The following is a 56,330-nucleotide window of genomic DNA, read 5'->3' as shown; positions in this document are numbered from 1 at the left end:
GATATTTAATACTTTCTTTTAACAAAACGTATGAGTTTCATTCTAGTAGATCTCATTAGGGGAAAATGATATAAACCTGAAAACACTAAGACAAATGAACATTCACCACCAACCCAAAAGATTCAAAATTCATCAACGGAATCTTTTTTTTTTTTTTCAGGGCACAAAAATGTAACTATGGACCTAGGTTTAATTTGCCCCCACCGCCAAATTAACAAAAAAAAAAAAGAAAAAAAAAAAAAAGCCCTTTCGGATACGGTACGTACAATATTTCCATCTTTCATACTATAATATGATACAAGACGGGTATTATTTACATTAGAAGGAATATGGTAACTTTACCTGGTATTTGCATGAGAAATTTTAATGTAGTCGGCGTGGACGGGACAAGGTGGTTGACCAAATAACAATGGTTCCGATGGTATGATTGTAAGCTCGGAGGTGTACCAACGGTTGTGATTTCACAATCAAGTTAGTATGTTAACCAGAAGCAGCCATTCGGATGGTTAGCGTTTGCAATTTCATTGTTCAGGCAAAATGCAGCTAGTGAATGTACCATCCTCGTTGCTTGGTATGCATATGCTTATACTTTCTCAGTTAGATGCTTCAATATCCTGAGCTTGTGAACCAGAAATTCGAGAGATGAACAGGATATAATCAATTCAGGGCGTAATGAACCCGCTCAAGGAGTTGCACAACCTGACTAACAGGGATAGGTGAAGAGGGAGACAGTTTTGAACTAGATTTAGTATCTAGAGAGCCGAGAGGTAGTGACAACACAGCCTCTTGTTGTTTACTTGTAAGCTCCAAAAATTGCGCTAGCATGTCGCCATCTAGTATCTTTGGTGTTCCAACCTGCAGCCACAAACAAATCAATAATAACACAAAAAGCAGACATGTATCAGTACATCAAAAGGCTGCTTGTAGAACCATATGCAAAGAGGGAAGACTGAATTGTATAAAATGGCACGCTGCTTTAGCAGAATAAGGCATTTCTAAATTTTCCATGCTCATATGTTCATATGTTCATATGTTCATATCTCGTATCATATTTAACATCGATGTTTGTTAATAATGGTAAATCTGGATTGGACATATTTATTTATGAAAACGGCTACTGTTATGCACCCAAACAAAGGGGGTGGTCCATGTCGACAAAGTTTAGGTCGATATTGGAGGATCCCCAGGTAGCACAGGACCTCTCAGTACTGACAACATGACATTATCATGAATCACAGATCCTTTTCCAAAGAGCTCTCAATATCCAAAACGTACCAACTAACTTAAAAGTGCAGCTATACAAGTATAAGAGCCTAAAGCCAAGGGTAACATACCAGAATTTGCCATACCAAGCCTAAAGTTGGGACATCCATTTGATGAGTACAAGTAGATGATTAGAGATAATATTATAATTATATTTATTAAAAAGTATGCATTACTATTTTGTATTTTTGACATCATGGGAGTTATTTGCATTCATCTTGATTGACATATAACCAGTATTCCAGATAATGAATGAAAATTTTTTTTTGAGCTTAATGGTCAAATTCAAATTAAATAAAGCATGCAGGTGTTCAAATCTGCACCTTCAGTTATATTCTCTTACCGGATTTTCACGACTACGAAACTCGTTATGGTCGTTTCCAAGCATAGGTGCAGTTAATGGATGGACCACAAGTTTAGCTTGTACCGCTTCTAAGAGTTCATATTCTTCCCTGAAAAAACATCAAGTTTATCAGGTATATCACTCAGAGACAACCCAATACCACATGAATAATTATTATCCATATTCTTTAATATACACAAGCACAGGACAGAAGATGTCCCCAGAGCACTTTAAATGGATGAGATTACATCTCATATTTGTTAATGCTGAGATGCATTAACCATGCATTACATGTGATCTCAACTGTTCAAGGTATTTTAATCAAACTGTTTAGAACTTGTTTCATTATCAGTATATACTATGTGTGTATGCGTGCGCTTTAAGAACTATATTTACTAAAAAGCAAGAAAACATACCTTGATAAAGGAATGAATATTATTATGCTTCCTAAAAGCGTACTGGCTATAATAGTGTTGTGTGAAGAGTCAACATTTGTATTGGGACTAGGACATTCCCCCAAGGCATCATCAGCTGGCAGTTTGTGTATAAATGTCCCCTATCAAAAAATGAAAAATTCAACATTGTTACTGAACTAGCAAAAGAAATAATAAAAAATGCCTCAAAATATCTTTCTCAGTTCATGCTACAAATAAGGCCTGAAGACCGGAAATGACAGAATACACAAATTTTCAGTGCAAACCAGAATCTCAACAAGCAGAAAATATCATCCTAGTTATTAGCATAGCCTTTCGATTATAATATTAATTTGCATGGAATGAAGTAGTAGTATATTATTCACAAAAAGGGATAAAATGGTCTACTATTGTTCCTGAATGCTTACGTAGGACTTACCTTCCTGATGCTCATGGCTATCTCACCCATATGATATCCACAACTCAGAGTTAAGTTGGATTCTGGACTTGCATTGTCTGGAACAAAAAGAAATAGCATAATTTAAGAAAATCAAATAATTCCATCTAAAGCATATAAGCAACAACAGGATGAAGAGACCAGTTAGATTAGTCTAATCCTTAGCTTTAACCACGCATAATGCTCGACAACAACTCAATTTGAGAGACTTCCATCAGTTACCAATATTTCCTACTTGGTCATATTAACATTCAACAACCACATGAAATTAACACCATTGATGAAGTTGCAAGCACCAAGTAGACATTTTCTTTTTTTTGGGGACAAGAAACTGATACACTTTAATAGATAGAGATAGTGAGTTACATCAGTGGAACAGATGTCCACAAAGAGATCAAGAAGTACTACGGTAACAAATCTATATAAAACAGCAAAAAGATACTGTATATGATAATCTTCCTTCCTCTGAATCAAAGGAAAACAAGCTATACAATATTACTCAAATCCTATTTCAGCTAAGATGTATAAAAAAAGAATTACGTTTAGTACGCTGCATTGTACTATATTGTATTTTGATCAAATTTGACTGTGATGAATAGTACAATAAAATATTATGAAATACAATAGTGTATTTAGTGTATGTTTATGTTATATTAACTTAAACATTTTTTTTTTCAAATAAATATATTAAACAAATATGTATTTAAAATAAATAAATAATTAATTAAAACAATATTTAAATATTTTTTTAAAACAATTATTTCATTTAAAACAATTAATTTTAAATTTAAAGTAAAAAATCAGATAAAATAATGCCTGCTACTGATGGTGAAAGTCCAACAACGGTAATTGTATCCAATGATAGCACCAAAGACAATGTGATCCAAGTCAACCAATCTTTGTCACTAATTTCATGTCACCAATGTTTGAATTGTTATATAGCTACACACACATAGCATTTGAATATTGGGTTGCCCCTAGTGCCGCTTGCAAACGGCAATGTGGTGACATGCACTGCCACCTCCACAGGTTTCCTTGTATGTCACTCTGTCAAATAATATAACCATTGACAATAAATGATGCTGCTACACTAATTCCAACAGCATTGCCGATGGCCAACTAGTAACTATTTATTTTATGCAATAATTATATAATTAATAACAATATCAGAATTAAATAATTCATTTAGATGAAAATAATATATAAGGTTTATAAAATAGTATAATACGATCTTTAACCCATCTTTTTACTTAATATATGCATTGAATACTTAATAAATTGTATTAGCTAATACAGTGCAAAATGTCAACCACACATATGTATTGGATAATTTAGGCCTCTAAGATACTCTCATACTGTAAAGTTTGGTGTACCAAATATAGCGGAAGAGTCCAAGCTTGCTCCATATAGACATGATTAATCGGTTGGTCTATTTGGCTGTCATGGTATGGCAAATGCAAATTTTGTAGGATTTACAAATTTTCCAGACTCCAAAAAGATCAGTAACCATGTTGTCACTAAAGAAAAACGCATGCCACAGACCATTAAAGTTATCATGATGCATCTGCTAATTAATTCTTTAATATCAGGAAACCTTTCTCAAATGTAAAACAATATTCACATGGATGCTCGGATTCTTCATTCCTAAGATCAAAATTAAATATTCTCAACCTAAAAGGGTGGTACTTTGTCAAACATGCAAATGGCTAATTAGATGACTTGACATAGCAATCAAATCAATTTTGAAAGGAAACTAGCACACAAACTAACAATATAAGGACAAAAATACAATTAGTGGCACAGTAATTCCAGATAAGGCTTAATTTAGAATTTACCTTCCCGACGATCTGAACATGACAGAACAGCAATGCTCCCCTTACGATCTGAAACAACAGCTGTATCAACGTCCATAAGAATACAATCAGCAACTAACCTCTGTGATGGATCACAGTATATTTGCTCCAGTTTCTTGGATTGCTAGCATACAACAACGTGCCAACATAAGACAGAATCAACCTCACAGATGCTAGCCAAAAACCTCTTGAGAATTTTTTTTTTTTTTTTTCAAAGTAGCTTTTACTATTATAAGAGGCAAATTCACAGTAAGTTTACGTAAAAATAAATAAATAAAGACTTGCCACATAATCTACTATTTTATCATACCTCATGATACGAATAAAAAAGGACGCCATCACGGCAATCTCCCACAGCAATTCTAGTAAAATGAGCAGTCAATGACATTATCATAAAACGTGTCCTTCCTATAGCGAACTTTTTTATCCTCAGGGAATTATCAATTGGAAAACCACACACATAGAACTGAAAGGAGAAGAATACTTATGTAAGGAATGGCCATGTAAGAACACCAAATTAACCATGAAAACTTTAAAGTGTATAGATAGGATTGGGCAACTTACAGCATTACCAGCAGATGCCAAGAAGTAACGACCAAGATATGGACAAATTGCAAGTACCATTCCTGGCCATGCGGTTGAGTAAGCTTGTCGCAGGTACCATGCTTCAGATTCTTCAAGTTTAACTCCATCACAGCTAGCATCATCTGGGCTACTGCAGAGACTACTGCTGGACATTTGCTCTGTGGCATATCCAACAATTTCCTGAAATGGTGAAGTTCGTTGAGAAGATAGCCCAACCTTTGAACAAATTGTCACTGAACCACTATCTGAATTTTGCATGCGGTCAATACAGAAAACAATGAGACGGCCCTTGGTACTGTTGGGGAAAAATAAAGTCTGGTTAGATAACACATTTGTGCAATTCAATGTAAAAAATAACAAGCTGAAAATACCATTAATCCCAAATGCATAAGCCCATGGGTAAGAGATAAATCTTTTTTTTTTTAATTTTTTAAGAATATGTGAAATCTGTATTAAAAGAAAAGTGAACAAATGGTCCACCAAAGAGGGAAAGGCCTGTGAAATCAAGAAATCCATATTAGAACACCCAGAAACTTCAACTAATAATAATATTTAAGTCTAACATACTTCCTCACATAAAAAGTGGAATTTAGTCAATGGACTTTTCATGTCGATCTAAACATAGGCTCCTATACCTCTGTGTTGTAATTTTGGGTATTGAGAATTCAAACACAACAGCTCTGAGACAAATACAATCTGTTACCTTGTCGAAACATCACTAATCAGAAAAGATTAATGTACATGGCAAAGCTAACAATAGTATTTTACATTCAAAGAAACAGAAACATCTTCATTCCCTATCCTACCTCCGCTCTCCCTCCAAAAATAAATAAATACATGAGAGAGAGAGAGAGAGAGAGAGAGAGAGAGAGAGAGATTAATAAGAAAAAACACAAATAGTATACCTTTCAGCTTCACCGCTGGGCATTATAGCTGGACCAGAAGACAGACTGGTTCCAACCACCACAACCTGTTCTTTTCCAACCCTCAGTAACTCCATGGATTTTCCTGTTTCTCCGGGCTGAAGTTTCTGTGATGATATTACAGTCCCACTGAGGGGATCTACACAACATATATCAGATGAACAAGTATCACTACTCAATTCAGTCCTCATCACAACCAATAACCTGCTTTCACTATGATAAAGGACCTTCCTCGGAGTGCCTCCAAGATGAAATTTCTGCACATTAAGCCTCTTACTGTGCACCATCTCCACCTAAAGCATTAAGTATTGAAGATCATGTATGTCAACCAAATAGGCAGAGTAATAATAATACTAATATATAATTTAGAAAGAATTGACAACAAAAACTTTATCATAAATTAGAAATAAAGCAGTAACATGAAAACAATTGATCAACGAATTAAAACTTTTTCATTCTCAGAGTAAATTGAATTCAAGAACATCAGAGCATGGAAAGCAAGTAAGCAACAGAAAACAGCAACCAATTTGGTTCAGGATAAAAAATGCCCTCGCATATATGGACATAAGAACTATTATCACCAAGTTGATTTCAGAACTATTACTATCATTATTATTTTAATAACATACAGAACCATAGATAGTCATGTATACAGATAATTTAACTAGATATACTTTAGCATTTTAAGATAATATGTTCAAATAAATGGAAGCATAAAAGTTGTCAGTACCAGATCCTCTGTAGCATCAAACAACCAAGGCAGCTCCTCTTCAGTATCAGATAAACTATAATTAACATGGAAACAGAACACTGACACATTGAATGAAAAAAAATGTCATATCCAAGAAAGGCAACATGAATGTGAGGTGGGGTACATAATAAGATAACTGTAATCTTCAATTGGTTTCCACCAAATGCCTCAACCCATTTAATGAACTGTGAAATTTCTCATGAAATTCTAGCATGATTTATAACCTAATACGACTACATTCACGACAATCAATATACACCTAACTGACTTAAGAGAGAAAATTCAACAAACCATCTTTCAAATGATTTAATATATCACATACATGCTTGTATACCTTTTATTTTAATAGAGTATCTTTGTTTCCTAGCAAAAAAATAAAATAAAATAAAATAAAATTCAGATTACCAATGTTTTGAAGAATAATTCTTTGATCATGATCATCTTATGACACAAAACAAAAGGAAAATGAAAGGAGGATGATGATAGGACCAACCAGATTTAGGTTCCAACTGAGTCCCATATCATTTTAAAATCTGAAAACACTTGTACAGTGAATTGTGGACTATAACAGTTGATTTTGAAGAGCATCCATCAATGTGGTCTCATTTTGAACTCAAAATTATGGAGGTCTTACCCGTCTTTATAAGCATATGAAGCAACCAACATTGCAAATTTGTGCAACATTTTTTTTTTAAAAAAAAAAGAAAGAAGAATTTTCCTTTCATTCACTGCAAAAACACCAGACATAATTCTAATCTACTTATTGTAATCTTGAATCCATAATTTATATTCAGATCCACTAGATCACTGAGACAATTGCACAGTTAAGTTACCGAACTGCATTAGCTTAGTTCTAAAGTCCAACTATACAATTGAAGGCAATGTTCAATGTTCAACTTTTGCTTAGTATAATAAAAGACCATCTAAACTATTGCTAGATTTGACCCAAATATATAACCATGGGAATCTAAATATATATCCATAAGAATCTAACAATACAGTAACTCATATATGAAATGATATGAAAGCTATATATTGGATGAATAGAAAAGTACCTCTATGAATGAACTTCACTGATAAATATATAACCATGGAATCTAACAATCCAGTAACTCATATGAAATGACATGAAAGCCATATATTGGATGAATATATCATTACAACCACCATAGTGAGCGTAATTCATATTTAATAGTTGCTTCCAGAACTAGATTTTCCTTGGATCACTTTTTGTTTTTTTCAGTTCCTGGGAATCTAACAATCCAGTAACTCATATGAAATGACATGAAAGCCATATATCGGATGAATATATCATTACAACCACCATAGTGAGCGTAATTCATATTTACTAGTTGCTTCCAGAACTAGATTTTCCTTGGATCACTTTTTTTTTTTTTCAGTTCCTGGGAATCCCCAGCAGTGCAAATGTGATTTTTAACACGTTGGTAAGAAAAAATATCATAAAGATAATGAAAGCAAAACAACCACTTCTGTCAATAATACCAAAGAGATTCTTACCAAATTTAAACTGTTCTCTGAAACAAATAAAATTCCTTTAGGGCATTCAGCTGAACATACAGGAGTCGCATGAGTTGAAGGTTGAAATGAGATAGAAGTATAAGCAAGGCTGTGCCTCGCAGTTTGTAACAACCATGGTCTGTCACTGAGAGCAATCATGTCTGCATCAAATGAATCACTCAGGGGAACAAGGAAAACAGGAGTAATGCCAATGCGACGGGTTGCAATCAATTGAAGATTAACTGGAAGTACATCCATAGTCTTCTCAGATAAATTAACAGAACATATTTGTGAGCCAAAAGAATTCACAGTCACTGTATTTGCATTTATCAAAGAAGCACTAATAGGACTATGACTAGGTAATTTAGGTGAAGACATATTTGAGGCAGGAGGCCACTCAAACCGAAGGAGCATACCATTCCTCAAACCTGCAAGAACATAAAACTGGTCAACTAATACAAGCCTCACATCTTGAGGAATGCAGCCACTGATAGCAGTTCCCATAGTATTTGTCAAAGAAATTTTCCCAGAAGCAAGTACTCTTAGGCCTTCTTCAGGTACAAATGACAGAATTTCCACTGAGGGCCTATGTGTGCCAATAACAAAGGTATAACCAATGTCAACTCCAACAGGAAGGGCAGCAACTGTGCTATTGTCAACCAGACTGATGTGAGAACTTGATTTCCTTTCAGCGAGACGTTTTTGAGGTATGGAAATACATGATAACTCACTTTGCAATCTCAAATGCTGCATTTCATATATTTCGTAATGATATTCTGAGACTGATCTGACCCCAAGAATATATAGGAAGCATGGATTAGAAGTAGAAACAATGATTAGATTATCTGCAACTGCCCCCAAGCTGATACTTATGTAATCTGGGAACCAAGATGTGCACACTGGACTTGACTGAGGGATACCTTCAGAATGGGCAACCTGGGTTGGTAAACAAAGCCTGACTGCATTTTGGTAAATTTGGATCAGCAAACCATCATGAACAAGGCCACATGCCAAAGTACAGACATCAGGCAGGAACCCGACGGAGTCAGTCACATCAGTAAAGCTTAAACCAACTGATAGTACCCTGGTTTCTTCCACAAATGACAGTACAAGAAAAGAATGATAAGGATCAGTCACTTTCATCCTCAATGTCCAAGTACCAGTGATGCCTTGATAAATAGGAGCAGTTCTCAATAGCTTTTCCACACTAATACCACTACGAATAATCCTTAATGATCCCTCTGGTGCCACTCCACAACAGGCAAACATTTGATCACGTTTCTCATCATGGTAATCCACAACTGACATATCCAATATTGGTGCAATGTTTTGAATGGGACTCATGTGCATTAGCCTTCCATTTTCCACTTTTAAGACCATTCCATCCCCCATTTCTACAAGTGCAGCCAGGAAACCACCTTCAACCCACAAAAGCTCTTTGCATGGTTGACCTTTGTAGAGACACTCTGATAGATTAACTTTAAGGCCATCAGAATCAAAAGCAATTTCAATCATAAAAAACTCTCCGGTATCTACACAAAATATCATCTTTGGACTGTTATCATTTTCTGGTTCCCAACTCCACGAGCACACATGTTTGGAGGGTGATTTTACGTCAGCAACATCACCATCTATACACATTGGATCATCACCCAGCTCCAGTAAGGACTCAGCAACATTAAACAAACCTTCATCATCAACATCATGTACTTTACAAGACTCTTCAACAAAATGTTGTTCCTCCACCGCAGGCGGCAAAAAATTTAAGCTTGTTCTATAAACACAACATGGGTTCTGAGGATCTCTAAGATCCATTAACAGAGCATCACCAATCCTGAACAGAAAGGCAAATCCATAAGAGTGAGGAACTTCAACAATGTTATGTGCTAGTGGCCCAGCTTCAAAGAAATCTGAAATAACATGTATAGCATGATCCCTAATATTCCATCCCAATAACAGCAGCTCATTCAGGAGTGCTCCTCTCCTGCAGTGCCAGAAATAACACCATCTACTTTAATATTTCAGTAGAAAGAAACCAATAAAAACAGAGATAAATTTCATTTGGCAGCCATCTAAACAGTGGAAAGGTAACTATAAACTCCCTAAATAGCAAATTCACAAATAAAATTCTCATACCTATTCAGAATAATGGCTAGTACGGTATTATGGTCCTTATTTGGTTGGCTAGGATCTTTTGAAATAAAACACATACTCCATATGGTACCATTTATACCAGTGCTCTGGATGCTTCTAGAAGTACTTGGATCATCTTCAATTTCAGGAGGATAGCATATTTTCTGAAATTTTCGCCACAAAAAAAGGAAAAAAAAAAATCAATAATTCCACACAGAATGTTATTTCAGCATAATGTACCTGAATACATTGATTCCAGAAAATGCCTTCTTATAATATAAAACTACTCTAAAACAAATGAGGATTTGTATATTGACCTTATCAATGATATCACTTCCCAAAGATTTTGAAAGGGAGAAAAGACCCAATCTATCTTCATATGCACTAACAGCAATGAAACAGCCGCTGTAGAAAGAAAGCATGCAAGTTAGGAAAACTACTAGCAATATCAGAGGCAAAATTAAAACAGAAGAAAAAAAAGAAAAAGAAAAAAAACCTATCATGTTACCACATCATACAAAAACATATAGAAATTATTAATGCCCTTTCCAACCAAATAGATCTATACAAACAGTGACATGTTTCTAAGAAAATTGCTCTGTTAGCAGTTATAAAGCATTATAGACACACAAATCCAGAGACTGCGGTCAGTCTAAAGGTTATGACAGCTAAATAATCAACCAACTTCAAGCCAAAATAAAAGGACTGGAGAACAAAATAAAACTAAGGTAAAACCCAAAAGGAAAAAAAAATTCACACACAACAACTTGCCTGGGATCAACAGCTAGCATTCTTCCAAGCTGGTGCCTTGAGTTTCCTGGATGAGAAAGTTCAACATGCGCCACCGGAAAAAACCTATCAAACAATAAGTAACTTATCATGAAATAAGTAAACACCCTCAAGATGTCATACAACCATGCCTTCTTAGGGAAAAGCTATATTGAGCTAAGCATGAAAAAGTCGTAAACCTGTGCATTTCATTACAAAATGTCAGAAAGGAGAGCTTCCCAGAATCAGAGATGATAACCAAAAGATCTTTCTGCAGCATCTAAGAAAGGAAAATGCAATAAAAGTGTTTAAAAACCAAGTAAATAATTTTAGCCAAGAGGATTGTCTGTCATCAGAGAGACTTCCTCATTCAGGAAAAAGAGTCATTAAGAACCATAAAGATAGCCACAAAATTTTCTACTATGGCAAATGAAACTAAAAGTAAATATAACATAAGGTGTTCATTACAAGTAAATTCTCTAAAAGACCTGTGGATTTCGTGGATAGAACTTCTTATTCCAAGGAATGACAGCAAGATCCTTAATCGTGCCAAATACAGCCTGCTCACAAACTGATTGAGCAATCCCATCTTCACCAATTATTAACAATTCTATGGATGTCTCCTAAATAACATACCATCATCAAATCATCGTTAGATTTACCACAAGATAAAAAGGATTACAAAAAAAAGAAAAAAAAAGAAACCACCAAATACTCTAGAGGCATTTACTTGGAAAATATAAAAGAGGACAGGTTTTCAATCGTCAACCCTGTGTGATTCCATGTATGTGTCTTCATCCTATTCAAAGGGTCTACAAAAACACCTATTATAGTATAAACTTCCATATTGATTCCTTAAATTAGCACAGCCGCAACACCACTATGAGCAATTAATGTACCTCTGATAAATGAAACAAGCAACGCCCAATTATCACACATCAAACAAAACTTCTTTCGAAGAAAAAAAAATACTCTAGTATGAACCCTAACTTTATATAAGTCCAAGAATACCATTTATGCATCAAGGAGACTTAAATCAATTAAGTGGCATTTGGCAAGTGTAAAGATAAAACTGATCTTGTTAACTTGTGATGAACAAGAAAACATAAACTTCAATTGTACATTTGCAACAAGGGAATCACAATGTTTACACAAGTAAATGCTGGTAACATAACTGAAATAAAAAGAAGAATTTTTTTTTAATGCAAAGTTATTAAGCAGCATCCCAATACCAGAATTACTCCAGTAACTTAATATGATTCTTGCACCAATGAAACTGTAAGTAACTAAACTTGCCATTATATTATTTCCGTGAACACTTCAAAGTAATAATTTACATTAAAAACAAAGCAGAAAGCTGGCTTTTAATTTTGAAAATGGGTAAAACTGTAAGAATTTGTAGGAAGAAAATGAAAAAAATATATTAAAGAGCAACACAGGAATTGCTATGTTTCCATGAGCAAATCCTGGTAAAATTACCAAAATAACATAACAAAAATTGCAAATGTAAAGTTACTAAAAAGAGTCCTGGAACCATTACCCATTCCAGTAAGGTAGTATGATCCTTGCATTTGAAGCTGTAAGTAACTGAATATGCAAATAGATTCTACTTCCATTAACATTTCAACGTAAATTATTAATTGATATTAAAACACAGCAGAGAGCTAGCTATTTTTTTTTTTAAAGTAGGCAATAATGTAACAATTTGCAGGATAAAATGAACAAAACAAAAATTACTAAAGTAAGTTAATAAAACGTGTCCTCGTACCATTACCAGTCCAGCAACGTAGTATGATCCTAACACTAACAAAACTGTAAGTAACGAAATTTGCCAATACACTCTACTTCCATTAACATTTTAAAGTAAATTATTAACTCATATTAACACACAGCAGAATGCCAGCTATAAATTACTAAAAACCGTTCCGGTACAGTTACCGCTCCAGTAAGGTAACACGATCAGTAACTAAATTAGCCAACAGATTCCGCTTTCGTTAACATTTCAAAGTAAATCAGTAACTGGCATCAAAAACACAGCACAGAGCTCGCAACGAATTTAAAAAGTAGGCGAATAATGAAGAAATTTAAAAAAAAAAAAAAAATGAAGTACCTTGCCAAAAACGACGTCGTTTGAGGAAGGAGAGCGGAGGTGGCCGTAGGCGACGTGGAGGATGACGCTGCCTTTGAGAACACACTTGGCGAGGTAGTGAACGTTTTTAGAAGGCGCGACTACCGAAGAGGAGGACGGCGACGATCGCGACTTGGTTGTCGAACACTCCTCCTCGGAAACCGCCATGATTCGACCGTTACGGAGGAGCTAGGATCGGTTAGTTAGTCAGATTCGATTTTGAATTTGAATTTGAAGACAGAAAGAAGGAGGAGGAGGTACTAGGGCAGCTGGAGAAGAAGGTTCATGGCGAGATTGGAGCTTCGAGCTTGCTATTATTATAATTATTTATTTATTGTTATTATTGAGGACTTGATTGATATAAATGATGAGTCATCAGGATCATTTGTTTTTTTAATTTTGTTTCTGTTTTTATTTTATTTTTTGGATAACGGCGTTATTACACGTTATCTTTTTACCAAATATAATATACGATTTAATATTTAAGATTATAAGGTAAATAAAGAGAAAATTTTATCAATATACATAATTTTAATTTAATTTAATTTAAAAATATAGAAAATAAAAAGATTTATATTTAATATGTCTTTAGAATTAAACAAAATAAAATTTTCAAGTTATGTTTCACTCCTTCGTTCAAATCTAAACTCTCGTACAGATGATTAAGAAGACCTAATTTCCAAAAAAAATAATTTTTATAATTTTTATTTGTAAAAAGGCTGTGTTTGGGGCATTATTTATGCTCTATCCTATTTCAATTTTACCCAAAATATACATTTGTTTTCGTATTCTGAAAATTTAATTTAATTTTATTAAACTATTCTTAAATCCTTTAGGTTTGTTAATTTAACTAAAAAAATAAAAATTTAAAAATTGACAAAAACACCCTCACCCACCCACATTTGCCATATTCCGACTACTACTACCAAAAGATGGTCGAAATCTGACGTAATAACATACTATCGGTTGGATCTAGCCAGTGATGTACCGATCTAACTTTTTCTGACCAAATCCACCATGGATCTAGCCGAAAAAAGCCAGATCTTTGATTGTAGCTGGTTGTCAGCGACATTCATAATTTTTGCCGTCGTTGATGACCAAACGTGACTAGATTTGGTATTTTTCGACCAAATCCAAGGTGGATCTGACATAAAAGGCTATATCGACACATGATTTGCTAGATTCAACTGATCATACGCCATTACGGTGATTGTCGACCACCCTTGGCTTTAGTGGCCGACTGCCGACATTTAATGGGTGGGTGAAAATACTTTTGTTAATTTCAATATTTTATTATAGGGGTGTTTCAAAATTAACAAACTTAGAAGGTGTTTTTGTAATTTTTAAATCTTAGATCGTAATAAACACCTAACTCAACTTTTTCAAAGATTCTTCCTAAAATAATAGAACAAAAACAATCACATCCTAATTATGTTGTCTGGGATATCAAATTCCTTACCCTAATGGTTCTCAGCAGCCTAACACATGTGGACATAGCCAGTTAGGCCTTCCATTTTTCTCACACTAAAAGGGAAACAATGTGGGCTACAGCGGTTAGAAATCGAAGTACTACAGCAATTAATGGATGTTCCAAACATTTGCAGCTAGCTTACATCGACCGAACAAAGCCTAATGAAATATCAATAGTTTGACAAACGCTAACATTCTTCAAAGAAGAACTCCCCATACATAAAGTATATGGAGCCCCAGAATTGCAGATTGTAACAGCAACACATCTCGGAATCCACAGGCCGGGGGGCAATAGAAGTTTCTTGCAAATTGGCATGTGTATAGCTACAGCGTTTTCAACAGAAATATATGATTCAGTTACACTACTGTCCATCTAAGGTTCCCAGGGATTCCTTGAGAAGTCTCTGCGCTTCTTCTCTCCGCCTGGACAAGCAAAATGAAACAATGACAACAGTCAGAAAAGTCTACTACAGCTAAAGGAATATATTGTCAGGGATACGAAACTACTACTTTCTTTTTTGTCTCTTTTCTAACTATGCATCAGTATAATATGCTCCACGATTGGGAAAAGGAAAATTTTTCTAGAACCTTCACAAGAAACACTCTGAAAGGTTATAAGAAGCTATGGGAACAGAATATTTCTTCAGCCAAGCACCACATCTAAGCTCGGGGCTGATAAGGACGGCAAGAGGTAGAACTTTTAAGATTAGCTTCAAAATCTCAATGGGCTAGAACAAAACTTAAATACGTTCATATTCATTTAATAAGCAGAAACCTACTCTATGCACACTCGACAATAATATTTAATTGTTTTGGAAATAGGTTCTAAAACAAACTGATTGAGATCACACTATGACAATCTCAAAATATTCCACCGAGAGAAACAACCAAAGCTGAGAAAAAGCAAGGCCAATTTATCTATGTGTAATACAAAGTTGGTAATGGTTAAATGCAGGTACCTCACAAAGATGATAAGCAACATGAGAAGATAAATATAGTAAAATTCAATTCTATGTCTATTGGCATTAACCAATCATTCAGCAAGAGCAGTGGGGCTATTCAAACACTTGAATTTTCTTATTGTAGATCAACTATATAACCAAATATCAATGACAATAATCAGGACTGAATCGCACTTCACTCAGACAATTCCATTTTCAAGCTAACTATTTCAGTAAGTATTAAAATATCATACCTCTTAATATCCTCGACCGCTTGTTTACGGCGTTGTATCTGAAGTTCTAATATGTGTATCAATGTTGCTCTAGCCTGTAAGGTAAAAGACACCGCACAATCAATGTCTTAGAATTCTCAAAAAATGAACCAAGAAAAAAAGCATGCTCAGATAACAGTATTCTACCTGATGCGGTCGTAATGAATTGAGAAGATGATGCAAGTTCTTGAATATAAGGGATATATCTTCCACTCTCCTAGCATATTGAGATGGTCTCTCAACAAGGACATCAGCAAGCTCCAGTATGTGCAACTGCAATTCTCTGTTCAGCGACCTCAGTTCTTTCTTAAAATCTACACAAGGCAGTGTTAGAAATGTCATCAACATATTATTTATCATAGGCTAAGCAAGGAAGCGAGTACACAACCCTCCCAACTATCATGTTCCTCAACAATATTAACTTAATGCCACAATCTTCTAAACCCAACTCAATTTCAAGAGTTTTCTAAGTTCACAAATACCAAAGCAAATATAAACATACCGACATTTGGTCCTTTCGGATAAAGCTGACGCACTCCCTGCTCTTCCAAGCTTGGAAGCACATCATCAGTCTATAAAAAAACCACATGAAAACCTACCAATTAATACATAAAAATACAATGTGAATGCAAATCACACACTCAATAACACCAAATTCCAACCAGAGCATATGCAATCATCCCCACTTTGTGCAATTTAAAAAAAAAAAAAAAAAAAAAGAAAACTTACAGTGTAGTTGCCACCATAACAAACATAAGTCCCTTCAATGGGAGGTGGAGGTGCCGGAGCTGAATTAGGGTTTTCTAAGTAATCTTTGTAGAGACGATAAAAGGGTGGCGGTGGTGGATATGTAGCTGTCGCCATTGCCAAAAATCACTTGTATTTAAACCTAAAAACACCACAAGATTTCAAATAAATAAGAAAAATGCAAACAAATTTCGCTTCTAATTCTACACTTATAACTACAAGTCAAGCCTAGAACCATCATAATAAGTATCAATAACATGATAAACCCCAAAAACTTCAACTTTTATCTGAAATGAAACAATTTATTCCTCTTTCCCAAGAAACCCAGACTTTAAAATTGACCAAAAAACACCCCGTTTCAAAACATGCCCACCACTCAATAAACAAACGATTTCGAACAACCTAAAACTCTAGAACAGTTCAAATAAGTAAGAAAAAAACAACAAATTTTGCTTATAATTCTATAATTATAACTGAAAAAGAATAAAAAATTTACATGGTAATTGATCTTTTTTACTTCTTAAGGCAAAGTTTAAGCTCAAATCTCAGCTAATTATGTTCATTGGTGACTCATAAAACGTATTTCCGGCAACCGTTAACCTGGAATTTGGCCGCAAAAAGTTTCCCACCACTGTTTAGAAACCCAACTTTTAAATTTAACAAAAACACCCCTTTTGCACATTTCCTCAACAAATTAAATTCAACTGAAATTAATTTTTTTTTTTTAAAATCCAGAATTTTTCTTCTTTCTCTATCACCTCCGCGTGCACGACTTCTAAAAAATTGCATGGCCGAAAAAAACAAGCTTCCCAAATAAAAATCACAGTGAAAAGCAAAAACGAAGCACCCACCAGTTGGATCAGAATCTTAGGCCGATTTTATCCCAATGCCCAAGGTTTTCTTCATTTTACTCGAAGCAGCGGATGAGCAGTGGCTCCGGCTTCGTCGTCCGCGACGGCAGTTCGTGAAGGATCGGAGAAGGATGTAGAAAAGGAGTCAAAGGAAGGAGCGGAGCTTAATTATGGTTTGGACTAATTACATTTTGATCCGTTGATATAGCAAATTTTTTGATCCACTAAAATGGAAAGTGATACTTTTTTAGGGACCTTCCAGTAATTTTACACGGACCGAAGGGTATATTCTAGTCAACACCCAAGACCGTTGAAACAGTTAAGCAAAAACAAAAACAAAAGCCCCCACCACTAAAATTCAGAGGGAGCTGAGAGAGAGAGAGAGAGAGAGAGAGAGATTACGCCTAATTAAAGGTAATTTTTTTTTTCTAAATTCCTAATTTTATTTTCAAAATTACTTCTTGAAATGTGATTCTGTTGGGTTTTAATTTGTTGATTTTTGCAGGCTTCTTGATTGATTGGATCTCCAAAACGTTTCAATTTGGGAATTTAAATACCGGGTAATTCTCATTGCTCTGTTCAAATTCTTTAAATTTCGAGTTATTTTATGTTTTTCTTTTGATAATTTTGTTTTATGAAGAGGAATTTTGAGAAATGCTCAGATGTTACTTTATTTGGTGAAATTAGCTTCTCAAATTGATGCAATGCTGTTGATTTGAATTCGTTTTTGAAATTTAATGTATGTTTTTTTCTTCATCTTTCAAATACTTTAATTTTTGAGTTTTAACTTTTTTATTTTGGTAGATTTGTGTTTTTGAAATGGGAATTTTGGGAAATGTTATGTTTAGTTTCTCATATTGATGCAATGCTGTTGATTTGGAGGGAGATTTGAATTGGTTTTGAAATTTAATGTGTTTTTAATTTAATGGTTAGAGCAGTTTTGATTTTTGTCTCTTTTGATTGTATTGGATGTGAATTTCTGTTCTGTAGGTAAGTTTAAACATGGATGCAAATGTTGCTTCAGCTGAGGAGCTTTTACCGGAGAAGATTGAAAACAAAAACAAGGGAAGTCCTTCATTTCATTGTCATCTATCTGATAAAGAAATAGTTCACAAGATAGCACAAGCGTTCCTTCCCGGATTAGGTACCGCATGTGTTGATAACACGACAGGTGATATCTTCAAGACCCCTGGAACTGTGGCGGTTGATATTAGGACTGAAATGGTGCAATACCTTACCCAGAGAAGTGAAAGTTTTGTTGCGGAGTCTGTTATACTAGAAGGCGAGGAGGGGGAAGCGTCTGATCATCCATTTGATATCATTTCTGATTTCGTTGATGACTTTGCTAGTTTGAAGAGGAATTTGTTTAGTCGGGTTTCGGGATGGTTGTTGAGTGACAAGAGAGAAGATAAGATAGATGATTTTGTACAAGAGATGGAAATAAGTGGGTTTTGGCCAACAGAAAGGAGAGAAGCCATTGCACAAACTTTGCTGAAGAATGTTGATTTCAAGAACACGTTTCATTGTGACATGAAATTTAGTACAATGGAAGAACTCACCGAGCATGTTCCCAACTGTGGCTTTAAGTCTATGCTCTGTGAAAATGAGGGTTGTAATGCCATATTTTCTGCTAGCCAATTGGAACATCATGATTCAGTTTGCCCTTTCAAGATAATTCCATGCGAACAAAAGTGCTCAGATAGCCTCATGAGACGAGCGATGGACAGGCACTGCATAACTGTGTGTCCAATGAAGCTTGTCAACTGCCCTTTCTATGCAGTGGGCTGTAAAACCCCTATACCTCAATGTATGATAGAGCACCATCGTCAGGAGAACCTAAATTTTCACTTGTTATATATTCTTCAAATTATTCACAAGGAAGTATCTGTGGGGGATCTTGAAAAACGGATAGAACAACTAAAACAGGTCAGTCAAATGTGAATGCATATGTTTTTGTTTTGGGAACTTCTGAATTTTGATTCGCTTAATTGCTGATATAATGTCATAAGGATAGGTGGCCTGTCTTTGTGGCATGGTTAAGAGCAATGCATATCGTTTGTCTTGATCAGAAATCATTCTTTTCTCTTATATGGTTTCCTGTGCTTACTAAAAAAAAAAAAAAAAAAACAGAAGAACGGCACAGAATCTCAATGTCATTAGCAAACATTGTAACTCGTACTTTCCCATGTCAAGCTGTGGTTTCTTGGTAAAACAGATGTGTGATTAAACAAGCTTTCTCATATTTGTGAACTTATACCTAATCTTGTCGTAATATAATCTGAGGAATGGAGAATGACACAGAGACATGTATAACTGTAAAAAGCTTCCACATGCGATAGGGATCTAATGGGGAACCAAATATAGTGCTTCATGACTACGTCCTGAAGTTTATTAACTCGTGGAAGGTCCAACTGGGAAGCCATAAATTATGTTAACATCTGCATATTGATTGTATAATCGTCTTGGTGTGTCCCAATTTATGGTTGTTGAATTCTGCAAAGCCCAAAATAGTAGTAAGTAGTGACCTTGATGTTTTTAGATGAGATTTTTACAATTTCTTCATCTTTTATTCTGGCTGCCGCCAAGTTTTGGCATATGATTATTCAACTTCACATTCTCATTCTGTTTAAAAAGTAGGTACCATGCAATAGAGTTTACCTATGGGTTTCTAATATTTAGTATCATCGCAGAATTGTTCTAGCTTCAGAATTTTGTATTCTATGCTTTTAATGCTTTGTTTGTTAGAAGGATCACCAACTGACAAAATCTTTCAGACATTTTTATTTAATGTAAAGCTTTTGGGATTTGGTGACGACGTTGCAGCCAAAACATTTATATGCTGAATTATGGAAGCTCTAAAGTTGCCATGTATTGTTACGGTCTTTTATCCTACTTGTAACAGTTATATAATAATGATTAGATAACTTATGGTTAATTGCAACGTTTATCATTTTTTATGACAGGCATCCTTAGATAGGTTCATGAAAGCTCCAGATATCAGATCTCTGACCTTTGCGATCAAGAATGTTGAGGCAACACTTGGGCCATTGGAAATTACTGTCGTGGATAAGGTTGGTGAAGAAGGCAAAGATGATGAAAAAGGAGAAGTTAATGAAGAAGAAAAAGTTAATGGAGAAGGCAAAGCTAAGGAAGAAGACAAAGCTAGTGTTGGAGTCAAAGTTAACGAAGAAAGCAAGACTAATGAGGAAGGAACAGTTAATGAAACAGGCAAAGCTAATGAAGTCGGCAGAGTTAACGAAGAAGGAAAAATTATTGGAGGCAGCAAAATTGAGGAAGAAGGAAAAATTAATGAAGGCGGCAAGGCTGATGAAGAAGTAACAGTTAATGAAACAGGTGAAGTTAATGAAGGAAAATATAATGAAGTCAACAAAGCTAAGGAAAGTACAGTTAATGAAGCGGGCAAAGCGAAAGAAGTAGGCAAAATTGATGAAGAAGGAAAAATTAATGAAGGCGGCAAAGCTAAGGAAGAAGGAATAGTTAATGAAACAGGCAAAGCTAATGAAGTGAGCAAAGTTGGTGAAGAAGGTAGAATTAATGAAGGTGGAAAAGCTAATGACGACTGCCAACTTCAGGAAGAAGACAAAATTAATGGAGGAAGCGAAGTTCACGAAGAAGGAAAACTTAATGAAGGCAAAGTGAGTGAAAAAAGCATAGAGTTATTGAATTGAAAATCGACCAACAATGGAAGGTAAAACCAATTTTAGACCATTTTTGAGCAAACTGTTTTCTTGGATAATAGAAATTCTGTTACCATGAATAGAATTTCCCACTTATTTATTTAATTATTTTTCATTACTGTAAAATTGTCTCAGTTGATAGCTCTCGATATTATAGCCCCTTATGGTTCAAAACCTTGGGGCTATCTTCTATGCCTTATACCAATTTTTGACACTTACATTCATGATGAGGACAGACTTTTGTAACTAATTGTATGAAGTTTTTTTGACGATATGTTGAATTAAGTTTTTGACGATGTAATTGTATAATATTAAACGGTTATTCTTGCTTGGTTTTTGATATAATACTCTTTTCGTTCTCACTTTGAAATGTTTGTGATTTTCGCTTCTATGATAAGTGACTATGAACGCTTTGATGATAAACCCTTAAGGACCTATATAGATTTAACTGTAAATTACAAGCAAATCTTGAATTACTTTATTCTGAACAAATTCATGAATCAGAATGGCTGTCTCTAGTCAATTCACCATTCTATGATTATTACATTCAACAGAAAGAATGGGAGATTTAGTAACCAGGAAAGTGGTAAGGAGAAGCAATGAAAAAGTAGGGGCCAAACTCCGGAGGAGGCTTGTAGATTTGGCTAGCAAACTGCAATCCGATCCACTCGACTTCTGAACTATTAAAATATAGTCCCCCAGATGGGAACTGAGCCACCTGAACCTGAAGGTAGTCGTCAGTATTTAAGAATGGATTCTGCAGAAAAACTGAACCAGGGTTGAGCCCCAATTGCACCCACAGGCTCATCTCTAGAGCATGAAACAAGTTCACATTGGACAAATCCCTGAAGGAGGGTGCTCTGAAATACAATTCTCCTTCATATGGATAGGCACATGTACAATTCTGTGGGTTGAGTTTCTGATCAGAAGGGCATGATTTGCCTCCACAGTGAGCCAAGCTGGTTGAATATGGCTTTCCAGCTTGTTGCAGGCCCTGGCAGAAGCTGAGATTTGAGAGGGATCCAGTGCACAATGGGTTCCCTGCAAGCCTGAAGAGAATAGCAATGTCAATATTCGGCCTGTCTTTTGGCATCAGCTAATTTTGGAGTGTGTTTTTCATGAATCCATTTTTTATTTTTTTGTTTTCTGAAAAGATAGAAAATGATTGGAGATGACAAAAATGAAAACGCGTTTGACATGTTTATCTGAAAACAATACTTTAAAATGTAAAAACGAAAACACGTTCGACATGTTTATCTGAAAACAATACTTTAAATTGTCTTACTTTAAGTTTAATGTATGGTTGGAGTTTTCAGATAATGCTAGTGCAGAAATTTGGTTGTTCTCCAAATCAACAAGCTGCAACTGTTCACCAACCTTGCCTCCTAAGTTCAATGTACCATTGAAAGAATTGTTCCTCAGCTTCCTGATAACAAAATATAAAATAAATAAAAGAACAGAAAAAAGAAAATCCCCTACTTACATGTTCATTTTCAACTTTTTACAATTGTATGTTTATTGAACGTTATCAAGAGTCTCGAGCGCCACTGGGTGCTCTTACTTACATCATTTTAATTATGACATGCAACCTGCTCAATAAATTTTAATATATTTTAAAGGGTATTTTTGTTTTTTCATATAACTTTTTTTATAGGTTGACAAAGATTATGAAATATTACGCACGTTTAAAAAAGATCTCTCTAAAATAGGTTAGAGTAATGTTAGATCCATAATCTAATTTCACAATATTCTTTCATAACCTTTGACGTGACAACTTGTCACTATTCAGCTCATAAAATTGGCTCCGTTGCTAGTATGGGTCTCGTCTGTGCATTTGTGGGTTAACTAATAACGAGTTGTCACATCGAGAGTTTTGAGAGAAGGTTATAGACCTAGCATTATTGAGTAGGTTATTGAATGATCAACCTTGTAGTTTGTTTCGGGTTTAATCCCACTTTTACATAATTAAAAATCATTGTTTTCGGTTTCAAAAAAGCTCGAGTTCGGGGATTTATGGATTGTAAAAAATGAAAGGACTAATTTCCCTTAATTTCTAAAAGATTCCTTAGAATTTTACTGAAAACTTACACTTGCTGTATGAATGGGAAGCTGAAGAGTTTATCTGGAACAAGCCCTCGAAGTGAACCATGTTCTACTATTCTGGAAAGCATATAGAATCATAAACCTTCAGAATTATGAGACTTTTTGAGAAATGGGATTTTTTCTTTTCACAATTTTAAACAGAGAAAAAGAAGACTTACAAAGTGGTGAGTGATGGCAAAGTTGAGAACCAAGATGGAGCATCTGATGGATCAAATGAATTGTTGCTAAGATCCCTGTAAAGATAAATCATTTAAAGAGAAATCCTCCATAAAAAAAATAAAATAAAAGAGTAGTTTAATACAATTTTCCCCGCTATTTACTTGATTTAAATTTCACCCTCGGATATTAGAAATAACAATTTACTGTCTTCTAGTAGTATTTTGGGTTATGTTACTCTTGATCCTTTAAATTACACACTGGCGGTTATTGGTAAATTGTTATTTCAAATACCTTACGGAAAAATTGTATTTGAAAGAAACCTAAAAGGAGAAATTTATTAACCCAGAATAAAAATTTAAAAATAAAAAATAAAAGAATGGTCACTGATCATGTCCCATTAACTTACACATAATTGAGATAATTCATTAAACTTAAGTCTGGAAAAGGACCAGTCAGCTCATTATTTGCCAAATTCCTGAAAAAAAAAAAAAAAAATTATTCATATGATTAATTATTAAAGCTGAAAAAATCTGCTTAAAAAATAAGTGCTTACAGTTCGTTGATGGATGTAAGGTTATTGAGATTTGATGGTACTTCTCCTGCCAAAGCATTTCCATCAAGCCGGCTGTTGCAGATTGAAAATAAAAATGTTAAGAAATAAATTTTTAAATTAAAAAAAATTAAAAATAAGAAGAAGAAGATAAATTTGTGGAGATTTTTACTTACAGAACTGTAAGAGTTTGAACAAGTCCTAAAGTGCTTGGGATGGTCCCAGTAAGTTGATTTCCATCAAGTAATCTAACAATTGAACAAACAAAAATTCTCAAATGCAAATACTAAAAAACTCAAAAGCATTCATAAGACTATATTTATGAAAATTCTCAGTTAGAAACGTTATGAAATTTTTAATATGCAGATTAAAGGCCATTTTATAACCATTGGCATTTTTTTTTTTTTTCTCAATTTTGTAAAGCCAACTTATACTTGCTCGCCTTTGGTTTGAATGTTAAAAACTTTAGGATGTCTACACTAAAGAATAATTATCTATACATATACATAACATACAAAAATTCTCAGATGCGGATGTCCTAAAATTTTTAATGTATGGATCAAATGTGAGCGTCTAATCGCTTACTTTGATTCTAGGTTTGTGAAGTTAATGTTTAGATACTCACTTATAGTTCGCATGCTAAAAATTTTAAGAATTCATTATATATATATGTTAGAAACTAAATGGTGGATGAGATACGAACTTACAAATGCAAGAGCACCATGTCAGAGCTGAAAAGTTGTGGGGGAATAGAACCAGAAAGACGGTTCTTATAGAAATGGCTGCAAATTCATGAAATGTAAGTTACTATTTGTCAACGGCACGCTGCAAATTCATTTTTTTTTCATTATTTTCACAAGAACTCACAAGTGTTTAGCCTTTTTGAGGAGGTCCAATCCTGGAGAATTGACTGTAGAAACTGGGATTGTTCCTGTCAATTGATTGTCCGCCAAGTCAAGCCAGTAGAGCTTGGAGAGTTTACCTAAAGAAGGAGGGATTGGTCCACTGAAGAAGTTCGAGTTCAGAGCCCTGGAAATGAAGAGTTTTTTCAATGAGTGGTCTCCAATTTGTACTGTTATAAATATGTGCTGTAGCTATTTCTTACAGGAAAGAGAGCTCTCCCAAATTGCCTATTTCTTCAGGAATGATACCGCTGAAACTGCAGTCGGATAAGATTCTGAAAGATGAAAGACAGAGATATATTTCGTTAGGTATCATTTTATATGGAGAAGAGGACGGTCAGGTCAACCCATCTAATAAACTAGTCTTTTTGGGTTTCCATTGTGATGGACTCGATCCATTATTTAAACGATAGTTTTTTAAGTTGTTTCCCCATTGAATACCTTGATCAAGGGACTATTGTGGAGTTCCAAGAATTCCACATTCGACATTGGGACGAGGATGGTCACGCCACCCAATAGACTAATCTTTCAGGCTGAAAACCTAGATATATAAATTAGCAAAGAGAGCGATAGGATCTTACAGGATGTTCAGCTTCTGGAGATCTCCTATAAGCGGAGGGAATGAACCTTTGAGACCTTGATTAAACGAAAGGTCCCTAAGACAAAATTGATAAAAGCATAACTTCAATTAACAATGCAACTAAATTTGTATAACTTAGAAAGTAACAAAAAAGAAAAAAATAAAAAAAACTGACAATGATGTCAACTCAGTGAGCCCTCCAATGTCTCCAATAAGATTCCCCACAAGTCCCACTGTTGACAATGCCCTGAAAAAGAAATTTACACAAATGAGTTAATGAGATTTGCTTCAACTGAAAATAATACATTATCAACAGGCATCCAAAGTAGTTACATTCATCAAATGTTTTTAGAGACATGCGTACTTGAATCAAGTAGATATCATCAAGTTTTCTGAGTGGGGTCACCAGCCCCCACTCGACTCTGAATAGATCCGCCCATGGTTAGGGGTAAGCTATCATTCGTTTGTTTTATAGTCAAAATATCCCAGAAATTTTTGTAAGGGTTAAGTCGGAGATTTAACCAACAATTGTTTTACGTTTATTTTGAGGGGTTTTAACTTGATGTTCTTTGTTTTTTATTTTCCTTGTTAAAATAAATAGAACCAAATATTATTTTGTTAATACTTACAAAGCAGTGACTCTTGAATTTTTACATGAAACTCCATCCCAGGATGCACAAGGGTCATCTGAATTTTGCCAGCTTGGTGGTGTATTTTGCCATGAATCCTTCAAAGATTTGAGCACCGCAGCTGTGCCACCACATCGTTTTCAGTTAGTTAAATAAATAATATTACTGAATATCTGAAGAACAAATCATTTGTCTTTAGTTCTTGAGATGTTTAATTAGTACCATCAAAGTTCAATAAGGTCACTAAAACCAGCTGAAATTTAATTCACAAACTTAACATAAAATTTCACAAATTCTTTTCAGCTCTTGCACGTAAGAATTAATTCTTGTTAGCGACAGTTTAAGTCCGAATTTCAAGTTACATTTGATAATTTTCATATATATAAACGTTGAAGGGATTTATTGGGACAAGATTTTAAAATACGAACCTCATTAACCACCCTCGTTTAATAATTTACTATCATTTAAAAAAAAAAAAAAATCAATCAATACTTCCCAAAACTATAAAATTTTGTTTCTTATTATCAACCAGTATGCATGGATAAATGAGGTCTAGATTTTAAAAATATACGGACGCCAACACTTGACACGACATCACACAATCATTCACATAAGACCAATCAAAAGTTGGATCAAAATTACGAACCTCATTAACCAGCCTCGGTTAACAATTTACTGACATTGATAAATACTACATGACCAATTTTTCAATTGATATTACTTACATTAAAACTACAAAATTTTGTCTTTTAGTATTAATCAGCAAACGTCGATAAACAAGAGTCCAAACTTTTAAAACATTACAGAATTGTAACACAATCATTCACATAATAAAATCAAAAATAAAAAAGAAAATTACCATCTCCAGAGTCAGTAACACTAGAGATGAAGTGAATTTGAGCACCAAGCAACGCGAAGAAGATGAGAAATCTGCAAAGGAATGTCATGGCTGCCTCCCTTTCTACCTGCTGAAGCTTCAATGAAATTAATTTGAGATATCAAAACATTACTCAATTTACCATTTATATAAATTTTCATATGAAGAATGAAGCTTTGTCCGATCCCTTTATTGAAGTCTCCATCAAACAAACACTAAAAACAAACTACATTTTTAGCGGAGGAAACATTAAAAACAAGCTATATTTTTTACTTATCCTCCGCCTGCCTGGCGCCTGCAATTCACAAATTAAAGGAGGATTTTCCAATGGTTGGTAGTACTTAGATTTCGCATATTGATAACGGCGAAAACATATGGGAAAATCACAAAAACAAGCCCAAAAGAAAATAAACTTACAATTTCCTGAGATTTATATATCAACAAAAATTTAGAACAAAACAAGAATATTCAAAAAGCTAAAAGTTTATTTCGCAGACAAATCAACATAAATCTAGAGACTGTATATTCTTATTTTCTTAAGGTTTATTAAATCCTTAAAAAAAATTAATCAACAAACAGTTTATTAGTGAAACTAACTATAAAACTGTTGTGTGTAATTTTTCCACCAAGCTCGGAGTATTGCTTGGTTATAGCCTGATCCTAAAGCAACTCGACTCTACCAATTGTCCGACCTAGTATAAGCTAGTCGCGACCAATCCTTCCAATTATTCAACCAATTTACAAAGAACTTCAGATCCTGGATATCTCGAGAAAGATCAGATCAACAAAAATCTTTGCGCTATCACTATGAGAATATCAGAGTTGCATTTAAAACTTAATTGTAATCCCTTTATTTTCGTTCTTTCCTTTGTACAAACTCTGTATAGAAACCCCCTCTAACGATGAGAAAGGGGTTAGCAAATATTTCTAGGATTGCCATTATAAGCTCTCACAGCAAATACAAGAACAATGGACGTACGCTCAAGAGTTCATCTCGCCAAACCACTTTAAAAATCTCTTTGCCATTTACTTTACAGCATTTATTATTTACCCACTACTAGTTACCCGTAATTACACAAACATCAGTTTCGATTCCATTAAGGTCGATATGGATCACTCTAGTTGGTGTAATTCTTGCATCAACATTTTGGCACTAGAAGGAGGGCCTCCGCCAAAATCTCAGAATTTCCGGCAAGCAATCCCAGTAGCCTAATCACTCCATGCCCGCAATGGTGTGTACAAGATCGAAAATCACCACTGAAAACCATAACAATGTGAAAACCACCCACCAGAAGGTGCAACAAGACTGATGAGAATCCAAACCGATCATGTTCTTTAAACATACAAGAATGTTCATTGACGATTCAAGGACCCCAAGAAGGACAACATTTGGCCCAGGCACTTAAGGAAGCTCACAAACTTGTCCAAGAGGTGTTAAGGGTCCAAGATATGGCACAAGCCCTTTTTTGTAGCCCAAGCCGTGGAGGTCAAGTGGGAAGAAGCTTCATTAGTCTAAGCCCAAGTTGTAGATGCTCTTTGGTTTAATTGGTGAAAGAAAATCAAGAAAATTGTAATTAGGGACATAGATCCATAATTTAAGGAAGGGTTGTCCATATCATTAAATGGCTATGACTTACACTTTTGTAATTGCATGGTGGCGAATTATCCCTTAATTTTTGTGTAATATTTTGTTGTAATATTTGTGTAATATTTTTTAGGGTAATGTTTTGTAAAGCCTATTTAAAGACCACTCTTTCATAATATGAAGTTAGACATTGAATATTGCATGAATAGTGTTTGCCTTGGAGAATTGTTTTTTCTTTGAGTTCCTTTACCGAAGTTCGGCCAAACTTGGTGGTGGATTGATCTTTCAAGTTGGTGGAGTTCCTTTACGCTTGATTGATCCTTGGTCATCTTTCTTGTAAGTTATTTTCCCTTAGTTAACTTTCATCTCATTCCGGATTTGATTTGCCTTGTTTGTGATCCCATTTGTGTTGTGTTTGCAAGTAGAGTGAGTTTGTGTTGATTGAATATAGATAAAAAGTGTTGCTCTAAGTTGTCATAAGGGTTGTGTGTGTTTGTGGAGTGTTGGCTGAATTTGATTTAGGGTGTTACAAGTGAGTCCTAGTTTAGGTTGAGTTAGAAATTGATTGAAGTAGGGTGATATATGAATTGAGGTTGTATGAATTCATATCAAATACGCTGCCGGGCGTCGACCACTAATGCCGCCAACTCAACAGGCTACGAATAACCCAGGAGCAAGGACGTCAAATCCCAAGAACAATCAATTGGTGGAAATGATTAGAACAATGGTTGCACAGGCAGTGCAACAGAATGTGGTTGAGCTGATAAATCAGCAACCAACCACACAAAAACTTGACCAGCCACGCTTCACCGATATTACCTTAACAGGTCAGAATTCAGCAGACGATCAATCTGGTTCATCAGCACTGAGGGGTGACCGACACCCACAATATCACAGAGTACACTCCGCCCACGAGTGTGAGTCCTATGGGCAAACTAACCCTGGGAGGTGACCAAGAAAACAGCTAATAAGGGAAAGTGAAGGAAATGGTCACCCAAAAGACACTCAACTTGCCCGGCAGAATCCCCAGCGTTAGTGTGCCGGTTTTAACCTACGCCCAAGGCAGGCTTAGACCTCGCAAGCTCGTAAGGCGAGTCATGTTTGCCAATCTGGCAATGATCAACATTCTGGTTATAATCGATGTCGCAAAGAACGCACTAATGAGCATGATAGCACCTACTAGCCTAGCCATCATGACTCAACCTCGCGTATCAATGCACATAATGAAGGGGGCTCACAAGCAACAAATTTACAAATTCACTTGCTCAAGGTAAGACCTAACAAAGCCAGCCAGGGCAACCACAACGAAGACTTGGATCGGGTGTAAAAAATGCTTGACGATCTAAGAGCCCACCAGAACCATGCTGCGGAAGAGATAGTGAGCTCTCCCTTCACAGAAGAAGTTTGCCAGGCCCCGCTTCCCTAGGGATTCAGGACGCCAGAAAGTAAGTTCGATGGGAAATGAGATCCTAGAGACCATTTTAACACTTTCAATGATTTAATGGAGCTGTATCAGGTATGCGACTTAGCGAAGTGCCACTGCTTCGCAGCCACATTGGTAGGGGATGCTAAGAGGTGGTACAAAAGACTCAAGGCGAACACCATCAGTTCTTGGCAGTAATTCTCCTCAATGTGCCTATAACAATTTCAAGCGAGAAGACACTTCATAATGTGGCTCAACTACTTGAGCAACATTCATCAAGAGAAAGACGAAACATTAACCTTGTATTTAACGAGGTTCCAAAATGAGTAAGCAACGGTCGAAGATACACCTGAATAGTTAATCCGAACTTTGCTGATGCAAGCATCAGGTCACAAATAGAGCTGTGGAAAGAACTCCAAAGTGAGGATCATGTGAGCCTGGCAAAGTTTTACCAGATGGCTACAAAACACCAGCGAGGAGAAAGCTCGTTAGCAGCCTTAGCTAGAAGCTCGTCGCACAAAGCCCTAGACAGGCAACAAGATCGCCTATTAGACAAATGGAGGGGCCAACACCATAATGATAGAGACAGAACAGGTCCCAAAAGAGACAAAGAACAGATAATTGCGGGGATAGATAACCTTTCTCGCGATATGCAGAATACACCCCCCTCACGCAAGACATTGCTCATATATATGAAGTCTCTTGTGAGGTTAAGAGATTGCGCGCTCCAAAAAGAATGAGGGGGCCTCTGGGTAGAAGAGATCGATAGAAATACTGCCAATAGCACCGAGACATTGGCCCAATACCAATGAGTGTCGGGCTTCAAGAGACGCCATTGAAGATACGATCAAAAGGGACCACCTAAAAGAATTTGTTAAGGAGGTGCCAGCTCGCGAAAGTATTGGCGAGCAGAATAACCATATCTAGCAAGCTCCACCCAATGCCAACAATGAAGTCCTAGTAGGCATGATCTACGGAGGTCTTGACATCACAAGGAGCTTAAGGCACTATTAGAAGGAATATGCTTGAGAGGCCAAAACAAACTCGGTCCCCCGAGTGATGAGTTGTGAGCAGAAGACACTAAAGTGGCCAAGACAAGAAAGCGAGGTGATAGGATTCACAGTGTAAAAGTGTGAAGAATTCCCTTGCCACCATCATGATGTCATTATAATTGCAACTAGGATCGGTAATGCTAGAGTACTAAGGATGATGGTCGATAATGTCAGTGCAGCGAACATCATCTTCTTGGGAGCTTTCCTAGAAATGAGGTTTACAAAGAGAGACTTAAGGGCGTACCCATCACCACTCTATGGATTCACTGGGGACAGCCTAGTCCCCAAATGAACAATGGACCTACCTGTGACTTTAGGGGCAGAACCCAAAGTCAGGACGGTGGTGGCATAATTTTTAGTGGTAGATTGCTCGATCACTTACAATGTCATCCTTAGAAGACCGATCCTGGATAATTTGAGTGTAGTAACTTTAGTGTGCTACCAAGCAATGAGGTTCTTGACTTCCAAGGGGGTCGGAACATTAAGAAGCTATAGAAAAGAATCTTGGGAATGTTACAATCAAGCCGTTAATGCTATACTAAAATGGCCGCTCCTGAGAACCATGGTCATTGCAAAGTCCGAGCCACACCCTAGACCTCTCGAGGATACCATAGATCCTTGCATCCACAGGGAATAGCCGGCCGTTGGGCCAATAGAAGAGCTGCGAGAAATATATGTTAGCGAGGAGGACCCAGCTCATGTATCAAAGATCGGCAACAGTCTGAGCAAAGAAATGACCGATAGTCTGGTAGGCTTTCTAAAGAAAAACCTCGACGTGTTCGCATGGGTGCATGCAGATATGGTGGGGATTAACCCCGAGGTAATGTGCCACAAATTGAACATCGACCCAACAACTCGACCAATAAGACAAAAGAGAAGATCTATGGATGCAGAGCACTCTAAAGCACTAAAAGACGAAGTTGACAAACTCTTGAACATCAACTTCATCAGAAAAGTGAAGTACCTAAACTGGCTCGCCAACCTAGTCTTGGTTAAGAAGTCAAATGGCAAGTGGCGGAGTTGCATCGATTTCATGGATTTAAAGGAAGCCTGTCCAAAAGACAGCTTTTCGCTGCCCCAGATCGATCAGTTAGTAGATACGACAGCTGGGAACACATTACTTAGCTTCATGGATGCATACTTGGGATACAACCAAATCCTGATGTATCAGCCTGATGAAGAACACACCTCCTTTATTATTGATTGGGGTACTTATTGTTACAGGGTTATGTTATGCCATTTGGCTTAAAGAATGCTGGGGCGACCTACGAGCGCTTGGTAAACAAGATGTTCGCCAACCAAATTGGCAAAACTATGGAGGTGTACATCGATGACATGCTCTTCAAGTTAAAGGTCGCTGAAAGCCATATGGATCACCAGGGGAAATGTTTGACATTCTCAAAAAATATAGAATGAAACTCAACCCTTTGAAGTGTGCTTTCGGAGTAAGCTCGGGAAAGTTCTTGGGGTTCCTTGTAAATCAACGAGGTGTTAAAGCCAACCCAGAGAAGATTCAAGCTCTCCTAGACATGAAAAGCCTGACCAGCATAAGGCAGGTACAGAGCTTGACAAGGCATGTGGCCACACTTAGTAGGTTAGTTTCCCGAGCCACGAATATGTGCTTACTATTCTTTGAGACTCTGAAGGGGAAGAAGGGTTTCAAGTGGACGGAGGAGTGCGAGAAAGCCTTCCAAGAATTGAAGAAGCATTTGGGACAACCTCCTTTACTATCAAAGCCCACCCAAGGTGAGCCACTGTTATTATATTTATTGGTATCAAAGTCCGCAATCAGTGCGACTTTGGTAACGAAGAAGGGGGAGTGTAGTGGCCGTTGTACTATGTGAGCAAAAGGTTGCTCAACACGAAGACAAGATACCCTGAGATGGAGAAGCTCGCCTATGCCTTTGTCATTGCCACCAAGAAGCTACGACCTTATTTTGAGGCTCACTCCATTCATGTGTTGATAAACTTTTCGTTGAGGAAGATAATGCAAAAGCCCGAGGCATCGGGCAGACTGATCCAGTTGACAATAGAAATGAGTCAGCACGATATCAAGTACATCCTGAGGACAATAATCAAAGGTCAGGCTTTGGCGGACTTCATTTCAAAATTCTCCTATCAACTAGAAAGAGAAGTAAGCCCGCCAAGGGTAAGCATCTCAGAAGAAAGTGAACAGTAGAAGCAAAAGTTTGACAAATTATGGAAGTGCACTCTGTATGTAGATGGGTCCTTAAATAAGAAAGGGGCAGGAGCTAGGCTCTTGCTTAAAAGTCTATAAGGAAACCCGATCAGGGCCGTAGTCAAATTTGGGTTTGTCGCCTCCAACAACGAGGCTAAATATGAAACATTGCTCGCGGGGATCTGCCTCGCCAAGGAAATAGGGGCAGAGACCATCAAGATCTATAGCGACTCCCAGCTCATAGTCCATCAAATTAACGGGGAGGATCAAGTAAAGGAAGACAGAATGACATCTTATCTTCAACAAGTGAAATCCGAGCTTAAGCAGTTCAAATCCTTCATTGTTCATCATATCCCAAGGGAGAAGAATTTAGTAGTCGACGCTCTAGCTTGCCTAGCCTCTGCAGTCAGCCACAAGAAGACTGATTCAATAACTATTAAGTTCCTCCTAAGTTTGAGCATCTCCGCTTCACAGGAACCAGTATTAGTGACAAGTCAGAGATACAACTGGATGGATGTGATAATTGCCTACCTAAGAGATGGAACAATACCTGAAGGGAGAAATGAAGCCAAAATGCTCTGCGTAAAATCAGCTCAATACACTCTAATTAATGACAAGTTGTATAAGCGTGGGGGTTCAATTTACCATTATTGCGGTGTGTTGACCATGAAGATGCAGACTATGTTCTAACTTTGCTTTGTTCATCATTCTTTGTTTATTTTTTGTTTGTCGTTTATGGTCTTTTGTTTCAAAAAATCGTGACCTACACGATTGCATCCAAAAACTAAAAGTCCAGAGTTCAGAAAAAGGCAGCTTTGCTTGATAAGCCATGCCAAAATCCAACTCATTAAGGGTGAAATTCCCCAAATCGATGAATTTACACTTAGAGAAATTCAAGCAAAACATGTCGAGGGAAATCGGTCATAAGCTAGCGACCAAAACTCGAAATGGACAATGAGTCCGAAATCAGAGTTGTCACATCATATTTCCTCAAATATATTCGAAAATTTCCTCAAGAAGCGAACTATGCATAATTTGGAGCAAATTCAAATTTTTTACGATAAGTCCAATTAGGATGATTGAAATGACTCTACAGAAATAAAAAATTACTCGACAGATATATGCAAAAATATCTTCCATTGATTGAGAAGTTTGGTTGCAATCTAAACTTAAAAAAAATAATAATAATACAAAAAAAATTCCTAAGCAGGTAGAGGAGTGGGGGCATCATTGCCAGTCTGATCATGAAGCTCGTCGCCAACTAGGACAGATAGTTCCTTGACGACAGGAATCACAATGGCCTCTTCAGGGTTGGGAGCTGGCACATCTTTTAGAGCTCACTTGAAGAAAGGTTGACAGCAATGAGGGGAAGCGTGGCCAGAGGAGCCGGATCCTCGACCTTTTGCTTAAGGCCATCATCTACCTCGCCTTCCTCGACTTCCTCATGACCCTCATCATCGGGCTTAAAATCATCCGAATATACATAAGCCGTTCCTTGAGCCTTAGTCCTCATCCTGTCGACCTCCTTCTAGTAAGCCCGTGGAAGAAAAAAGAAGTCGATCGAGGGATGAGCTTCCCACAATTTCTGCATAAGGAAGACCGACGTCTGCCAAGCTCGGTTAGTGATGACCTCATTCAGCTCCTCGATTTGATGCCTAAGCTGCTCAGTCTTATCTTTGGCATTTTTTTGACCTTCCACCTCTTGGGCAAGATCGAGTGAGACTTGCTTGAACTTCGCTTCCCATTCAGATGCAGTCTTCTAGGACGAGGCGAGCTCAGAGTTCAGCTTATTTGTAATGACTTCTTTCTACTAGTATTCTTTATAACATATACAATAAACCATACATAGTATATGAAAATAGTTGGGCCCAAAGTTTTCTTTACTTATAAACATAATTCTTTACATATATCAAAAATAACCAGTACAAAAACTTAGCAACAGTGGATAGTAATGCCAATCCTCTCCGCTTGTCACGTCCCTCCGACCGCTGCTCAACTATTTACTGTAAAAACATGGAAAAACAACGGAGTGAGCATAAAAATACTCAGTAAGTAAATCCCTTAACTCTTCTCCTTCTTTGGTTCTTTCCTTACTTAATTTCCTTCTCTTTTCTTTCTCTGTTTCTTTTTCTATTTCTAACTCTCACTGTTCTTTTCTTTCTTTCTATTTCTCTCTGTTCTTTCTTTCTTATTCTTTCTATTCTTCCTAACCATGATGAAATTCATGGCAATATGCATGAATAAAATGCATATGCAATAATGCATAAAATGCTTTTTCTTTCTTTTTCTTTCTTTTCTTATTCTTTGTTATTCTCTCTTATTCTTTCTTTTCTTATTCTTTGCCAATCAGTCTTGGTTGATGTATGGATTTGGAACCTTGGCCGTGTGAGTGAGTACAGTTCTCATCTACACGCACTCTTGCGGATCGTACAAATTCTTCTTTCTTCTTAGGCCACTCAATTAAGGTGGCATGCATGTAAGAAATTCTTCTTGGTACAACCCTCATCCACATACACTCTTACGGGTCGTACAATTCTTCTTCTTCTTATGCCACTCAATTAAGGTGGTGTGCATGCAAGAATTCTTCTTGGTACAACCCTCATCCACATACACTCTTACGGGTCGTACAATTCTTCTTCTTCTTATGCCACTCAATTAAGGTGGCGTGTGTATGTGAGAATTTCTTCTTAGCACTCATGGTTCCCCATCACAACAACATATTCTTTTCTCTTCTTTACCACTCCTTAATTCTTTAATGCTTATTCTTCATTTCTCTTTATTCTTAGAGTGTTTTATTCTTTCTTGCTTTATTCTTTATTCTTTATGTCTTTATTCTCTATTCTTTCTTAAATTTCTACACATACACAATTATATGCATATGGATGGCTCATGCTTGAAATTCTTACTTGGATGCACTCATGAAATGCAAATATGCAATGTTGCATAAAATTAAGGTTTCTACTCAAACTTATACTTCTCTTAGGCATTTCATCAAACATTACTTGTGCATAAACAAACCCTAATTTAATTATCATTCAATTTGTTTCTCAACCATCCAAAAATGAGAGAAAATCTCTCTTGTAGCATCACCATACCTACACGGCAAACACACTCCCAAAAATTCCTCCAATTCTTCCAATTTCAACCCATCATCAAACCATCACATACACTTCTCATATTCAAATATATCCAACAACAAGCATAATTCATCATCAATCTCATCTCAATTTCTCAATAACCATAACATATGCATACTTAAAAGAAATCTCTACTCACTTGCATTCTTAAACTTTGACTTGAGTTGGATTTTGAGTGGAATTTACTTACCTTATGCTTGAGTCTTCTCTACTAAGCTCTCTACTCTTGTTGGATTCAAAACTTCTTCTAACCCTAAGCATAAACTTCATAAGAACTCAACTTTTACACAAATAAATCATAGATAAAAAGCATGAATTCTTACCTTTTGAAGTCTTGAATCAAAAACCTATTAAAAATCACTCAAAAGCCCTCAAAATCCTTGGAGGATTGAATGAAAATTTGAGAGAAAATGGGGGAGTAGTGTGGCGGTGGAATGAAGGAAATAAGGGTTACAAACCCTTATCATCTCATTTTATAAATTCACTTTCCCATTTTGCCCTTACATTTTTGTGAAAATTCTATCCTTGTCCCTTAGTCAATTACCATAATGCCCTCATTTTTATTGTATTCTTTATGAAATTCTACGTCTTTTCACTCCCTACTTTTTCAACTAATTTTGAGTGAAAAGACCATTTTACCCTTAATGCAAGTTTAAGGCATTTTCTTCATATTCTCTTAAAATAACTTTAATAAAAATTAACTAAGGGCTATAAAACATAATTTAAATCATGTACCTCCATGTTGGGCGTTACATTATTGTTGATACCTCCTTGTTATGCCAAACTCTTCTCAGCCTTGACCGCTTTGGCTTCAACCTTTGCTCGTGCGGCCTTACTCACCTTAATTTTGTCAAGGAATTCCCTTTTCTTGACCTCGAAGGTCACCATCTCTTCCCTAAGCCGCCCAAGCTTAGCCTACTTCGCATCCTTCTCCTTCTTCGCTACTTGGACCCTAGCCAAGGCATACTGTTTAAGTGTCTCCACTTCCTGCCATCCCTGATGAGTGCCCTCCAATGTGGGATAACATTCATCATAGAAAAGCCTACTCACCACGCAAGCCTAGAAAAGGAAAAGTGAAAGTTAGCGAGGAATAAGGAAAGCATGTATAAAAGAGAGAAAATGGCAAATTGTTGGTACCTTTGCCGTATAGCTAGACACCCAAGCCAACATCTGTGTAGGAGACGAATCCCTAATACCCGCTTAAGTTCGCAGGGTGACAACTGATGTGTGTTTCCTATAACATGCAAATGTAGCAAGTGCACTAATCGCTCAAGTAATAGAGTGATGAGTGAGTATCGTTCCCATGAGGATTGTTAGCTAAGCACTAAGCTTCCTACTATTCTCAAGTTGGAGCAATCGATTTCTTTTGGATAAATGGGAGCTATTTCTAATTAAAATTGAACAATAAATGTTAAACTAAAATTAACTATGAATGCGAGATGAAAAACACGAATAGCAATCAATTCAAGTAAAACGGGTAGGGTTTTGACTTCATTAGGATTTTATGGGTTAAACCTAAGAATTAAACTAAATTCATATTCATATGCATTGGTTGTAAATCGAACTCTCCAAAGTGTTAAACATACATTCTCAGACTATGTTTTCCTACTCTTCCTTATTAACTCTCCACACCCAACAATTGGAAAGTTAACAAATCCAAGCTTATTAAGCAAAAGAATCCTACAATGATTTCATTGATTTTTGAATCTATCTCTAGCATCCAATACTACAATGGTGATTACCCAAGAAGCCTAACATGATTCATTTCTCAATCTCACCATGTTCATCACATATAAACATTATAATTCAGAGTAAACACACAATCAAAGCATAATCATATGAAAATAAAACAGTCAATCACTTAACCCATTAAAATCCGAATTACAATCAAAACCCTAACCCAAAATGTGTTAGTTCATAGCTAAATCAACACTACAAACAAGAAAAACGATAATATTAAAGTTCAGCATAATGAAAATGAGAGAAAAGACAAGAAATCTCCCCAAATGATGAATCCCCTGGTTCGAAATCGAATCTTCCCCCTCGTTACAGCTCAAAATCACTCAAAAATAAATCAAAGGAATTGTAAAAAGCTGCTCAAACCCTATTCGATCCCCCCTTCAAAAAGGCTAAGTGTTTCTTTTATACCTCGCCCAAATTCCCCAGAAAAACACGCACAAAGTAAAACTGTGCGTTTTACAAAACTGGAATTTACGACCGTTGCCGCGGCGAAGAAGAAATCTGGTGCTTGCGAAGAGAGAAGCGGACATGTTTGTTTATGGCGTACTTCACCGCGGCGAAGCTTTTTGAAAAGTTATGAAATTATAGAACCGTCACTCTGCTTGCATCTTCGATTGATTCTTCGATCTTCGGTGCTCTCCCTTGGAAGCGAGCTTCATAGTGTTTTATTCTGCTTCAGAACTCTCCCAACTTCTGAGATCCGCTTACTTCTAAGTTAAGAATTTCCAATTTTGTCCTTATATGCTCATAATGTCCATTTTAACCTGAAACACGAAATGTAAAGAATTAAGCAACAATTCAGGTTAAAATGAACTAGAAAGTACCTGAAATCCAACTAAAAAGTCTAATGAAAACGGTATAATCCACAGATTATCAACAACATCCTTGGCTGCCATGGCCCTGATGCTGACGCAATCAAGGAGTTGATCGATTAATGCATCGACTGTAGCTCGAGCCGCCTCGTCCATTTTTTTCCTTTGACAAGATGAGCTTGATTTACTTCCCAAGGTAGTGGGAGCTTCTCCTGTGGGAATGGTTTTCTTCTTGGCCAAGTCATTGGCCGTAGATTTCTTTGGGTTGCCAGCCTACCCAGCAACCTCCTTGCCCAAGTCGACCTGCTGCCCGATCACCTTCTACTTGGAGCCCCCCTAAGGCTCTGTCAATTTTTTCTTGCTCGAGCCATCATATTGCTCGGGCACTTTCTGTTTTCCTAAGCCTTCAGTTAGCTCGGATGCTTTCTTCGCTAGCCCCTTTTGGGGTTGGGGGTACCTTTTTAGCCAATTGCCTTCGAGGTAGTCGCAGGTTTCTTCGCACTTAGGCCTTCCCCAAGTTCGCCCCTGCTTCACTTCATGCTAGCAACATCAGTGGGCTGCTTTGTCACCAAGGCAACCAGCGGTTTCTTGGCAGCCCCGAAAGCTGTTGCCTTTTTCCTTAGGCCCTTTGGTTTCTCGGCCCATGTTTTTGCAAAAGTAGAAGCAAGTAGTAAGCGACCTACCTACACAAAAGGAAGAAACGCGAGCAGGCGAACGCTTACCTTTCTCAAGAATGGTAATGAAATTGGCGTTATCCTTGCAAAAGTTGTATGCCCTCAAGTGAGGAAGCGAGATAATCTTGTTAACGTTGCGCTCCCTATCGCTGAAGCGCTGAAGCCTTTGTAAGCTCGCAGTAGGGAGAAAATTCTACTCGACATTAACTGCAAAGCACAGAAGTTTGGTTAGTTCGACCATCGAGCTTGAAAATGCTCTTTGCACACATTGGGTGTCGAAGTCTTGCTAGCTTCTAAAGCAAAAATGCTGGTCACCCCGGCCTCATAAAAGAAAAATTGAGAGTCTCAATGTGGGACCTTCTTTGGAACATTGATCAAACTATTGAAATGTACCTTCCTTGCCTTGGAGAGGTAATACGTCTGGTCTTAACCTTTCCTTAATTAATACAGATGGACAAGCTCCTTAATAGATGGCTTGCCCAGCTCAGCAATCATGTACATTATATACAAACCTATAGTTATGACGTATGAGTTCGTGAATAGTTGGAGAAGGACGATGTTGAACTGTCTCAAAACACTGTTGATGAAATAGTGAGGGGGAATAGACATTCCACATCTTAGAAGGGTCTCACAGATCGTCACCCAGCCTTTGGGAGGATTCTTATGGGAGAAGTCTCCCAAAACCCTCAAGTTGAGTTGAGGCACATAAGTCTCTTTTATGCACCTAAGATCCTCGACATCAATCGAGGATTGCATTCCTTTCGCGGCCTATGAACTGGAGACCTCTTTGATTGAGTGACCTTCATAGAAGCATGATCAGACGAGCCTACTACGTTAGGGTTTGAGCTTCGTGTGACGACCTCCTCAGAAAAACCACGCAGACAATGCCCCTAAGGACTGTCGAGCTTGTAGGGGAATTGAACATGCAGTCAATTGTGTGGCTGCTTGACAAAGACATGACTATAACTCACCTCTAGGTACCTGAAACAGAAGCGAACATATGTTAGAGCTCAAAAAACTCGACAATCTATCCACACTTTGCTTTCAGTTCAGGCAGTCGAGATAGCTTGCATCGAACAATAGATGCACACGACCTACCGGAGATTCTGGTGGCCGCCATGATAAACCTAGTACCACTGGCGACACACTTAAAAACCCTAACAAATCCCTAAAAGACTCAATGTGGCCACGACAATGGCCACCCTCAATCAAGAAAATCAAGAAAATAACTAAAGAAAAGGGAAAGAAACTATACTGGAAACAGAGAATAGGATGAACTCACCGAAAAAAGCACCGTGAAGATGAAGAAGCAGCGATAGAGTGAGCAAGAACGTTTGAGAGTTTTAGCAAGGTAAATAAGCTTTCTGATGAGTTTGCCCACTTTTATAGTGGTTTGCATAGGAGACGAAAGAGCGGGGTTTGATCGCAGCCGTCGATCTACAATGAATCTCGACCCTCCACTCGTTGAGCTATCTCGACCCTTCGACGTGGCCACATGTCAATCATCCATGAGGGGCAATCAACCGTCGCCACACGTCGCTTCAACTTCACACGTGGACAGCTATAGTCACCCACGCTTGATGAAAAGTAATTGCCAAAGGCTGCAGCATTTAATGCAACATGACCGCGTGGAATTTACACAACTATCTTTTCTTTTCAAATTCTGAGTTTGTCGAGAATGTTACATAAGAGAAAAGGTCCAAGTGTGGAGTACATCGACTAGGCATGAGTCCGACTCTTGAAGCTCGACCGAATCTGCATCCAATGCCCTACCGATGAATGCTGAGCTTGATATTAAATTGAACAATAGTCTTCGAAGCTCGAAACGTGCACCGAACATTGGTGGCAGATGTTGTGTGTGATTTTTTGTAATACCCAAGATGTCAAAGATATGTTCCTAACTCAAAATAGTCCTTTAAATGTTAATTTTATGTTAAAAAGCATAAAATCTAACTAAGGGCAAAATAGTCAATTCATTTGGAATGGCATAGAAAGGCATTAGAGGCAAAATAGTCATCTTGTCTATGGATAAGCATTGAAAAAGTCTAGAATGAGTAGATTTAATTGCATTTAATGACATTAATTAAGTAATAATTATGTTTAGTGCAAAATGACCAAAATGCCCTTATATGAAGAATTAAGGATTTATGAGTTATACAATTAAAATAATTGGGTCAATAGTATAATTTTGGAAAAATAAATGAAATACTTTCCTATCAATGAGAGGAAATTGGTTCAAGCCAAGGGAGAGAGCATTTCTTCAACATTTCTTCTATTTTCTCTCAAATCTTCCATGAAACAAGCCTTCTCTCTCTAAGTTTTAAAGTAGTTTTGCATAATTTTTCAAGGAGAACAAGATAGGAGCCTTGGATCTTCAAGTTGAAGGGTTAAGGTAAGGATTAAAAACCCTAGTTTTGATGTGATTTAAAGATTTGAAGTAGATGTTGAGGTATAATGTTACATATGTAGGATTAAGGTGTAAAAGAAGACAAAGGCAAAGGATTTGTTGGAGGAATTCTTTTAAAAGTTAAGGAAGAACCTCCCATGACTTTAGGAATTATGCTAGGGTTTGTAGATTTTTATGAAACCTTAAATAAAGGCTTTAAGGCATAGAATTAGTTGATGGTAAGTGTAGTTGAACTCATTTATTCTACTTATTGCCTTGAATTCATTATACATGAAGTTATTGCTATTTATGTTTTATGAGTTGTTATGTTTGATTGAAGAAAATGAAGTGTGGATGCTGATTGTGGCAAAACTTGTAGTATTGGAGGCCACATAGTGTTGAATGATTGCTATTAGAAGTGTTGATGTGTTATTTGCATTAGCTTACAATGTTACAACAATAATGGATGATTATGGGAATGAGATTTTACACTTCCTTTAAGATGTTAAAGACTATTAAGGGGAGGTTTATTTGATCCATAAGTTGACCTATTGGTTAATTGTCAATAGGAATTGATGTGGCATAGTTTAATATGAAAAAAATTCGGATTTGGTAAGCTTAGGGGTTATGTTAAACATGCTTCAATATTTCAACCATAACTTGAGTTATGAAAATCAAACTGAGATGATTCTTGAAGCACTAGAAAAAGAGATAGCCCTACAACTTTTATGTTTATCCCAAGAGCCAATTCATTTTAGAAATGGATGGAAAATGGCTTGAAATATAAACTCCTGGTTATTAAAGTTTAAGATTTACATGATCAATTCTTATGATTATAAATTGATTAATAATGTATTATTGTAATTATGCCATGTACTAATGCTTACCCATTAGTTAGATGATCTTTGAAAGATATACATGGTCATGATGTCAATGCATGATTAATGTTATCAAATGGCATGAAAATGTAATGTAATACATGTTTTAAGATGATGTATGTCAGCAAAAGGTAATGTAAATGAATTGATAATCCATAGAAGAATTAGAAGTATTAAGCTCACCAAAATATGTATTTACATGCCATAAGATATTAGAGATGCATATAAACATGATAGAGATGCATATAGACATGATGGAAAACGCGTAAGCATATCCTTGTATACCGGTTGAGGAAAGATGAACATATGCTTTAGATGCTAAATAAAGCGTAAGCACGCCTCCCGATGATATGAGCTCTAGATGAATTTGAGGCTAGATGATATGAAGTGCTTAAGATGCTAAGAAAAGTCCGATCGGCTACACGTTAAATGCTTCATATGCATTTAGTTGCATTACATGGGTTATGATGTTATTTACATCATGAGATGATTTATGCTCATGTTAGATGATATTTAGATGTTATATTATGACATGTAATGTGTGTGTACTATGTTTACCTACTTATTTTTATGTGTATGCATTGATGTTTATATAGCCATGGGATAAAATGATGAAAGCATATGAATTAGAAGAAAAAAAAGGGGAAGATACCTAGATGTAAAAGATAAGTGATGTGTTAACAAATATGTTTAAATGAAGGTCAAATTGCACATTTAGAATGAAATGGATCATTCCTTATTGAGCGATTAGCGCTAACCCTTTCATTGTTGATTACTTTGCAGGTAGACCAGAAGCGAATGATGCTAGAGGTAGCGGGGCTACACGTGAGGGGAGATAATTTATTGTCATCTTGATGTTTTTATCTTGATGTAAATAATGTAAATGATAAATATTTGTGAAACACCTTTGGAAGCTTCCACCCTATAAATATGTTTTGATTGTGTAATTTCGGGATAATTTCTTAAAGTTTTCTTAAATTATAAGTTTGGATCTTGCGTGACATCTTATATGCATGTTTTAGATATTATTATTATTATCCTTACATAGGTTTTTCCTAAGTACAACTCGTTCTCCAGATATGTATCCTTAGGATTCTCATTGAGGGATATTCAGAGGATACCTGATTGGAGAGGGGATTTACATTTTTCCAACAAGCTTGGAAGTATTGCAAGGTTATAACCTGATCTAAAAACAGCTCGACTCTACCAAACTTAATTGTAATCCCTTATTTTGGCTCTTTATTTTGTACAAATTCTGTATATAAACCCCCTCCAACGATGAGAAAGGGGTTAGCAAATATTTCTAGGATTTCCATTGTAAGCTCTCACAGCAAATACAAGAACAGTGGACATAGGCTCAAGAGTTCATCTTGCTGAACCACTTTAAAAATATCTTTGCCATTTACTTTACTACATTTATTATTTACTCACCGCTGGTTACCCATAATCACTCACACATCAATTCCAATCCCGTCAAGGTAGATCGGATCACTTTAGTTGGTGTAATTCTTGCATCAACCAAAACGATAAACTAAAATCAATTAAAAATAAAAATTAATACAATCCAAAATGTAAAACTTATAAATTAGGCCGCTTGAGCAATTTAACACACTCAAATATTGACAATTCCAACATCGGCATTCTCAGCTTCTTTAATTTCCCCAAAATTTCTCGGCAGCCAAACAGAAAAAGACACTGCCGAATGATAATGTGATCAAATATTCTTTCTTGCTTGAGTTTATCAAATTGAAAAAACAGTTAATGAAACAATCGAATTAATGAAGTAAGAAAAATTGATGAAGTCAACAAAGCTAAGGAAGTACAGTTAATGAAATAGGCAAAGTTGATGAAGAAGGAAAAATTAATGAAGGCGGCAAAGCTAAGGAAGAAGGAATTGTAAATGAAACAGGCAAAGCTAATGAAGTGAACAAAGTTGATGAAGAAGGAAAAGTTAACAAAGAAGTTAGAATTAATGAAGGTGGAAAAGCTAATGACAACTGCCAACTTTAGGAAGAAAGCAAAATTAACGGAGGAAGAGAAGTTCATGAAGAATGAAAACTTAATTAAGGCAAAGTGAGTGAAAAAGGCGTAGAGATATTAATTGAAAATCAAGCCATAATGGAAGGTTAAACAAATTTTAGACCATTTTTGAGCAAACCGTTTTCTTGGATAATAGAAATTATGTTACCATGAATAGAATTTCCCACTTATTTATTTATTTAGTTTTCATTACTGTAAAATTGTCTCAATTGATAGCTCTCGATTTTATAGGCCCTTATGTTTCAAAACCTTGGGGCCATCTTCTTATGATATAAACTTTGCCTGTCTCACTTAAGCACAAATACACCTTTGTGAGATACACTATAACCTATGAATATGCAAGGTTTAGTGGAGCAATCCATCTTGCGAGAAGTGTATGACCTCAAGTATGAAAAACACCTGCAACCAAATACTGTCAAGAAATTTTAGTCAAGTGTCTTGTGAAACAACTTTTCAAAAGGAGATAAAAATTGTAGAACTACAGTTTGTAGCCTGTTGAGACAGTAGTATGGAAAACATGCCATCATAATTGAAATGGCATCGAAGATTGAGTTAACATTATTTTTGTTATATGCTAGTGTTTCTTTTCAATCTTTCCATTTTTCTGGTGCACATGAGGACCTGGATGTCTAAACACAATGTCATGTTTAGTTAGATAAGGCAGAAAACATCTTAACTCTCTTCCATAATCTGTTTGCAAATATTTTATCTTGGTGTCCAACTAATTTTTGTTTTAGACAATAGATCCAAGAATACCTACTGAAGTCATCCAAGAAACAAGATAATGCTTGTATCCTTCTTTAGAAGTGACAAGTACAAGACCCCATAAGTCGGCAAAGATTAATTCTAAGGGGTTTGTGGTTATGGTTTCAAAAGGATAGAAAGGCTATTGGTGCAACTTCCCAAACTTGCAAGCAGAACAGTTTTGCAAGAATGATTCAGAAACATTGATGTTTTTATTCAAAAATTTATTTACAACAACCTGTAGGACTTTGTAATGAGGATGGCCAAGCCTCATATGCCATATAATTGTTTCTTAATTATGCTTGGTCTCAGTGACCACATTTGTTGAATACAAATTCTTTGTTCTTGAATAAAATTTTTGCAAAAAAATAGATGAACTACATCCTAATGATACAAGTATATTTATTCCAATAACTACACTAACATCTTGTAGTCTTGAAGTTTTATTTCTAGAAGCATATGTGTCCAGAGTCAACTGGTACAATCCTTCTCTAAGTGTGCCTTGCAAAATTGCTTGTGTCCCCCTTTTCCTTAACAATACACATATTAGCAGAGAATTCAACTGTAATCTCATTATCTTGAGTAAGCTTTGAAATACTTATTAAATTTTTTGTAATCTATGGAACTACTAATACTCTGGTTACTTTTAATTTCTTTATAGGAAATAAAGTAGGGAAAGAGAGGTCACTAGTGTGAGTGATGTTCAAACATTGACCACTCCCAACTTGAAGTTTCTCTGCTCATAATAAGGACTATTGATGCTGAGCTTTTGCACTGTTGAAGTAATGTGACTAGTTGCTCTAGAGTCAAGAGGCCTGTCACTGATATTGGTTGTGCAAAGAATGACATTGGATCTGTAGAATGGGACTAATTATTAGCTTGTCACAAAGTTGGCTAAGAGTGTGAAAACAGTGAACTGGTTTCTTTTTCTAAAGTGCTAGGACTTTTCTGCAGGTAATAGGCTTGATTTGCCTTCTCTAGTAACTTAACTTGAGGTGTTGGCTACATCATTTGCTGATATTGTGGTTGCTGAGTTTGGTTTTGTGGTCCATTATAAGATAGATCAAGTCTATAATAGCATTGCACAACTGTGTGGTCAAGTTTTCTACAGACTTGACATAAGATTCTTGGTTTAAAGAAGTTTTTGCCCCTTCCTTTTCTTGAATTCGGATTGAACTCCTTACATCTTGTGCTAGCAAGGCATTCTAATTGTAATTATGATTAAGAAAATAACTTCCATTGAAGGTATTGTATACAGGACTGAAGATTGGGGAAGAATATGGTACCAGATCATTATATGAGGATTGTCCTAGATTGAAGCCATGATAAGAACTCATAGGATTTTGCCTTTGTGCTAAGAAAGTTGAATTTTCATGATAAATTCCATGAACATTATTGTATCTTTCCAGCGTGGTCTTATGCTTGTGAAGCAAAAATTATGCTTCTTGCAAAGTGAGATCATCACCTCAGGCTCATAAATGAATTGATACAACATCATATTCAAGGCCTAAGCCATCTAAGATTTAAGCTACCAACTCATCAATACTTAGATGTACTCCACTAGCTAATAGAGAGTTTGCATAACCCTTCATTTTGAGTACAAACTCATTGATGCTTGGTGGCTCTTTCTTTGTATTTTACAGTAAGTTTCTCAAGTGCATAGTCCTAGGTTTGGATTCAATAATGAAGTGATTTTCTAGGCTTGTCCAAATTCATAAAACTCGAACATTTGGCAACATAAGCAAACATCCATTTAAAGATTGACGAATACAACTTGGGCTGTTATTGAGGCGAGCCAAGCCGAGCCAAGTTTTTGGCTAAACGAGCTCAGCTCGATCAATAGAGGGACGAGTTCGAGTTCAAGTTCGAGTCGAGCTAGACGTGCCGTTGATTTCCTGGCTCGACTTGTACTCGTTAAGGAGAGACGGGATTCGAGCTTGGCTCGCCGGCTTAACGAGATGAATTCGAGTTGGCTCGCGAGCTACTAGGAAAGCATGCATCTTTGATCTGTATAAGTATACACACAATCCAAGAATGTTGCTTGTCTCCTATTTTAATTTTTTTTTTTTTTTATGATAAAAGGAAATCAACCATTCTTGTTCCAACTGAATGTTGCAGACACTAGCAGCCTTACCTATAGTCAGTGACCCCACTTAACTAAACATTCATTAACTCCAATTAATTATGGGTTTTCATGGCCACCAAGATCTTACACGTGCCATATACTTTACAATGTTGTAATTAGTTAGTTAAGCTGAGTTTTAAAGTGTTATAGCAAGTTGACTAGAGTTTAGTTAATATTTTACTGTAGTTAGTTGTTAGTAACAATACCATACAAGTGTTGTAGGTTCTCGAAGTAATCAATAACAAATACTACACTTCTTCCCCAATTTCTCTGATTTCATTTATAACATCTAGCTTCTGCAAAAGCAATTTAGATCTGCTCAAGCTCTCGGTGGTCATATGAATGTCCATAGAAGAGACATAGCCAAGTTGAGGCAGTCACCTGCATGGGATGGTAAGTACCTAATTCTTAATCACCTCCAACAAGACGGTCGACGGCAAGAACAATGGGTAACATGAACATGACGACAATAAGATGGTGACGTTGACAATGTGGTGGTGGATTGGGTGATTTTTTCTTTTTCACTTTTAGGGATTTTCAGTAAATGGGGGAAGATATTGTGTTTTCTACAAATTTTTACAAGGGGGAGTTGTTATTTTTTTCAAATATTAAGTAATGCAAATTACAATTTAAAGCCCCATAGTTTCAAAAACCCCCTATATCAACCCTTTTGTTTCGAGCCAGATTTGGCTTGCGAGCCGTTCAAGCTGAGCCAAGCACTGATCGAACTCGGCTCGCAAAATATTCACGAATCAAGCTGAGCCGACTCGATTACAGTCGAGTTGAGCTTTGGATGAGCTTGACTCGAGCCGGCTCGCAAGCCGCTTGATTCGTTTACCACCCCTTATACAACCAACTCATAAGAAATTGATCAATCACATAAAGTAATCAAAGTTAGGTTTTCTTACCAATGATTCAGTTTCATCATTCTTGCTTGTGATAAAAGGCTCGGGACAAGATCTTTCTCCATTTACAAAGCCTTCGAGTTGAAAAGAAGCGAGTGCTGGTAGAACTTGAGATCTCCAGTAGTTGTGATTTTTCTCCCCAAATTTTACTACTACAGTAGGCTAAGAGTTTGGAAAACTAAAATTCTTCAATTTGTTCATCAATCTGAGCCAATTATTTAACATTCTTGGCTGTGGTTTTGTCATTTGTATTCGAAGAGACATTAAAATCATTCATGATGCTAGTCATTTGAGCTCTAATACCATGTGAAAGTCCTAGGATCAAATGAGAAAGAGAGCATAAAGTTGCAAAACTTTCCAGGGAAACAAACAAAAAAATGCAGAAATTTTGTAAGAGAAACAAACAATAACTTTGAGGGTGCATTTGTTTCGGGGGCATAAAAGATAACACCAGTAATCTATCTTTTTTCTGGAAATTATTACGTTTGGGTGTCAAGTAATGAAAGATTATGGTAAACTTTCAATGCCAATAGTGATTATTGTATGTAAAAATGAGGGTAATTCGATTACTGTCTAGGAGGGTGTTATTTTTCCATCACTAGGGTAATCAAGTGTTCATACCAATTTTACCCTTAATTAAAAAACATTTTGGACACAAATGTCATCATATGTCTACTAAATAACAATTATCCCAAATGTGCAAAATGACTTCTTTAACCTCATATATTATTTTTTAGACATAAATACCCTCACTATTTACATAGATAATACCCAAAATATCCCTAGCCACCCAAAACAATTGCCGACCATCAGCCATTGATAGTCCTTGGAACGGCGCCGATCAAGCCGTTTTTCACCAGATCAAAGGTCGAAAATAGCCAGATGGACATGGATCTGGTTGGAAATGACCAGATCTAGTCTGGCCATTTTTTTACTATGAAACGGCTAGATCCATAGCTGTAAACGACCACAGATTTGGCCGTTAACGACCAGAATAGATCTTCCATTTTTGACTAGATCCATAGTCATTAACGGCTATTGATCTAGTTGTTAATGGCCAGATCTATGGCCATATGGCTGTTTTCAACCTTCGATGTAGCCGAAAACGACTAGATCAGCACATGACCGACCAAATCCGATCGGTTGTGCGCCATTCTGATGACTGTTGGTGACGGCCGATGGTGGTGGCTAGTAGCCGATAGTCGTCTTGGGTGGTTGGATGTATTTTATTAAATTTTAAACTTTTGTTGTTGGGGTGTTTTAGCTAAATTTTCAAATGTTGGGGGTTAAAAAATAATCTCCTAAATAATAATAATATTAATAAGAAAGGACAATTCAATAAAAAACCCTCGATAATATTTTATTCCTCCAAACTAAACATATTAATTATTTATACTCATTAATCTAACTAAACATATTAATATAATATTTCTCTATTAATCTTCAAAGTAATCTATCTTAATGGTAATCCTATCTTTTCAATGATAAAAGAATTCCCGAGAGATACGCACCTTGAGAGAAGAAACGATGCTTCCAGAACTGTTTATTATTTCAATTGACTGTGTTAGCATACAATTGAATCTTTGAACAGTTTTATACAAATGATGAGTCCACGCTGGCAATCAATGTGACTCAAATAAAACTTTTTTCTCAACCGTTGATTGCACTTGACTATTTCTCAGCGGTTGATTGCACTTGACCCTGCCCAGCTCCAGTACAGTAGCTTTGTCCAGTTTGAGTAACTTCATTGACTAGTCATGCCTTCAGTCTCAACTTCAGTATATCAGATACTTGGGTTCAGCAGTTTTTTATTATTCTGCACTTAATTCAACAACAATATGCGAACACTAATAGCATATTTTACAAGGGAGAAAATAATAAAATGGGAAAAGAGTGCTTAAATGAAAAGGACCACAGTTTTCGATACCCGTTATTTATACGTTGTGTACATCAATGGTGACATTTACTAGACTTCTTTTATTTATTGTCATTTTTGTAGGTTGTTTCTTTTATTTAGACTGTTTAATTGGTAAAAATGTTTTTTAGGATACGTTTGGTTCTTGAAAATATTATATTATTGAAAATGTTATATTAATAAAAAAACATATTGCCTTAAAGATTATTAAGGATGTTATATTATAGAGAATTTTTATTAACTTATCATGCTCATTGTCCTTTAGTGTTAGAGCATATATAAAACTACATGGTATAAATCCAAAAGCATGCTGATTCTTCTATAAAAAAAAAAGTTAAATATCATAAAACTTAATAGCATTCTACACTTCCAACCTCCTTTTTTTTTTTTTACTTTTCCTAAAGACGTGTGAACATCAATTTCTGTTTAATGAAAGAGAATTGGATAATTATTAAAGTAGAATTCATAATCCTGAAATCAAAAGACAACCATAACATAGTTTTCTCATCATCTATTCTAATTATTCAACCAGGACAACAACAACAACATTAATTATTACAAGAAGAAATCTTTTAAACTAAGGAATGCTCCTTCCATAAGAACGATATTGTTCACTTAAACTAAGATTTGCCATAAGAAGACGAACGACAGTAAGGAGCTCTCCGCCATTCTTCAGCTGTTGAACATGCTCTGTCCATCCACTTTGATTTGCAGCAAAAGTTAATAATTCCACCCACATTTCAGTTATCATCGTCCACTTTTTCTGTTTAGTCCAACCATTCTCGGATTCCAACGCTTGTAATTTGCTGAAAAGATAACGACCACCCCTTAACACCGACAGAGAATCATCTGTATTGTCGGTGGGAGCCTCTCTCCTGAAAAAAGACTTGAGCGCTTCACTTTTTTCAACGGCCACGTTAAACCAATCTTGCCTCAAGAAACTCTCGGTAGCGTCACAAGTCTCTCTAAATCTTAGATCACCAATCCCTTTGGGCATTACAGGTGGACATTCGATTAGGAGATACAACATATAATCTGACAAACATATGCTAAGGTTGCAATCTGGATCAAGATTATTATTATTGTCTCCTTGTTCATCAAGATCACTGTAGTAACAAAGATCGGTAGCAATGTGCCAAGCAAGAATGCTGTATTCAAATTCTACCTTAATTGTGCACCAATCAAACCTATCACCAAGTCCATACCTTATTTTGAGCACGTGATCACCTCTCTCAGCCAATGCATTTTTACGAAACTCCAACAATTCAGCTTCCCGATGGTGATCGCCTCTCTCAGTCTCACCCAATGAGACAGCTTCAAAATGATGTTGTATTTTCCTTTTTATTTCCGTGAAGATCAGTTCCTGCAGTTCACCATTCATATCTTTCTGACTTACGAAACTAAAATTCAACAAATAAAGTAACTTGTGAATCCAACCATTAGATGTGGTCGACAAGTCTTTGATGCAATAAGTTAGAAGGTTGAACTGTCCCAAAGTTTCTGACCAGCGCTTATGATTGGTGAAAAGTGATAGAGAAGAACAGAATTTAGGAGTTGGGGTATTGAAGTTGGACCAAATCAGTTTTGTCCAGTCAGATTGTAAATGATAGATGACTGTGTAAACCTCGGCAAATATGGCCCCAGCTAACAGTGAGTAAGTCAGGATAATGTCATACACTGACTCATGAAGATCACTGGAAAAAATTGAGAAGATAACTAATACAATAACGGAGGAAATGAGGCTAAAGAATCGGAAAATGAGTCCCCATCGGGAATACACAAACGCTGCTTTGGTATAGAGCATGTCGTGCATGATTCCAAGCTCAATAGCTACCATTTCGAAAGCATCTTCTGCGGAATTATCATGAATGATCTGGGAGGTTTTGTCCGCTTCCTCATCCTTGAGAACCAGTCCTGCAAATAAACGAGCGAATCTTGTGAAAAGAAAAAAGGCATTGAAGATTTGAGGCTTCTCTTTTTTTCTCCTCATCTCTCGCATTGCATTTTTAATGAAAATTGGACTGGGATCATGTTCCGCGGAAGCTTTAAAACACTGATTGCTTGAAGACCTAAGCATGTAAGTTCTCTCTACATATTTAATAATCCCATTAACAAATACTGGAATGGCTAAAACTGAGAGGAGAGAATTGTTCCACGCCCATAAGCTCGCGTAAATTGCTAATCCAGTTTGAACAAGAAGCGAAAGAAAGTGTCTTAACCACAATTCATTGTCTTCCAAAGAGTAAGCAGTGATGGTGTCTGGGCCACCGAGGTAAAACAAAAGGAATGGTACCCAAAATACTTGGAGTTGCAAGCTTGGATATGGACCATCACAGCATGTGTTCACGTTGACAAGATAGCCTAGGGCAATAGTTCCCGTTGCATCAGCTGCTAAATATGCTGACCACACCAAAATTTTTATCCAGGTTCCTGCTATGTATCTTCGTCGCGAACCCAATAGTGTGAGGATAAAGTAGAATAGAAGGCTAGCGAAAACCAGTACTCGAATTTCCAATGCAGGGAGTATTTTCTCTACTTTTTCGGGTAAAACCTGCATGGCTTTCTTATATATTCTCCTCCAAGATCAAACTGCAAACAACCATTTTATTATATATATATATATATATATGAGTATGAAATATATTTCTACAAAGTTTAAAACGAATTAAAATTGACTTTTTATATTGAAACTTTAAAATTTCTTATTTGACTTTCATCTGCTTATTCTAGTGATTATATATAAATCTTTATCATGTAAAGATCATGCATTTGTATAAAGGGTTATTAGTTATTAGTACTATTACTGATCAGTACGTAAGATTATAAACTTTCATAAAAGAGAGAAATATAAATGTTTCAAAAGTTTAACTTTCTTTTCTTTAATTTCCTAGGTTTCTCAACAACACAAAACAACTAGAACAAACAAAAGCTAACAAAATTATTGTTCTTTTGCCTGCAAATACAAAATCAAGTACATATTTTGTTAATCATCTTTTGCTTTTAAATGGATCCTCTCCTTTTCTACCACTCATTTTTGTCCACATATTCATCTACTTTATGAAAAGTAGGAAACTATCGACAATTCTACATAGCTGATTGCCTACTTTTCTTAATTAATGTTCTGAATTTTCTCTCTCTCTCTCTTGCCTTTTCTTTTTCCCAACATGTAAAGTTTATCTTCTCATCAAGGTAATGAGTCATGCTCTCAAGTTATGGTAAACAAAAATAAACATGTAGTGCAAATAATTACTAAAAAGAGAAAAACCATTAAAAGTATACTCTATGATGCCCTAATAAAAGAAAATTAATCTATTATCCCATTTCAACATAGACAATATGCAACTTAATAAAAAATTCAAAAATAATTACTTTAAAAAAAAAAAAAATCCCCTTTCAAACTGCAATAGCAAGACCTTTCATATGGTATTTGAACTTTCACCCCTTTTTCACCTTACCCAAAATGATAGAGGATCAACTCTTGCAAAGAGCCTCAGGTTCAAAATTTTGGTTGCGTTTTCCTAAAAAGCTCTAGGTTCAAATTTTGTTTGCGTTTTCATCTGAATATATTTCTGAATTAATATTGTAACACGGTTGTTTTGGTTTTGTTTGAATTATTTTTTTTTCTTATTTTAATGTAATTGTTCTCAATTGGGTGTTTTATAATCAGTTGCAGTTCTTTTCACTACTTGAAATCCAGATGTCTTCTTTTCTCGTAATTCATCTTTGAGAGTCACTATTAGAAACTCTGTCAACACCGACGTAAAATCCAGATATCAGGAGTTAGCGTTGGTATTCAAACCATACGTCTACGCATATTCACGTTGGCGTTCAATAGAATTTCCCAATGCAAATGGTGTGGGCAAAAGACTTTTTCCCCACGTGAATGTGTTAGCGTCGAGGCACCAACCTCAAGTCAGTTCCCTAGCGAACATGTATTTACTTGTTTTGATTGCTTGACTTTTAATAGGTATTTACTTTTGAACTAAAATAGCAAGAATACTGAAAATAGGGTTTAATTTGATAAGGCATATATAAGAGATGTTACAAGGCATTAATTGTGATGTGTGGGGCTTATATATCTTGCTCTTATGACCAACCTGAATCATTTGATCCCTCAAATTTAATATGTTAATTTGATCCAATCATAATATATATGGAGTGTGTAGCTTATTCTTATTGGAGAATTAATCAGTGATTAGGAACCCGGCCCAAATCGGTTGATTTAACTGGTTTGACAAGGCCTGGGGCCTTCTTCGAGTCGAGTTACCTTTTTTAACTATTCTCAAAATCCCTAATTTAACCGCCGATGAACAAGAGGCTATCAAGTGCCGGGTTAAAAGGGTTTTGTAGAGTGGAAGCTGGTGGTTCAAAGGGTGGTGTTTGATTGTATTTTTTACGCCAAAATTTGGCTAGAAAATCAACCCAATCGTCGTGGTATACGTGAGTCACGACAGGCGAATGGGAGGCTACCAAGTGCTGAGATTAGAGAAGTTTTTTAGAGTGTATGGTGGTTTAGGTGGTGGTGTTAGATTGAATTTGTGACATTGGATCAGCTGGAATTTGGCTGGAAAAATCAACACCCTAACTATCACAAAGGTGTGCTTTATAGAATTCAAACCTGCAGGGATTGATGCATATTTTTCAGGGGTATATTTGCTAGATTTCAAACTTATTTATCAGGGGTCAGACTGTTGGCTTAACCGGTTTAATGGGTCAACCTAGGATCCGACCCCTTGGCCAGGTGACACACCTAGTTGGGTTCCTAATCACTGGAATTAATTTAAAAAAGCTTGATTTCTCAATGTTATTTAGTGGACTTACGATTTTATGATTGTTTCATGAACAATGTTATATAGTATATTACCATTTATTAAATATTAGTCTCTCTTGATCGATGAATTTTCCTATAGTTCTTGTGTTCTAAATGAGGTTATCAATTCTAACTTTACTTGAAGGATGAAGTTAATTATAATCGATCTCTACTTGCATATAAGGGCTCAAGCTCACCATTTGATTAATTATATATAATTTATTTTGTTCATCTATCTTCATCTTTCTTTAGTATTGAATTAAAGAGTCAAATAGAGGCTGGCAACTAGGGATGAGACACGAGCCGAGTAGCTCGCAAGCTACTCGAGCTCGGCTCATCGTAAGCTCGAGTTCGACTCGAAACTAGTCGAGTCAAACTCGAGCTCGAGCAGCTCGTGAACAGTAACGATCCGAGTTCGATCTGAGTTGAGCTTAGCTCATCGAACTCGCGAGCTTAAACGAGCTTTGGGGGCCAATTTGCAAGATTTCAAAAGTTTTATTTTTAAGTTGTCAAAATTACAAACAACACCCATGACCCATTCACAGACAAAAACGATAAACCCATTTCAAAGCTCAAACAAAAACTCAAAACCCATTTGGGATTTTTTCTTTCGACTTAAAAAATCCAACTTCATTCATATTCTCTTTCACCTTCATTCATTCTCGGTTCCATTCAAGCTTAGAATGTGAAAGAAAAATAATGAAGGAGAAAATCTGAAGGAGCAGAAGAAGAAAGAGAAGAGGAGTTGAGAATAAGGAAGAGAATATGGAAGAAGTAAAGAAGAAAGAGAAGAGGAGGTGAGAATAGGGAAGAGAATATGGAAGAAGTAAAGAAGAAAGAAAAGAAAATGGAGAGAAAGAAAAGAAAAAAAGACGAAGGAGAAGATCTGAAGAAGTAAGGAAAGAGAAGGGAATAAGGCAGAAAGAGAAGAGGACGGGGAGAAAGAGAGAAAAAAAAAAGATGAGGTGACAAAATGAAGTGATAGGTGAAAAGAAGAAAGAGAAAATAAAA

The 56,330-nt window shown here is 36.2% G+C and overlaps 5 protein-coding genes across 6 annotated transcripts; 1 reads left to right on the top strand and 4 right to left on the bottom strand.

The window, feature by feature from the left end:
- Positions 1 to 263: 263 nt before the first annotated feature.
- Positions 264 to 13,448, bottom strand: LOC116132655 (splicing factor 3B subunit 3). 2 transcript variants are annotated; one of them, XM_031418322.1, is made up of 15 exons: positions 13,118 to 13,448; positions 11,496 to 11,630; positions 11,208 to 11,287; positions 11,011 to 11,094; positions 10,557 to 10,644; positions 10,243 to 10,403; positions 8,107 to 10,090; positions 5,820 to 6,130; positions 4,894 to 5,209; positions 4,640 to 4,795; positions 4,312 to 4,453; positions 2,459 to 2,535; positions 2,023 to 2,162; positions 1,607 to 1,715; positions 264 to 855 (listed from the first exon to the last, which is right to left on the bottom strand). In XM_031418322.1, the coding sequence occupies exons 1-15, from the start codon at positions 13,301 to 13,303 to the stop codon at positions 658 to 660; spliced, it is 4,167 nt and encodes a 1,388-aa protein (XP_031274182.1). In that variant the 5' UTR covers positions 13,304 to 13,448; the 3' UTR covers positions 264 to 657. The 2 variants fall into 2 exon arrangements, 1 of the variants encoding a protein (XP_031274182.1); XR_004128443.1 differs by lacking the exons at positions 264 to 855; positions 1,607 to 1,715 and having other exon boundaries at positions 2,027 to 2,162; positions 4,312 to 4,371.
- A 1,115-nt stretch (positions 13,449 to 14,563) lies between these two features.
- LOC116132674 (mediator of RNA polymerase II transcription subunit 7a) lies at positions 14,564 to 17,602 on the bottom strand. Its single transcript, XM_031418342.1, has 6 exons — positions 17,417 to 17,602; positions 16,548 to 16,707; positions 16,321 to 16,390; positions 15,966 to 16,132; positions 15,801 to 15,874; positions 14,564 to 15,028 (listed from the first exon to the last, which is right to left on the bottom strand). The coding sequence occupies exons 2-6, from the start codon at positions 16,680 to 16,682 to the stop codon at positions 14,968 to 14,970; spliced, it is 507 nt and encodes a 168-aa protein (XP_031274202.1). The 5' UTR covers positions 16,683 to 16,707; positions 17,417 to 17,602; the 3' UTR covers positions 14,564 to 14,967.
- A 143-nt stretch (positions 17,603 to 17,745) lies between these two features.
- LOC116132670 lies at positions 17,746 to 21,441 on the top strand. The gene is made up of 4 exons (XM_031418337.1): positions 17,746 to 17,830; positions 17,922 to 17,976; positions 18,407 to 19,342; positions 20,380 to 21,441. Exons 3-4 carry the CDS (start codon positions 18,419 to 18,421, stop codon positions 21,103 to 21,105), a joined length of 1,650 nt encoding a protein of 549 aa, XP_031274197.1. The 5' UTR covers positions 17,746 to 17,830; positions 17,922 to 17,976; positions 18,407 to 18,418; the 3' UTR covers positions 21,106 to 21,441.
- A 116-nt stretch (positions 21,442 to 21,557) lies between these two features.
- On the bottom strand, positions 21,558 to 26,984 carry LOC116132718 (probable leucine-rich repeat receptor-like protein kinase At5g49770). Its single transcript, XM_031418383.1, has 14 exons — positions 26,897 to 26,984; positions 26,038 to 26,158; positions 25,584 to 25,655; positions 25,410 to 25,484; positions 25,032 to 25,103; positions 24,794 to 24,955; positions 24,634 to 24,708; positions 24,103 to 24,174; positions 23,930 to 24,001; positions 23,783 to 23,851; positions 23,376 to 23,450; positions 23,203 to 23,274; positions 22,400 to 22,540; positions 21,558 to 22,163 (listed from the first exon to the last, which is right to left on the bottom strand). Exons 1-14 carry the CDS (start codon positions 26,982 to 26,984, stop codon positions 21,683 to 21,685), a joined length of 1,647 nt encoding a protein of 548 aa, XP_031274243.1. The 3' UTR covers positions 21,558 to 21,682.
- A 24,102-nt stretch (positions 26,985 to 51,086) lies between these two features.
- LOC116132717 lies at positions 51,087 to 53,066 on the bottom strand. The gene is made up of 2 exons (XM_031418382.1): positions 52,532 to 53,066; positions 51,087 to 52,423 (listed from the first exon to the last, which is right to left on the bottom strand). The coding sequence occupies exons 1-2, from the start codon at positions 53,064 to 53,066 to the stop codon at positions 51,087 to 51,089; spliced, it is 1,872 nt and encodes a 623-aa protein (XP_031274242.1).
- Between the last annotated feature and the right edge of the window lie 3,264 nt (positions 53,067 to 56,330).

The sequence above is a fragment of the Pistacia vera genome, unplaced genomic scaffold (genome assembly GCF_008641045.1).
Source record: "Pistacia vera cultivar Batoury unplaced genomic scaffold, PisVer_v2 Contig259, whole genome shotgun sequence".
Taxonomy (NCBI): domain Eukaryota; kingdom Viridiplantae; phylum Streptophyta; class Magnoliopsida; order Sapindales; family Anacardiaceae; genus Pistacia; species Pistacia vera.
This window is presented reverse-complemented; position numbering and strand designations above follow the sequence as displayed.

Excerpts from the sequence above, each read along its gene's own strand:
- LOC116132655 (XM_031418322.1), bottom strand. The coding sequence starts at position 13,303 with ATGGCGGTTTCCGAGGAGGAGTGTTCGACAACCAAGTCGCGATCGTCG. Across the intron at positions 10,091-10,242 it reads CTAGCCATTATTCTGAATAG|GAGAGGAGCACTCCTGAATG; the intron begins GTATGAGAATTT and ends CTGGCACTGCAG. Across the intron at positions 4,796-4,893 it reads TGGCATCTGCTGGTAATGCT|TTCTATGTGTGTGGTTTTCC; the intron begins GTAAGTTGCCCA and ends TTCTCCTTTCAG.
- LOC116132670 (XM_031418337.1), top strand. The coding sequence starts at position 18,419 with ATGGATGCAAATGTTGCTTCAGCTGAGGAGCTTTTACCGGAGAAGATT. Across the intron at positions 19,343-20,379 it reads GGATAGAACAACTAAAACAG|GCATCCTTAGATAGGTTCAT; the intron begins GTCAGTCAAATG and ends TTTTTATGACAG.
- LOC116132718 (XM_031418383.1), bottom strand. The coding sequence starts at position 26,984 with ATGACATTCCTTTGCAGATTTCTCATCTTCTTCGCGTTGCTTGGTGCT. Across the intron at positions 23,852-23,929 it reads CTTACATCCATCAACGAACT|GAATTTGGCAAATAATGAGC; the intron begins GTAAGCACTTAT and ends TTTTTTTTTCAG. Across the intron at positions 22,164-22,399 it reads AACCATACATTAAACTTAAA|GCTTGCAGGGAACCCATTGT; the intron begins GTAAGACAATTT and ends TATTCTCTTCAG.
- LOC116132717 (XM_031418382.1), bottom strand. The coding sequence starts at position 53,066 with ATGCAGGTTTTACCCGAAAAAGTAGAGAAAATACTCCCTGCATTGGAA. Across the intron at positions 52,424-52,531 it reads TTCCGCGGAACATGATCCCA|GACTGGTTCTCAAGGATGAG; the intron begins GTCCAATTTTCA and ends GTTTATTTGCAG.
- LOC116132674 (XM_031418342.1), bottom strand. The coding sequence starts at position 16,682 with ATGGCGACAGCTACATATCCACCACCGCCACCCTTTTATCGTCTCTAC. Across the intron at positions 15,875-15,965 it reads ATTCATTACGACCGCATCAG|GCTAGAGCAACATTGATACA; the intron begins GTAGAATACTGT and ends TTTACCTTACAG. Across the intron at positions 15,029-15,800 it reads GCGGTCGAGGATATTAAGAG|GCGGAGAGAAGAAGCGCAGA; the intron begins GTATGATATTTT and ends TTGCTTGTCCAG.